The following is a 72,089-nucleotide window of genomic DNA, read 5'->3' on the forward strand; positions in this document are numbered from 1 at the left end:
TCCATTGATAGTGGAGCTTTTTTTTTTTTTTTGCTTGGCGCTTTAGTGGTTGTGCAAACTTTGAAAACATTCAGTGCTCTTGGCTTCCCCCAAATATTCTTTTCTACATAAATTCTGAAGCGCTGATTAAACTTTCAGTTGAATAAAGTTTGACATTTGAAGTTTTGGTTTTGAACTGTGAACAACGTCCTTACATGAGCAGTTAGACTTTTATAATCATGCTATTTTTAAGTGGGTTAAGACCGGTTTAGCAGCAATAATGCTTCTTTTCTTTACAGGATCACAATAAAACACAGACAGTAGAGAAAGAGTACAGTGGACACATGAACATAAATTAGACATTAAATATTTAATCCTTGATATTAAAAGAATGTCAAGAATATTCATGACATTCTTTAATTAAATTAATTTCTCTTAGGCATAATTACTAAAATTAGTTTTTGTCACCTGAGGATGTGGATCGGAACTGGGCTGATTTGTAACCTTCAAATAATTTTAAGAGAAGTTTTACATAACTTATAAGTTGATGTAAAAATAATGTTTATTTTAGCCACATAAATTATCAGCAGCAAACAAGTAGCCATTTAGGTCAACATAAAAACATTTAGCTGGACAATGTCAAACATTGAGAAGTTTTAATTATTATTGTCAATCATGCTGTTTTGAAGCCAAAAAACAATCAGACACATTCAGGGCCAACCATGAGAATCAACTCATTTACAGTTAAAACTCAGTTTCACACAAATACAGTCACCGTGGCAGTTCTAGATCCCTATCAAGCTAAGTTTCTATTAGCTGCTCCATAAACCTTCTTGATAAATATTACATTACCAAGATGCATTAAAACAAAATCTTCATCTTGGCTTTTTTTCTCTTCTTCCTCTTTCTTTTCTCTCTCCCTGAAAGATAAGCCATTTTTTGTGACATTGTTTTGCTCATTTATCTTCCATTGGAGTTATGGAGGTCTGGATGCTCTACCGCTCGTATTACAGGTGAAGCGTGACCTCTCATGGCCACCGGGGGGCCCTCAAGAGCAATTTATTTGTTATTTCAGTCCATAAAAATAATAATTTTTACATACATTATCAAATATATATTTTTGTTCAAACAAATCACAACTTTATAATGAAATTATGGGTTTTTGTTATTATAATGCCATAGATAATGACAAAAAAAAAAACAATAGAAAGTCAGCTCCTCTGAGGGGGCCCCCTATTGGCCCTGGGGACCTAAGCGGCTGCCAAGTTTGCTTATGCAAAAGTGTCAGCAAAAACAGAGCCAAGACAAAGAGTTGGCAATATATATATACTTTTTTTCTGGTTAAATGGACCAGTTAAAACAATTGTTTCTTTCACCAGGCTTTAACGAGATAAACCACTGGACTTCACCCAGTAGTTGTAGTTTTTTTCACTGCATCCCGTTTCACCACAAGTCTGAGCACGTTTACCTCTCCCCGCATTCCCATCCTACACGTCCTTGTCATCCACACCGAGAACTCAGGGACGGAAGAGAAGAAAGTCTAAGTGAGCGAGGGAGTGAGTCAGCCACTATGGAATGACGGGCCCCTTATTTTTGTTGTAGAAAGTCTGTAATCCCATTAAATGAGACAGACACACGACTTTGCTTGTTCCTACCATGTCTCAGCTTGTTTCCTTCCTTCTACACAAGATGGCTGGAAACAGACACAAACATGTCTGCAGGGTCTAAGACTCTCTTTTCTGTACAAAAAAAGACACTAGATGGGGAAAAAAGAAAGAATCAATATAAAGATCAATACACAGTGTATGTGAGCCATTGTTTCTTCTTCCCTGCTGGGTTTAACCAGGATCAGGTGCAGGTAGCTCAATGAATAGACATCTGAATGGGGGTTGGGTTAGGTTGGGTTGGGGGATTCCCTCTTTGTTTTGGCCTTCATTCGTATCTTGGCACAGTCTCCTGCTTCAGCATCACAGCCGGAGCCCACCAGCTGCTTTCATGCAGAACAAGCACTAATCACCATGGTGACAAAGCCCAGCAGAAGAGGACCCATGTGTGTGCTTTCATTGCCTGTCTGTGATGTCGTTTTAACAGGTTTTTAATAATGCATAGAGGTAGACCTGAGTGTGGGTGTGTCTGTCTGTCTGTGTGTGTGTGTGTGTGTGTGTGTGTGTGTGTGTGTGTGTGTGTGTGTGGGTGTGTGTTGTGTGTGTGTTGTGGTGTGTGTGTGTGTGTGTGTGTGTGTCATAGCCTATTTCTGTGTCTACATTCCAGACAAAGAACCGTTGGCTGATGAGCAGCGTTTGTAGTAGCGGAAATACGTGAAGGCATCAAAGTTTTTCTCAGTAGACATAATTATTTATATGAAATTTATACTTTGCATTGATAACAACCCAAGCAAGCCAAACAAATAAATCAGAATTTAGCTTATAAAGGTGGAAGAAGGTGGAAGGATAAACAAAAGCAGGTGCTAAATAGACTAGCTAAAAAAAACCTTTGAAATTGTTCAGGATTTAGAAAGCAGCCCTGCCCTCAACCTGTTTGTTTAGTTCCCAATTAGTAGGCCATAAAAAGGTTTATTATTGAGGTGTCACCAAAGAACTATGGTGAATACACAGTTAACGGTCGATACCAGCATCAAGCACTTGTACTCATAAGAGCAAGTCGATACTCCAAACCAATACCACTGTTCTGCTGGACTTTCCTAAACCACCTTTCATACCAAGAGGCTCTAAAACACTAATAAATTATTTGTTGCACCTCCAATAAAAAAAGAGAAGACCGCTGATGGGAAACTGACAGTATCTTTGGAAGCTGACTGGGGAAAAGTTCCTCTATTAGACAGCACCGCTGCAGTGGTCATGCCAAGGCATTAGATGGCACTGTGATGATTTTAGAATGTTGTCGAAACATGCATGTACATTTCACCCTTTGCTTCCATCACATTTAGAAAACTATAACCTGTCTCCGATGAACCAAGCACTCACATAACGCATACATTTATTGTATAATTTCTGCGAAACTGAACAGGTTGAGTTCAGCACAGTGCAGTCGGCCATTGTTTTTGTTATCTACCCATGCAAGCACAGAATAAAACCTACAGCTGTCTGTTCTGCACATGTGGACTTTCACATCAGCAGAGTACTTCACACTGCCACGGTGGCTGTTCCCAGAAAGTTTCACTCTGAGACCTGGTTTCAAAAAGTGCCTACATCAGAGCACCCGGTCACTGGTAAACAAACCATTTAATCGCAACAAAAACGTTACGGTTTAGCCGAAAATCGGCTCAGTGTAAACAGGGCCGAAGAAAGTTCTGGAGTTAGCAGAAACTACTTTTTTCCAAGAAAACAAGTACTTATCCACTGACTCTGTTCCTTCTTACTGCATAACACTCCACCACTGAAGAAAAATCTTGTTAAAAACTGTTGGGCAGTGAAATGATTCCAAAACCTTATGTCAATGCATACACAATTTTTGGTAGAGCATTGTCACTGCACATCAACACGGCACACCAAATAAAGTTTGGAGGTGGGAGAATCATGATATGGGACTGTGTTCATGATGTGGTCCTGATAGAAGTGAAGGAACGTTGAAAGGAAAAATGAACATGGACTCTCTTGACAAGAGATTATGAACGAGGATGGATATTGAAAGGAGTTAATGGCCAAAAACACAGCAAATAAACTTCCCATTTCAATCCAATTGAAATATAATAATTTATTGAATGCTACTAAAAACTGACTACATTTCTTCTTGTCTTTCAAAGCCTCTGTTGATGCTACAGTTAGTTTGGCCACATGGGAATTTAAACTGTCATGCCATGGGAATGACCAGAAATATTACAATGCAAAGTGCTGTGCTGTCAGGGGGAACAAATTCACACAATAAGGTCATGTTTGAGGCTTCACTTGACTGCTGAAGGGTGAAAAGACTTTGTGAGTCCCTGACAATGTGATTTCATAGTGAAACAAGACCTGGAAATTGCTGAAATTTCCCCTCTGTACTTTCAAGATCGCTCATTTTACTTTTTCCCACGTTAAATAAAGTCACACCTTTAATATGTGTAGTTTCACCTGCTTAAAAGAGGCAGAAAAATATCTGAAAACATTACAATGAAAGTTTTGCACATATATTATACATTCTTAAATATGTCATAATCAATTTGGAAATGTAATTTCATTACTTTTAGAAGATCAGCAGTTTCTTTATTCTTGCATTGCAGCTCTATGTGTTTAAATCTATGTTCTTTTTTTTAATTCCCATTTTTGTCTCTTGATGTTTGACCTTTTCTTCACACATCAGTTGTGTTCGTTCTCACGGCTGTTTCTCATCTGGTATTTCCTTTGGTGATGAACAACTAAAACCAGATATTTTTACATTACACACAAGCAGTAGTCTAACTACTGCTGATATCAAATCAGACCAAACATGCCGTACGCTAAGTTATTCAGGAAGGATAAAGTTATCTTTTTATTTTTTAAATGCCAAATCAACAAAAGGGAGAATTTGTAAGAGAATTTCTGAAAATTTCTTAAATTTCTGAATTTTTCATACTTTTATTGGTATTTGGAAAATACAGACGTTTTGAGTCCTCTGTTTTTAATAAAAAAATTGTTGGACTTTTGCCCGTTCATCCTAACCAATCTGTTCTAACACAGTCAGCTTTGTAGGCCACCTTCCTCACTCAAGTCTTTATAAGTCTGATAGAAATATTTTCTGTATGCTACACTAAAATATTTACTTTTCTGCCCTTTAGCAACTACTGTAGTGTCAAACAGAGAATCCATGTTCTGTCAAATTCAACTAAAATCAACTAAATTTCATCTCAATGATCAAAACTGTTAATTATTTAAAGGGCCGGTATGCTCAGACGTGAGCATGTGCTCTGTGATACTTGCTTATATTTCATCATGTTCTTTAATTAGAGAAACGTTTGACTACAATTCTTAAAATTCATATACCATACAGCTTAATAAGTTTTGTCTTTAAAAAAACTGAGAATTACATTTAGCCAATGAAAAGGATGTATGTTCTGAGTATTAATTAAAGTCTGAAAGACAGTCTTTAAATACCACTTGTTTTACTGCCTTTCCAACCTGTTTTTAGATCTGAAACTGATCTGAACTGGACAAACTGTAGCTCAACATGAATGTACCTGTACCTGGTGAGAGGGCGTGAGTACTGCACATCCTCTTAAGGGGTTTCCCCTACTTTGATACCACAACCCTTTCAAAAACAGATGCATACTGGCAGTTAAAACTAGAAAGTCGTCCCTTGGTGTATTTAGCTCCGAGTGAAACTTCTCATCGCTGTTTCCTTTTTTCCCCTTCATGAGAATGTCATTATTGCACGTGTCCCAGGCCAGCTGTGGTTACTGTCCAGTCGCGTGTGAATGGGTGAATGACTAAATGTAGCGTAAAGCGCTTTGGCTTCCTATGGACTTAATAAAGTGCAACACAAGTACAAGCCGTTTACCATTTTACAGTGCCTAGCCAGTGCATTAATACCCTTTTTTATTCTGCATGGTTTTCATAGATTTAAGGATATAGCAGTGTTATACTTGTTTGTTGTCATGGTGGGTCTTAAGGATCCAACTCACAGAAAACTAACCATTGAAATGTGGCAATAGATTGTTTTATTTTCTCATTTTAAAAAAATCACAAACTTAACTTAAAGAAAACACTGATACAAAAACATGGCAGAAATTATCCAAAAGGAAAATAATAATAATACAAAAACAAAAAACCAAAACCCACAACATGCAAGAATCATGACATTAACTAATGTTTTTTTTTCTTACTAAATACAGGTGGGAAATTATGCTGTCTATTTTATACTGAAACCCCCTGACAAGCAGCTGAACGCCTTTTTTCCATTGTATTTTCCGGGTGTGAGGCGTAAAGGGTTAACAATTGGCTGAGTTTCAGGACTGTGTTCAGAGTTCAGACTTCCCAGGATTTTCTCCACATATGGAGATTTCAACAGGACAGACATAGGGGTCAATTATCTAATGGGACAGGATATTACTTGCTGCTGACAAGCATGAGCAAACACTCTCTGCTGTGGGCCGTTCCCTGTTAATACCGAAACCCCTAATAGTTCATCCATTAAGAGTTCCAAAACTCTTTTATCAAGTTAAATGATTAGATAAGAAACACGTTTAGACATGAGTCTTGTTGCTAAGTCTTATTTAACTGGTGCTTATCGGATTTTGGCATTTAGTGCCATTTTATAGCACAATCATATAACTATGTTACCTTTAGTTGTTATAAAAATGCATTATCTATCAAATATGATTTAAGAGAAATTTAAAGCCTTGTAATTGGGCCTCTGCCTCTTTAAAAACTCCTGCTCTTTCTGAAACTCTGCCTGCCTGAAGTCATCACAACATGACTCCTTTATTAACTCCATCACATTTATTTATTCATTTGTTTATTTTAACCAGTGTTTCAATGAGAAGTAACTTGTATAATGAACTCAGCAGATGAAAAGTCCCACCAGGTGTTTGCTAATTGCTCGGGGCTTGTCTTAAGGAGCTGAATGGTTGCCATGGGAGATTAAAGGATTTGTCAAACATGCATGAAAGTATCAAGGCAACACTCCAGTTATGTTTGTGATGAGGAGATAACTTATTATAGCATGATATAAAGTTCACGATGATGCATTATCCCACTGGGCATAACCCTATATGGCCGATGGCCAATCCAGCTTTCAGCATCAGATTAGAGGAAAGTGTTACACTTTTTTAAACCTCTGTACAAATATTTGAAAACATAATTTTCTTCCACTTTACAATTATGAGTTTCTTTGTGCTAGTCTGCCACAAAGGTTCTTTAAATGCTCTGAAGTTTGTGGTTGTGATGTGCAAAAACTAGAGGCCATCAGCAAATCAGCAGACGCCATTTATTTCTCACGTTTGTGTCCATGTGTGCATCTGAATGTGTGAGAGTTACTCTCAGCATACTTGTTATCACGTGGCAGTTGGATCTTTATTACTTTTATGATTCAACTGCCATACCCTGCAGACAAACAAACCTCTCCCACACACAGACACACGCTCATTTTCTTGCAGACAATAAACCACTCATGTCGTCTGTTGGAACAGCACACAGAGGAGAGCCAGGTGCACTTCCTTCTTTCTCTCCTCTCACTCTGTTCCCTTTGTGCAATGTTTGTAATTTGAAATGACAGCATTTAGTAATCTAAGTAGATGTGACAACGGTGCCTTATTTGCTTTCTCTTTAACAAACTTGGAGTCTATCAGGTTTCCAAAAATCCACAATCCAATACAGATTGGATTGTGGATCCAATTTTTATCCACATAAAAATTATGTTAACTTAAAACTTAAAAGTGGTTTAAATTCCCTTTAACGACAGATTTTGCTTAAAAACAATATATAGACTGACACAGGTGCACAGGGGTTACAGAAACATCAGCTGCTATAGTTCCTGCAAACAGTGAGGAATTATCTCAGGTGGAGTTGGTTGCAAAGTCTCTTTTGCCACAGTTAAATGCATCCATCGCACAGTGAAATAGAAGACAAATTACCGTTAGTATAATTTGTTCTGCTTTATGATTTCCCCTTCTGCACCTTTCTGAGCTTATAGCTTACAGAAGCAAAAACAAGCAGATAACAAGGATTCGGTCTGCTGTAACCACTGACATCTGCTGGAGCACAACAGACAGCGAAATAAACCTTTTTATTTTCCCTACATACTAATATTTGTATTAATTGTCCCACAGAGAAGCTGACATGTCTCTTGGGACAGCCCCAAAGGAGTATTTGAACACCAGCCAGCAATTCCCAGTAGCAGGATCCACATTTGACCCCCAACCTGTCCTGGAGATCTACAGGAGAAGATGCCCTTTTACAAACAATCTATATAAATCCAGTTAAGATTAGGAGGTGTGATAGCGCAACATAACGCAATAAGGAGCCATAACAGTTCAATTACCGAGGGAAGTTGAGATTTTCTGCTGCATGATTTACTGGCCTCAGAAAGGTAAATGACTCATTGCCCTCTGGCCTATTTAACAGTCAGCCCCCTTTTTCTGCTCACACATCCAGTTACAGCTCTCCTTTACACCTGACAGAACAAAGAGACAAGAGTAGGAGTAACAGGAAACAAGGGTTGTGTTTAGCAAAATAAGAGCTCAAATTTGCCACAGGGAAATTATTATACTTGAGTGTGGGATGAGAAAAGTTAAAGGAAGGGAAGAAACAGCAGAGAAAACTAACTTTAAATTATTATGATTTGTTCATATAGAAGTATAGACCACAAGTAGGTCAACCTTTAGGAAATATATTGTGTTTAAGGAGAGAAAGGTCATCATTCTTCCGAACAATGATGCTTATTGTTGGTAAGCTCATTGGAGTTTAAAACCTGCACTCTGTTCTGTTTGTAGTAAGAGGCATGAATTTTGTAGTTTCCAGTTTAACGAATGAACTGCACCAGTCCAGTTGGAATTTTGATTGGAGAAGCAGGAGGTCCTTGAGTAATAAGTTTAAAATCTAATATGGTCGTGTGCACAAGACACACCGTGTGTTTAAATTCAGGGGCTGCATTCTTTGAAGGACCTGCCCACCAGGTCGATGCAGGCCAGATCATTTGTCCACTGAGAAAACTGGAAATGAGAATGAGGTTGGTCTTCTAAACTTATTAATGATAGTCACCTAGCAAACACAGACTAGTAAATATGGAGCTTGAAATCTTGCTGAATTATTTTATTCATGTAATCCTTTTAAACAGTGAGGCATTAATGAATATTTTTGCATTACTTGGACATTTTTCACAATGTGAGTGAAAATGACAAAAGCCTATTTAAAAACTTCTTTTAAATCAAATATGTGACATACACACAATGTCAGTTCCTTTAAAGTTCATGTTTGTCAATGACTAAACAGATAAGAACTTTGAAAAGCAATTAATAAGTGAAAAATGTTCATTTACCAAGGTGCAGCCGAGGAAGTTTCTTGTTTGCGCTGCTCTGCTGTGGCCTGACACTTTTATTTTGAAAATCAGAAAAGAAAGTGGTACATGTGTATTGAAGCTGCCTTGACTTCTCCCTCCCTCACCGGTGTGACCGAACCTTCTTCTCTGAACTCGAACCGAGTGGTCGTCGCCACGTCCTGCTCCGCACGCGCTCGCGCGCTTTTCCGTGAGACTTTTTTTTAATTCTTCAATTCTGTTCGAACATTTTCCCACGTCATTTAGAAACTATACAGCGCGTGCAACTGATGCAATGAGCAAGTGACAGGGAATTACCCCCCCGCCCCTTCCCTCTGCTCTGGTCAACCTGCCTCGCTCTTAGTCAGATGAGTTGATTTGCGTCCTCATCAGAAGTTGTTCCTTCACGCCGCGTCTGGTCTGCTCTCCCCGGGCAGCAAGTTTCACCAGGAGGCTCTGAGCTCCAGACGACCAGGTGACGCACAAAGAAAGAAGCTACAAGAAAGGAGACCTGTTTCAAGGTGAGCCCGCTCACTATTGAAGTAGCTGCTCGCTGTAAAAGTGTATTGTTAGTGTCGAGCCGTTGAATTTTGAGTGTACTGTGTCTTTTATTATGATACATAAAAAGAGCTGTAAACTACACACACACACACACACACAATGAGCAAGAATTAATTTTTTAACACTGAAAAATTGTTTAACCTGCTGTTAAACAAAGAACGTAATAGCTAATTAGCTAGAATTTATTAAGTTTTTTGGGGGCGTTGACACAAAAAATAAATAATCTTTAGGCACTTACTGTGCAGACTACTATTATTAAGTAACAGTAGTATGACAAGCTGGTATTAGCTGCTTAATTAGTTGGGGTATCTGTTGCTGTAGCTAGGCTGTCTGGGTCATTTCTGTCCCAAACTGTCAGCCAACCGGGACTGTACAGCAGCAGGTGTGGTAGGGGCTGTGATATAATATAATAATAAAAAGCAATTTATATTTCTTCTTTTATTATTCTAAATTAGGTAAAACATTAATTGGTAGCATAAAAAATATGCCTCCTAAATATAAGGGTGCATTTCCAGGTTTTCAACCAACGAATGTTTTTAAGATATAAGGTTTTAAAAAGAGTTGGTAACCTAGTTGCTCACATTTTCTTGTTTGCATTTCTTAGTGTCTAAAGTTATCTAATTGAGTTGACAGAGAAAGCGATGCAGCATGGAGAACAAGGAATCATTTAGCAGCAATAGCTATGTTAGTTTATTACCGGTCCATTCTGACCCCTGTCTGGCTGCCAAAAATAAAAAGCTCGGGGTGAAACTAAGTACACACCCAAGACATTTGTACACAGTAAATTCCTATGTGTTTAAAGGAAGCGAACAGCGTTCATACGGTTCTAACCTCCGCTCTTCGTTCAGCTGGAGGATGTGGTTTCCGCCTGTGCCAAGGTGTAGAATCAAAAGTCTTCACTGGCAATAAGCTCAAGAACAACAAAGGTGTGAAACGAGGCCAATTACCCATTTGAAAGACTCCTAAAGGAGCACATGCAGATCAGAGATGTCGCTTGAAACCGAAAGTGAACAAATGTTAAAAAAAAAAAAATTCTCATCTTTTGAAATGCAAATGTTAGCAGTGACTCATAGCAGATCACCTCTTTTCTTTTGTGCTGACTTCATTTTTTTTATAGTGAGGGAAAGAAAGCATTTGATGGCAAACTAAAAGCCTTTTAATCCACACCTATGTACACTCTGGGAGTGATTGAGGTCTAATTATTTGCTGGTTTTTGTCTGGAAGCGAGGTAGTTATTGATTTTTTTCTCAGCCACAAAGGGCTTATCTGCAGCATTCCACCTGCTCCTTCAATTTCCTCCCCAAAGACGCAGAGCGGAGAGCATTGTGCATCACTATGGTGCTTTCCCAAAGAATGCAGCACAAATGCATCTGAGGGTGCATCCCAAGACAGCAACATTGACCTCAGAGCTCCGTGTCTTGAGTTTGTGTGGAGGAAAATATGCTTATTTCTGTCTCGGCCCAGTTTGGCAGCAATGTCTTGTTTTGCTTGCTGCATGGGAAGAGATTGTGAGTAAATTTTCACTTTGATCACTGAAATCCCAACTTTCATGAAGACGTTTGGTGTCATTGTCACATGGCACCTTGTCAGCCACAGCAAGCAGCAACAGAAAAGAAAGATAGCCAAGATAACCAGGCATGCAGAAGGGATCGGCGCTCCTCCCTCAGCGGTGCTTCTGGCTGAAGCACTGTGAGCTCAGCACTATCCTTCAGGGAAGAGTTCTCTTCAACTCTACAAAATGCTAATTTGTTTGCTATAAGTATGGCTTTAATGAAATACATAGTGCAAGAAGGAAGATGAATTCTCCCACCTTCTCTCCATGGATACCTTGTGCAGTGTTTGAGGACTATGCATGTGTTTGCCTGTGCTGTTTGAGCTCGTCTATTAAAACAGGCTCTGAATCAGCCCATGATCTTTGACCTTTATTCACGCTCGCTGTCACTTCAGCTCTAATGCCTGAGAACAAAGAGCTGCTTTTGTCCCCCAGATTCCTCTTCCTTGTGCATTCTTCCCTGCACCGCCGTGTAGACTGGAAAACTGCTCCAGGACAGTCATCCAGACACTTTGTACTGTAAAGCAGGGCTGGGCAACGTGACAATCCTAAAACATTAGAAAATGTCGGCCAGGTATTGATATTGAGATCATCTATCAGGCCCATTCTATCATTCTATAAACTCACTCAGTTGAGATGAAACGCTTACTGGTTTCAATGGTTCCCATCAGAGTGTAGCAGAAGGAGATTGAATGTATCGTCTGTGAAGACAGCGGCAGATGACAATCAGAAGGCGGAGGCGTTTAAATTTCCAGAGAGCATCAAGTGCAGAGAGTTGGGCGATATGTCTGGAAAACGTATCATGATATAAGCAATTCATATCAGTCAATATTAGTGATGAGATTTTTTTTATTTTAAGTGTCCAAAATGCAGCCAAACTAATGAGGTGACCTTTCGTCTTTTATCCACAATTTCCTCTTAACTTGTTGGTGCATTAAGTGAGCTGCATAGACTCCCACGGTTTGCGGTTCAGATTTCATTGTCCAGCATACTGATTGGCTACATTTCTCTTGACAAATTCCTTCGTTTCCCACAATCTGAATTAGTTGAAATAATCACAATAAGCAGTAATTCAACAAAAATACAACATTTTGGTTCCATTTTCATGATTTATTGTTTTTCTCTTTTCTCTTTTCCTTTCTACCAAAACCTGGATGGCAACAGTCTGCATTCTGGTCTGTTAGTCTCAAGTGGATTTTCTTGTTTACAGAAACTTTATAATTCATTCTATTTTTTGTTTCTGTTGTTTTGTTTATATGTATTAGATATTTAAATGTTTGTTAGAAGGTAAAGCTTATTCATCTTTGAGTGGGCCTACTTTACTATTATGCCATTGTCATTAATATTATTGTTTAACTCAATAACTTCAGGAACAATTTATGTGCGGCAAAATTTGTTTTCTAGATGACAGGCCTCGCCCCACCATAACTTAGGGCATGGTAATTTACCATAAAGCTCACGCTAAATATGTTGTGAAATCATATTTTCATAATGTGCCAATCCTAAAATGCAGAGTGTAACGGAAAGTTTTCAAAATGTCCTGCAGACGAGGCATCAGAAAGGCTGTCAGATTGCAGAGACTGACAGGAAGTGGTATTTTCAACCCTAGTTCCTTTAGAGTCCCCATGACCATATATATAATTATATATGAATATATATATATGGTTTTTTTTATATATATATATATAAGCAACTCATGACTGTTGATGTCACTTCTTAGACACTTCTGCTTAATGGTTATTGTGGTTGTGTTTTTTTCTCAGGCTTTGAACATTTCGCAAGTGATGCTTGAATTTCAATAACTTGAGGTATTTGCAGTAAAACAGACCATGTAGCATCTCACACTAGGTCTGAATCAAGGGGAAGTTGATTACCACCCCAAGGGACCTTTATGTCAGAAACACAGAGGAGCCATTTGTTCAATTTGTTCAAATCTGGGCCATAATCCAAGACTCTAGTCAGTTTAATGTTGGCAACTCAAAACTATCTCTACAGTAGGGTTAGAAACAGAAATTGGCCTTGTATATATTCCATAGTGTTTGTATGTTTTGAATGGTTTTTCCTTCAGGTAATTTCATTTCCTCCCCATTGTACAGAAGCATAGATGCTGGAGATTGAAATGACATACAGCGGCTTGACTGTGAAACATTTATCATGGTTCTCTGGGGCTTAACTGAGTGAAAACTTGATGCAAAAAAGAAAACAGTGGGACTTTCAGTACATCAGGTGGTGACTGTCGAAACTCAGCACATTTTTAGCTAACTGAGGACTCAGGCTGTTTTCTCAGGTTAGAGGTGTGATAAGGACTGTTTGCTATACAAACATCAATATCATTAGGACAAGAATAAAGCAGTTTTGTTTCATATTGTAATTTTTGAAAGACTTATAAAATTGAAAATAAATGACCTTTAGGTTCTCCTATACCTGACTTTGCCTGTTGACTATTGTAGGCGGCACCAGGAGCGCCTGCAGACAGACGAATAGAATTTGCTTTTCTGTCTTTATTGTTTAGTCTAATTTGTAAAAAAAAAAAAAAAAAAAAAAGAAAAAGCAGGCTATGCAGGAAGATAAGTGTGTGTGCGTGTGTGCATGCGTGTTGTGTGTGTGTTGCATTGTGTGTATCAGATCTGGGTGATAAATCATTCCAAACGTTTTTGCGTTAAACGATAATATTGTTGTTTTGAGTTCATTTTCAAGGAATGTAATGGTAAAATAATACTGCAAGGGCACATTCTAAAAGATCAATAGACTTTAAATCATAATGAACATTTAACACGAGAACTGGAAGACATTCTAAATATCCCAAATAAATAAAACAAATAAAATAAATTTTGACATCTTTGTAAACAAAACTGCGCTCCAAAGTAAGAGCTAGTTGAGACCAAAAGCACCAAACTGAGGACTTTTACCAGTCAGTTTTTGGTAGAAACAGAGTTAAAAAGAGAAAAGTGATAAATCATACCAATGAAAATTATTGAGTTTGTTTGTATATCAATAAATTCATTGATTTATTGATTATTGTGACAGGCCTGGTGCCAAGCACGTCATGCTCATGTAACCTGTGTTTATGTGGGTAAGGTTTGTGTGCCACACACTTGATTCACCATGGGGATGTGGTTGTAGTCATGGGTCAGGTCACAGTTTTGTGTGTACCCTCTAATATCCTGCATGGCTCTTGTAGGATCTGCCAGAATAGTTCTGCATTTACAGAGTCCTCCAGTGAAAATGCCTCTATGTGATTGCTGTACATCATAATCACTTATTTAGAGAAAACAACAGGGAGATATGGCGGCTTTTAAGGCACCGTCCAATGTGCTGCTGGTTCGGTTTTATTGTTACCTAACTTGCACTTCATTCAAACTTCAAACCACATTAGTCTTCGAAACCTTCGAAGCTGTATTGACCCAGATCGCACGACAGGGACGCCTTGCTCTGTTTTGCAAATGTACGTCAGAAAGAGGCAACAGATGACTGGAGCGATAGAAGCATGCAGTGTACAAACTCACCCACACACACACGCGTATCTTTGCAGACTTTTAAGACAGTTTAAAAGACTCAAAATGATTTTCTCCAATGAAAGTATTGATGGCAACAGATTTTTATTGTTTATCCCATCAAATATGCTCACTAGTCACAGAATCCCAGCTAAAGAGAGAGTAAATTATTTTATCTCTCTCCATCTCAGTGACACAAGCCACAAAGTGTGCCACCTTCCTCAGTGTTGCCTAAGAAGGAGTCTGATATTTTCATCTTCTCGTGCATGTGCCCTGCTATATGCTTTACTAAAAGGGAGTATATTCTCTAAAAAGATAAAAACAAAAGTTTTAAAAAAATGTTAAATAATTTTAACAATGTAAAAAACAATGAAAAAGGAATATATTTTCCCAAACAATAAGATAAAGATCAATGTAAACATTAAAAGTGAAAAAAGGAACATACTCATTGCAGCAATGATAAAAATGCGCTCCATTGGGCAGCCCAAAATACAATAATTCTGACATTGTTCAGCTAAAGATGAACAACTTTTAAACCAACTCTACCATAGGTACGGCTGAAAACAAACATAATCTGTTTTCGTTTATTTTGAAATATCTCACACATTTAATTGACTCGTGCCACGGCTCTCTGCTGCCTGCATTTCACGCTGCTCCCACAGCCTGACGTTCAGAGAAACCTGTGAAGACAGCAGGCATGTGTGAGTCAGTCAGACCCCCATACGATGACAGAATTTACTGGAAAGCCCTCTGCTTAATATAGCAAGGTGGTGGGTGAGCCAGGGTGATTTTGTGATTTGCCTGAGTTTAGAAAGAGGATCGCTGTCCTGGCGCGTTGATACGTGAAAGAGAGCAAGCGAAGCATTTCAAGATAAGTGTGCATGCCAGACTTGAAACTGAAGATGTGTGTCTGTGCTTCAGGAGCGCTGCACGATATTGTAGTTTTACATGTGCACGTTTTGCTCCAGTGCTGCTCGTTCTCACAGGCAGGAGCTGGGAAGTGGTTGGAATGAATAAATGCCTTTGCCCTGTAAACCCTTGTCCCTAGTGGGTTCAGCAGGGGTGCTGGTGCCTTTCTCCAGCGAACGTTTCGGGTGAGAGACGGGGTACACCCTGTACAGGTTGCCAGTGTGTCGCGGGGCTTCTCAAAGAGCAATAAACTTTAAATTCTAAAGAATATTTGATACAGAAACTGGAAGATGCTTCAACTATCCAAACTAAATTAACATAATAACAGACAGAATTAATTGGGAAGAGTCTGTAAGCAAAATTGTCTTTCAAAAAAATCAACCAGTAGAGACCAAAGCACCAGACTGAAGACTTTTGTCATCCACTTTTTGGTAGAAAGAGACAAAAGAGAAAAACAAGAAATTAATGAGTTTGTTTTCATTTATGTGATTAATTGATTTGTTGTTTATTGCGACACGCAATAAACAACAAGAAATCCTTGTGAAGGAGGCAGATATGCAAGCACATCTTCAGTTTGTCTTTCATCTATAAGATCCAGAAGATTTTCTTTTAATTGCATTTCCAAAATGGAGTCCAACACGACCAATGGAACTGGCTGATTATTTCTGATTCAGCAAATGTAACTTATAACTTCTGTAGGGTTACTGCATAGCCTACTGAACAGTGCGTTGGTAACAAATGAATTTCGCAGGACGCAGTCTTCTGCATTCTGCAGAGCGACAGCTGGGGTTGGAATTGAGAACTTTGAGTTGTAGCGATAACCTTGTGATCCCGTCACAGCGTTTACACTTTCCAACCACTTCAAAGTCAGAGAATGTTTCTGACATTCACAGATAGATTCCAATGAAGACTACGAGATGATGTTTTGACAATTGTATTTTTTCAAGGAAAAGGTCAAATTGACACCGCCCTTGTTTAAATGAATGAATAAACAGTAAATTAGAGAAATTATTACTCTTATCTCATGCAAAAATGAAAAGCATAGAAATAATAAAATGAGTCAGTTTTAGTGAAATGTTATGAGTTCTGGTAAATTACTTCACTTGTAACATGGGATAAATGTCTTGTTATAAGTGAAATAATTTGCTAGTACTTTTAAAATCAATATTAATGAGTTATTTATTTTAAAAAAAGCTCCTACGTGTTGTTGAAAAGTCACTAACAAGTTAGTTTTGTCTTATTTATTTTTGGCCTAGAAACTAGGCCAAAAATACTTGACAAGATCTTGTGTTTCTGCAGTGCAGTTTGTAACGATGGCTCCTTATTGAAAGTTTAACAGACCTGACTTGAGCTTTCACTGTTCCCACATGGTTTTTTTAACGGGCTCCTGTCAGTTAGTGTGTCTGTATTTCTAACCATTCCTTATCACAACAGAGGCAGAACAACCACAGGAAGTGACAAAGGGAGTTTTCCTTTGAATATAAATTCCAGATAGCGCTTTAAAACCAGTATTGTCCCAAATCTAGATGGCCACCATCACAGCTCAGGCATTCATCAAAATGACATAATGTGTAAGAAATGCACATTTATGGTGTATGCACCTTTTGACAACGCAACAAATCTGTTCCCCCACATAAATTTGACTAATCTAAGTATTAAGACTGGAGTTAGATATTGGTATTGTGAGCTGTTGCTATGTAGCAAGTTAGAAATGGACAAGTCCCTGGTTTGGAGCAGAGCCTCTGTGCTGTATGAAACCGCTGCACGGCTTCCTCAGGAGGCTTTTGTCTCCGTCTGTGGGTTCGCAAAGCAGCCGTTTCTCAATCTGTAACCACCTAAAGTGGAGTCGCTATGTCACATATTTAACAACAAACCAGAAGAGAGTGTATTGTAGTTGGGTAAAGTTTTGCATATGTACAGTAATCTGTGTTTTATGGTTTTTCGCTGTGGATTGGCTTCATGAAGAGTAATAAACATGACACTTGCATAAAAATCCATTCATTAATGAGAATGGGAATGTTTTGCTTCAACGGCACCAAAAAGCACTACAACCAATATGTATTTGACCTGACCTCAAGTTCTCCTCATTTATCAGGTGTGTTTCCTAGTGTACTTGTCTATATATAGATGTCTGACTCCTCCATGTCTGAGTGACTAGGTATTGTTTCTTGCCTCTGTAGCATTTCATCTCTTTTCTTTTCTTTCTGTTGCTTGTCCTTCTGCACTGTCTGTGGTTGAACCAGTTCCTGTCTGTCCTGTGATGTTTTGGAGATCTGTAACTGCTCCGTTTCACCTCCACAATCGTCTGCATCTCTTTCCACAAATGCTGTCTGTCACACACGTAGTACAGAAACCCAGAGTGCTCCCTTTAGCAGCCTCTGCTTTGTTTTCAGACTTAAACCTGCAGCTGTTTGTGGAGTGCAGCTTGTTCACCGGCACGTTGGTGATGAGCATCTAGCGCGTTGCACTCGGAAGTTAGTCTGATGAGCTGGCATCTTGGGCTGAAACCGAGAACACTTCAAGCAGCAGACTGTACATGTGACGGGTCACTTTGCAAGTACGTCTGGTAGGAACTACATGATTCTCTGAAAGTATGATGCAACCTGGTGTATTTTTATTCAGAGGCCTTCTTTGTCGGTATTGAGGGAGACGTGGTTTCTGCTCAGTTTTCACATCCTCATCAAATTTTTTAACTCTTCTTCAAAATATCTACATGTTCTCCAATGAGTCCGTGTGAACAGCAGTGTCCTCATGACAGTTAAGGGGCTTTAATGACATCATTGTCACATGTTTGCGTCAAAACACAGCAGTAAAGACGCCTGGGATGTCAGCTTGTGTTTTCTCTATGCTTCGTTTGCTCCTTCTTTCCCTCTAAACCTTTTCCTTCACCTTTCACTCTTTCTTTTCTCCTTTATTTTTTGTCTCTGCGTCCATTACATTTGAAATAAATTAGAAGCTATTTATAATGCAGTTTTACATATAAGTCAAGTGGAACATCATGGTGAAAGCTGTAACGCTCCACTTGTGAAAGTAAATCTATCTGGCCTCACTTTGACAGTCAGACAACAATTCCGAGTGCAGTAGCGCCATTCATTAGAACAAGGGATCACCAAAAGAAGGCCCTATTCACCAAGCACGCCACTGGTAATGCACTCTACTGGTTCTCCTCCTACAGAGGGAACATGTGCATACCTGCCTATTTTATTAACACTTTTTCAGTTTTACAGTTTCAGTGGAAACTTCTACTTTTGCAGTAAAGTTCTATCAGGCTACACTACCACCCTCCTTGAGAAAGTAAAAGCTGCCTGCTAAAGGGAGGCGGCGAGAACGATCTGCTGATGCATGTAGGAGCCTGACTGTTAAAGGGAAGGCCTGTTTCCATTGATAAGAGCTCATAAGGGTCCTTGTGTGTATTTTCAGCCTGAGTTCATTTGTATTCAGTGATATAACAGGAGAGATAACAGGTCAGGCCGCTGGATAACAATAGTATCATTAAAAAAATGTTGCATTATGTCAAATATGAGGAACCTCAGGATACTTTTTGTTTTATTCAGGAAGTGTGTCTGCACAAAAAGGCAATTTAGAGTTTTTTTTTTCTTCTTTTCAGATTTGCCTTTGTAAAGTCAGGAACTGACTTTTTTTATTTTCATTGAACCCGGTGGTTGATGAGCAGCCACTTTTAATTTATTTGATGAATGCCACTCTACTTGCAAACCACAGGTTTGTTCCTTTTGTTTCTCACTGTATTTCACTTTTTTTGCATCTCTATCACAGCTGTCAGCCATGAAGACCCGAGTGGCGGATCATCTAACGACTGTGTTTTTTATCATCAGCCTCCTGACAGCAGGTAAGACCACAACTTTGTCTATTCTCAGCTCTTGCTTCAGCTCACTGTGGTGCAATGCAACGAATCCAAACATTGTTGACTTCTGGCATTAGTGATTTCAATGAACAGAGAAAAATTTGACAAAAAATAATGAGAAATAACAGAAATAAGTCTTAGTATCTATATTTTTCCATTATTTTGTGCTTATGCTGTTTCCATCAGAGCAAGTTCCTCTCATATCTGGGTTCAAATCCATTCAAACTGGGAAACTTGTACATATTGTATGCAGACTAGTGTGGTTGACTGGGTTTTGATGGCTTAGCATTAATAAACATAGCACATGCAACCAATAAAACAGCATTTTTATTTAGAAATTTTCTGTTATGGCTACACAATAACTCAGAAGACTGACAGTTGTCAGTAGACAGTCTCTGACACCCTGACAACAAGGCTCAACTATCAAAGCTCATCCACTTGTTCAAGCATATTAATAAAAGTGCAAGGGAAAAAACATCGCCACTTTAGAGCATTTTGAAGTAAAAAAACATTCAAAACGCTCTATTGTTTTGAATAGAGATATTATGACAAGTGTCTCACCAAGGTTAAGGAGAAAAGAACATGGCTCAGGAGTCCAAATTCTTCTTTTCAAATGAAACTAAACTAAACTCAAATGAAGTTGTATTTCATGAGGAAATCAACTTCTGGAGGAATAGTGGAGAGGAACAGAATCTACAAGGGTTGATGACTTGAGGAGCATTGCTAGTGTTGGTTTCCCCAAAGTCAGACAAGGAGTCATTTCATGCTGAACGGCCTTATAGAGGCAATAGCTGCCAAGGAACACACCTCCTACTTTAATGACCGTGGTGTCATCTTGCTTGGTTTGCTGGCAAACGGGCCTTATCTGAGCCCTGTCGAAGCAACCTGAGGACTCTGCTCATCCTCAGCAGAGTCCCAGGATGAGCTCCTTCATGCCAGTGAGGCAGGAATTCTTGCAAACGGAGTCCTGAGTTGTTCATTAAACACACATTTCTGCATTAAAACTCCCTTTTTTATTGACCGAGTCTTTTGTAAGATTCAAAGTTTCTGAAAAATTTGAATCCTTCATTATAAAAATGAAGAGAAATAATGTTGTGTGTCGTATCCTCAGTGTTTTTAAATATCAGACAGAAATTAAATAACCAAGCTATTTTTGTCAGCAATCGTTAGAGTTATAAAAAAACAGTCCTGTTTACTATGATCTGCTTTTCGACTTTGTCCTCAGTAATAGGTGTGGTCACTATCTCTGCTGACACATTTGAAATCTTCTTGACCTCTGTGCTTTTCACTTGTGCAATCACTATTTCAAGAATTATTTGCAAAATGATCTTTTTATTCTTTCTTGAGTAAAAGTGAAATAGGAATTCACATCACTCAGAACTATTATTTACTCACTAATCCAAAACTTTGGGAAACACCCTTTTCCTAAAGTCGCATCAAATCATTCAGAGATAGAAATGACTAAATATAATAAATCATTGCAGCTTGTACAGCATATGCTTCTGCGCTTTGTGGTCACTGAGAATGACCAGCGTGATTTCAATGTAAATTGCCATCGCTGTATCCATCTGCTCAGTAAATATTCTAATTTACTTTTATGTAGATAACATTTTAATATAAGAAATATATGCAATGTGACAACATTTAATTTCCCTTTGGGTTAAATAAAGCATTTTTAATCAGATTGAACTGATCTGGACATTTATAATCCATGCATTTATTTAATCATTACTTGATTAATGTGATTTATTTTTCAGCTGCAGGGTGCTCACAACATCTCTATCTTACTCAGTACAGGAAAGTGGCATATCACAGCTGCTAATATTTACTGACCTATTTTGGAAGGTACAGTCATGCTATTTAGTACATTAAAAGAATCTTCCAATATCACAGTTTAAGGGGATTTACAGTTTAACTCTGCTATATTAATATAGTATCTAAAACTGATATAGAAAGAATATCAACACTCGCCTTGCGATTGGCAGTCGGCATCATTGTTTTACTAAAAGCATTTATACACAAAACAGAGGAAAGTGTGAGACTGGTGTGGCAGTGGGATCTAAATATTACACAGTAGAGGTGTGCATATTTATCGTGATAAATTTCTTACCGTGATAAGAATTTAAATTTATCATTGTCAAGATTACTTCCTGTTGAAATGGCCCTTGCTGTTGGGATAGTAATAGTGATAGACTCTTCATAGTGTTAAGACAGCCATATTCTGAAGAAATGATTACTGCAGCTTTATGAGGTAACTGTAAATTAAATGTGTTAGAAAGTAAATAAAGTTTATCTAAACTCATAGTTCACATCTATAATAAACATATCTGTCTTTTCAGCAGGTTCAAGTGAACATGACCTTTTTCTGGAATTTTGTGGCAAATGGCGCCATGGCAACAATTCCCTGAGCCTGAACATCGACGTCTCTCCAGGTTGTGGTTTGCTGAACGTTTTAGCCAATGAGAGTTCTCTGTCTGTCAGAGGAAGAATCACCGCCAACTGTCATAAGACGGAGGTGATTCATCTCAACAAATATGTTGAGAGGAATCCAGATACAGACTTTTGTCTGCACTGGGAGCCTCTGCTGGACCAGATGATGCTAAAGGTGAGTCAGTAAAAGACCATGCTGGTTGTGTTTTGATAGGTTGAGCTCACATGTATGTCATTGTGTATTTCTTTATTTGTCTTTTAAAAGCCAGTTGTTTAGTTTTAAAAATATATATATTTTCTTTTTAAGGTCGGGGAAAGAAATCTTGTACTTTGCCCTCCTTCACGTCCTGAACAAAACTGTTGCACAGATTTAAGTAATGAGCCCAACATGCCTGAAGCAAAATATGGTATCGACAAAGGAAGAGTCCGAACTGATAACTACGCAGATAAAACATTGGAAGGCTACAGCTTCAAGGGAGCGATCACCAACTGCAGTAAGATTGATGGATGGATTTTATTAAGTGAAACATGTACAAATGGGTTGAAGTTAGCAACATAAATTGTTCATTAATCACATGTTTAGCTGTTGTACATTTCATTGTTTAAATGTGTTCATGTGAACTAAGTGACCCAATCCTATAACTTCTTCCTCTACAGAGAACTTGTGTGACCTTGTTAACCAGACCTCTGTCAAAGGGTACGTTTTTTTCCACCCATCTGTCACATTTCATGACAGTGTTTTAGACAACACCCTTCCTCATCTGTGTTGGTGTTGACTGCTAATTTCACTGATTAGAATACTATTATAATCAAGGACCCATCTACAAACAGGAAGTGTTGTTTGTGCCTCTCAGATAAAGTTGCTTCTTTTATTTGAAGATGTTTCTGTTGATATTTCTGGGACAGGTTTCACAACACCGAACATCCATGTGCTCAGAAATATGAGAAAGAGATGAAGAATGATTCCAAAAGAGAACGAGTCTCAACAAGTGGACCAAAGCAAAAGGTTTCATATCAACATTATATTTACATTTTCTGAAGAATAGCTAGTCATATGCTCTGTTTTAGAAAACAAAAATGTGAACATTATTACAATTATACTATTGCATCTTCATACTGATATTTTGAGAAGCACTGAAGTAGAAGCTGTCACAACATCTTCAGCCTTTAGTCACAAATCTGTAATAAAAAACACAGACATAAATTGTAAAATGTAAAACTTGCTCTGCGTTATAAAAAATAAACAAAACAACATCATTGTTTTTATCTCTTTTAGTGTTAGCAGTAGTCTGGTACTTTCTGCTGAGTTGGATCACCACCACCAAATTACTGTTATCTAAAACATCCTGATCTTCTTCGAGAGCAGAATCTTCATCCTTCATAACACAAACATATTTAGCAGATTAGCTATGAGGAACAATTAGAGATTAGAGTCGAAACTATAAGTCCAGCAGCTTTACTCTAGATTCAGCTCCTTTTGGGTCACAGAAAGAAAATAACAACAAACCAGAAACGTGGGAACCCACAGCCACAGTTTGCAGGTCGCTTCCCCCCAGTTTGGTTTCACTATGAGCCCACTGCAACACTTCTTCTCTTTGATAATCATAACTAATTAAGCGTTTACTGGCTTAATTACTGTAAATTCCTACATTAACGTGTAGCAGCTGCAGCTCTGTGATGGAATCCATTTATGCGTAAACCGCAACTTCTATTGCTTCTTAAGCAGCTCTGCTCTGACAGCCGTCAGTCGTTTAAAAGTATTTTTCGTTTTTAACTTGTCACTCTGAAGAACGTAACATAAAAATGTTGGTTTTACGTGTTCATTTGTTACAGGCTGCAGCGTTTCAACCACATCAGTAGCAGCATGATTGTATTGCAGATATCACATTTCACCCACATCTTTCTGGAACAAACATACTTTCACACCTTAGAACAACATTTCTTCTGATCTGGGGGAGTGAAAAGAAGTTGCGTGCAACTTGAACTAAAGGTTGTTGGCCGCTGAGAAAACGGTTCGTCATCGAGGAGCGCAGGGTTTAAACGAGCGGGGACTTAATGTTCACTCAAGTAGAGGGCAGTAGTGATGGAGAGGAGAGAAATAGGTGAGAGGTTTGCCACATGAAAGCCAAGTCAAGTAGGGAGCTGGCATTTTCCAGCAAAGTGTCTTAAAATAAAGTCATTTAAAGAAGCAGCTGGCAATTAACAGACACATCTACTCATTACAAGTGTACACAGCAACAAACAGCTGCAGGGTGGCACAGTGATGGGTCTGATAGGCTAAGAAATGTCTTCATTCTCTTGTAGAAAAGCAGTACTCTGCTTTTGTGGCAGGTCTTGACGTGTAAGGGTGTTTTCTTGATTGAGTAGGAAGTAAATGTCTCAACTCTGTATCATGTTTGTGTTGTGTGCATGTTTTCTGTCTGTAGACCTCTGTCACCGTCGACCTCCCTCCTGCCCTGACGAGCAAAGTGTCCGTGACATTCTTTAAGAACATCTCCATGTTCCCACCTTTCTCTCTGTCAGCACATGAAACTGTAAGGAGATCCAATAAGCTTTTAGTTTGCTGTTTTGTCTTCCTACTAAGTCCACTTTCCCTGGTTCTCTGTGTAATGTGGATTTTGAAAGGTAAACATGTCTGTGGGTGAATTGCAGGCAGGCCCTGAGGAAGCCAAACCTCTCATGGATGTGGTGGAAATCTCAGTGGAGAATGAGATCATCGCTGATCTGCCTGAGCCGGTCAAGATTTTCTTTGACCATGATTACATACCTGTAAGTTTGTTTGACTGCTTTGTCAAACCTTCTCTCTAATAGTATTTTTCCACACTTTTATAATAAATCATACAACAATGGTGGTATCAACCAACGTTTATACCAGCTGTTTACTGGTGAAAGAGTAAAACAGAGAAATACATTTTCATTTCACACTTTGTTTTTGCTATTAAAGTTCAGTTGGAAACCATTTAGTTTTCCTTCCGCTTGACAGTAAATGCACAATTTTGTTTTGGACGATCACCAAAAAAATACATAAACATTCAGAGGTTTGTGGTTGTAAGTCTTAGTTTGACATTAAATAAGTTATTGGGTTTTTGTTAGTTTTCAAGGCCCAGTGCACAGTGAGTTAGCGGAGAAAACTGCAGAAGTAGCTTATCTCTAAATTTGCTCACAAAAACAACTTGTTTGTCACTCAGAGAGATTTAGATAACACACCAAAACCACCGGCGGGTTTCTCTCCCGTTTGTACAACACCAGACAGAAACTTCACCTGCTTGTTCTGTGCACCGCACACAGCTGCTCATCAGGCTGCCATACTCGCGTTCATTTTTTTAAAAAAATGGTGACAGGAAACATGCAATTTGTGGCTAATTTTGCAGCAAACATGAGTCCAAAACTATCTGTGAGAATAAAACTTTGTCTTTTTTTTTTTTTTTTTTTCAGGGGAACCTCAGAAGAAAATGTGTTGCCTGGGACACTCACAGAGGTCAGAAACGTTTGAATTGAGATTACAAACTGATCATGTAACACTGTGTTTTATTCAGTAATGATTCCATTCTCTGTGTCATCTCGTTGGTGCAGATCCTTTGGAGGTGAACTGGTTGGACTTCGGATGCAAGACAAAGAGGAAAGGATCATGGCATACAGAGTGCCAGTGTGACCATCTGACTTACTTCACAGTGCTAGTGGTGAGACATGCTGCTCACGCTTTCTTTTTTTTTTAAATCAAAGAATCAGACAGAATTTTACTTCTCTTATACATAAAAGTGAATTTATACACAAAAGATTTTCTTTTTTACTGCACAACAACAATTGCACTGTTTTTTTGCAGCAACTGGAGCCTAAACCAGTGCGCCACCTGTTGGCACTTACTGCTATTACATATGTAGGCTGTGCAGCGTCCTTCATCAGCTGCATCGGGGTCATCGTGTTTTTCTGCAGGAACAGGTGAACCAACTCTGAGCACTTTTAGAGTTTCTAAAAGTTTCACTTAGGTGGATTTAGGACTTTTCAAACTTTGTGGTTAATTTATTTTAGGTCCTACATGAGTTGGGAAAAAATGATTCAGGAAATGAATTCTCTTTACTGCAAATCAATGGAGTCTTGTGTTTCAGCAGTGACTTTCATGGAAAACTGGTGTCTGCTACTTTGAGCTCTTTCTAAATATCTCTAGCAGAGCTCTGTACCTCTGTGACAAGCCTTCTGATTGGCCAGAAATACCGCTTCAAAAGTAGAACGCCTAGTTGTGACTGGTTTATAGTCAAATGTCTTTTTCACTTTTAAATCACTGATATATTCACACATCCATGCATTTCTGTAACCAAGGCCATCGGTACATTTTGCAGCTAGAAGGTTGATAAAATCTTGAGAGAACTCATCACCCCTCAATTTGGATAATGAGAAACATTTTCATACCTCATCAAGAAGCAATAATTAATACTTTGCTTATTTGTATATTTGCTGTACCATTCCACCATATTGACTTGTTTATTTGTATTTGCTGGTATGTGTGGATTAGTTGGGTTGTTATTCACATCTGGTATGAGATTCATGTCAATAGAGCCTCTAGAAATACTTAAACTGAACAAAATAAAACGTTGGTCTGTTCAGCTGTTTTTTCCCCTGTTGTTTTCTCCTGTGTTTGTTCTTTGCCAACCTGCTTGTGTCTCTTCCTGTGTCCCGTTAGGAGACGGACCAAAGAGCAGTCTGTAGCCATCCACCTGGGCTTAACTCTGGCCCTGGCCCTCCTCAGCCTGATCTTCTTCTTTACTGGGGTTCTGGCCAATGTGGGAGGTGACAATGTGTGCACCTGGGTGGGGGCCTTGCTCCACTACGCCCTGCTCAGCTCCCTCACCTGGATGGGGATAGAAGTGCTTAACACCTTCTGGTTGGTCTACATGGTGTTCAGACCCTCCCCGCGGCCCTACGTTTGGTACCTGATTGGTTTTGGTGAGAATGGAAAGCATTATTTCACTGTCTGACCTTTGACTTAAAAGTCATGTTCATGTTTAACCTGTTGAACATTCTGTCCCAGTCCTCCCAGTTGTTCCTGTTGGTATCCTGGCTGGTGTGGGAGATATTTATGGAATGGCAGAAATTGAACAGGCTGATGACGAAGATGATCCTTATCGGATGTAAGCTTTCTCACATCTGATTCAACATTTCTGGGTGGTAAATAACGTGCATGTCTGCCAGAGCAGTGTTTTTCATATTGTGGGGTGCGGCCAGAGAGCATTAGAGAGGCCTCAGAAAGGGAAACTGGAAAAAAAAAATCTAATAAATTTGAATTATAAATTTGTAATTATGTTTTTTTAGCATTAAATCGAATCTGTTTTTTGCATCACAGCTATAAAATATAAGTTAAAATTCTAAATTAGGTTTAAAATAGTCTTCCTAGTCAATTGTATTTCTATTTTTAATAATTGTATTTAGTTATAATCTTGCACGATGTATTATGATTAACATTATTGTTGATCTTGTTCTTTATACATCTTTAACACTTGTTTATCTTTAGTCTAAACCTGCTCACCTTGGTCCTGCTGTTATATCTGAATGATTCTCCTGTGGGTTTTTTTACTCATTGGAAAGTTATTTGCTATACTGCTAGCGTTGCTCCTCAGGCTAGTCAATAAAACTAAGAGAAATCATTTCAAAAGCTACTGGAGTCCGTAGCCTGGAGCTAACACTGTTTGAGAGGCTGCGGAATGGAAAAGTTTAGGAACCCATAAAAGTTGAATTCAGGATCATTCCCTTTGACTTATGTTTTTGTTTTTTGCAGGTGCTGGATGAAACTGAACGAACAAAACGTCTTACTAGCTCACTGCTTCACCACCATGGCCCTGCTAGCTGTCCTGGTGTCTTCTGGCGTCTTGATGCTCTTCCTGGTGTTCCGGGAGATCCGCACCAGGGACGAGTGGAAGCAGAACCGGGTGGCTTTCCTCAGCATCTGGGGTCTCAGCTGCCTCTTTGGAGTAACCTGGGGTCTGACCTTCCTGAACATTGAGCCACTGTCAGACTTTATCCTCTTCCTCTCCTGCTTCCTGAACTCCTTTCAAGGTTTGTGTCAGTGGTGAACATCCTGTCCTGTTTGCACTTTTTATGGTTAGTTTTTGCTAAAGCTCAGGGTTTATTATCTCGTGTGATTAAATTCAGTTTTTTTTTTTTTTTACTATTTTAATCTGTTGATGCACAGGGACACTCATTGTTGTCTCAGAGAGATAAGTTCCATTGTATCAGTGTAGGAATGATGGAGTGTTCTTGTCTAATCAAGGTCACTAAAAACTGCTTCCTCTCAGATGAACCACACAAGATTTTCATCCAGAGCTAAAAGTTGTTTTCAGTTCGCTTTCTGTCAGTAACATTCCTTTTCATGAGAATGATTAGCACTATCCTTCCTTAAAGGGAATTTGTGAATGTATTGAACACAAACAGAATATAACAAGCAATCCAAAAGTAAAAAAAAATAAATAAAGAACAGTAGTGAGTATTTAGCATGCAGTCAGCATTTATATTTCTTGTCCATATTATCCTTTGAATTGCTTCGGGTCAGTTCTTTCTTCATATTCTGCTTTCATTACCTTCTCATAAATCATTTTGAACCAAACCTGTGACCTAGAGACTGAATCCTGTTTCTGTTTCCAGGTTTCTTCCTGATGCTGAGGTTCTACATGATGAACTGGGTCCGGAAACAGGCTAACAGGTCGGTCCTAGGCAGCACCAGCTCCGGGTCCGTCAAGCAACACATGCTGCAGACGACCGAGAAGAGCTAGCCGCTCCGGGGTCAAGACATGGATCATTGTACCTGACAAGAACCAGTCCAGAATCAGAGTTGAGCTCAGTTTGTGATGTTCTTACAGAAAACAAGTAACAGAACAAGCTCTGGCTGAACCAATAAGATCCTTTCAATCACTATGAGGCAGAACTAAGTGGTAGGACCACTGACTCTAAGTCAGTGGTTCATTCCATTTCATCTGATGATGAAATGATATGATACTCCTAACATGCTACTGATATCTTGTTCCATTTCAAGGGCTTCTCAGAGACCAAAATCTATTATTTAAGCTTTTCTTTATCAACTTTTCTTCAACATATTTTTATTAAATGTACCTTGTAATAATATATCAGTTATATCACTTTTTTTCAGCAAAGAACAAGTGATTGTGTCGTGTGTGGGTTCGGTTCTGACAGCAGATTGTTTTCTAATGGACCTGCTTCATTTAGATCCTGGAGCTTTTCACAAAACCCCAACATCATCTAACTTCTGGCATATAACTGGTCTGTGAAAACAACCAGATGTTCCATGAATAAAGATACTGCCAGAATCTGACCATTTTCAGCCTGATGGACGCTGACAGCTGGGTCTGAACATATTTTTGCTGTCAGTGAGACAACAAAGTCTACTCTATAAAAAAGTAGCTAAAATGCTCATTTTATTTGAAATGCTAACGTTAGCATAATGGCTACTACAAGCATGTTGATCACACGCTTTGGTGTGGATAAATTGTCAGGGGAATTCACAAGTGATGCTACATTCTAATATCAGACTGTTTTTAATGTCCGCTCTCACACACACACACACACACACACACACGCACACACACACGCACACACACAGTGTGACATCGCGTCTGATCAGAAGATAAATAATCGAGGATTGTTTTTGACTGTAAGGTTGCATAAATATGTACAATTCCATAATTATACTGTGACTCAGCTAAATTCTGCCTCACCTGAGAAAAGCCGAGGAAAAATGAAAAGAATCGCTGCTTCCTGTAGCCACAAGGTTAAAAAGTAACATCTGGATCTGGGTTTCTGTAGAAGTGCATCCCAAGCTTACTGTAGATGTGGATGCCGATGTGACGTCCAGTCATTTGGCAGGAATGACTTTGGTCAGACATTTTAAAGAAGCACTGATGGGAAGTTATCTTATTCATTTTTCAGGAAAGAGAATATTTAACAGATGTGTTTTTTTTTTCCTGTTTGTAATAAGGAAACGATGGTGTTGACTTTTTAGTCATCACTGCAGTCATCACATGGCTGTGAAGCTACAAGATAATTCTTGGTTCCCTTCAATAGTTTTGGTTCTGTTTTGGATTAAAGAACTGAAAATACAATATAAGCAAATTTCTTTTGTCTCTGCTTCATTATATTCACATTGAATATATAATCTGACCCTCATTTGAGACGCAGGCGATATTTTTTACGCAGGGATATTTGTGAATAAAGAGAAAATCAAGCTTGTGCGACGAATCCTTCGTCTGATGAAAACATGATAGAATGCGGTTCTTTTAACGCATTACTTCAGTTGTAAACTAGACCGGTAGATGTATGAGTTGCGGGTAAGAAAGAACCCGCCTCCCAGTTCCTCAGGAAGTCCAAACTCAGGCCCGGAGCCTGAGCTGCAGAATCCCTAGGCTGGTTCTAGTTGAAGATTAAACTGCTTTACTTCAGGTTCAGAATCATTTCGAAACGTCGTTAAACTTTATTACAACACAAAAACATGAAGCTTAATGTCTGTATGCTACTGTGCTCTGATTAGATGTTATCATTGAAAATAAGCTTTTATATTTCAGATGTTTCTTCATTTTGTTCAGTGCTTTTGTCATTTATAGTTGAATAGTGAAATAGCACTTTAGACTGCTGTTGTGTTGCTTAGCCTCAGTTAGTTTGATGTACACCCAGTGGGCATTAGTGATGAAAAATGAAATGTTTTATACAGAAAATGTGATGTGTTTTGGTGTATTTCAAGAAGAAGAATAAAGTATGGAATGTGTTTTAAGTTAAAATAAAAAATGTACTGCTCCAGAAATAATTCAATCCCCACATTTAGAATTTTGGTGAATAAATTATGTTCCTTCCCAGAAGAACACACATGTTTTTGGATGCTATGGTGTTTGCACTTTTTTATTTTGAAATAATATTTTGAGTCAAATCCTTATGTAAATCTGGCCTTTTTGTATATGTCTGTAAGGAGTATTAATAAAACATTTTATATTAATGTAAAGAAGAACTTGTTTTAGTTTTTGTCTCATATTCTCCTCCTTGCCCATTTTTTTTCATTAATGAATAAACACTTCAGACCCAGAAGTTGCTGACTTTTATCATCACTGAGAATAGCTTCTCATGGATGTTCTGCCAAAGAAAAGAAAAGAAAAATGGAAGAAAATGTACAATGCTTGTAGAAAAATCGTCCAAAGGACCAATAGCTGAAGATGGTGCTTCAAAGTCTAAACTGAAGAATATGAATCATTTTCCCTTCATAAATATGCACCAAATTGTGTTAATCTCATAGAGATCTAAATGAAATATATTTACATTTGTGTTGTGAATATGATAAAATGTGTAAAATTAAACCTCTAACCTCTTTGCAAGACATAAAATGTCACCATAATTAGGCTGAAAGGCACATCTGGGGTCTGGTGACATCTAGTGGGAGTAACTGTTCACTACAACTCATCGTAAGGGTTAGTTGCAACTAACCCTCTCTGCTGTTGTTCAAATAAAACTCTTGTTTTATGGTTTCATTTGATATAATTCTGAACAATGGTCAATAAGAAAATATGGAATGAATCAATGATTCCAGAAATGGGTGTGTGCATAAAAATAATAGACAATTTATAAGAAGCACAAACGCTTCAATCAAACATTTACAGTTTGCTGAGTGATGGTGATGAAGGCTAACTTCTGCTGGGAGGAAGGATCTCCTTTAAAGCTATTTTGTGCAGGTGGGATGCAGCAGCCTGTGACTGATGGATCTCTCCAGTTCCACTGCAGAGAGAAGAGCCAGAAGACATTGTCCAACAGCAACGTTGTTTTAGCCAGAGTTCATATCTCCCATCACCTGGGCTGAGGGGACATCTGTTACTTTTTTCATCACCATCATATGAGTGATTGGAAAAAAAGGTTAATTTGTAAATAAATCTAACAGAATAATGAAAAAAGACAAATAGGAAAACTTAAAATGAAACAACCATTCCTTTATTTGAATAATTAGCCGCTCATCTTTTAAAAATGAAGATTATTCAAGTATCGAGTATTGTCTATTTGTCTTTATTTTTGTGTTTTACTTTTGTGTGACCCAGTGAAAACTATATGTTTTATTCCCCACCTGTGTAACAGTTGATGATCATCCAGAACCGTCCTGAGTTTCTGTTCTGAACTGTTGATTTGACACCATGAAACACAAACCCTTCCTCTGCCACATGCTTCTGGCAAAGTCCTAATTACATTTCTCTTCTTCACACACACTTTCTGGGTCAAACTGGGAAGCCCGGAAACATCTGTTAGCATCTGGTACCACAGAGCTACACAAGTCATTATGCTTTAAAAGCTGATAGAGGCAGAATCTCAGTTTGATTTAGGTCTAGATTTTGACGTATCAACACTGTCTGAGTAGTTGTCCTCAACCGTTTTAAAACATTTAAGACTTCAGTAAACGCAGTGATTGCATCATTGCCACTGCTCAACTGGTTAAAGATTCTTCCAACTGGTTAAAGATTCTTCCTGGTTAAAGACTAAGCTTTCTGTCAATATCTCCATGTATTGACAACACAAAACAGATTTAGAATTGATAAAAGTCTGAATGGAAGAGTTGTAGGTTTCTGGCTAGTTGTAGGTTTCTGGATTTTGATGTCAAAATCCAATATGGCTGCCTGGCATACACAACTTAGAAACAGTTACTACCAATTAGTATCTCATATCAGGACACAGCACCGTTCAGCGAATATGTTGCTGCTGCGTCTGAAAGAGCAAAATGCAGAGTAAAGTAGGAGTTTGTGTGGCCAATAGGTAAAGATAGAAGAGGACTCACTGAGTGGAGAATGTCTTCCTGGGAAATGTGGACTATTGAATTCCTGGGACTTGAGATTAAAGACCGGAGACAAGCTCTGACACTAACTCTATATAAAAATCCCAACATATGTGGAAAATGTTCATAGTGTAGACCGGCGGTTTTCAAAGTGTGAGGCGCGCCTCCCCTGGGGGGCGCCAGAGCACATTAGGGTAGGCGCGGTGCGAGGAAAAAAAATAAACCGAAGAAGAAGCTGTCCGCTTGCTGTCTAATGATGTGAGAGAAAAAAATTGACAAATTTTCAGTAAACGTGTTCATCTCCTTCACTTCAGCCTATCTCTGTGAATGTGGGTTTTCCGCTCTCGCAATGATAAAAAGCAAATCCCGGTCAAGGCTGCTGGTTGGAGATGATCTGCGGTTATACCGCTCCACAGTGCAACTCCGCATTAACCGGATTTGCGCATCAAAAGCACAAGCACATTGTTCCCACTAAAACGAAGGTGAGCTGAACAGTAATGTTGCCATGTTGACAATTTAGTTAAAATCATAAATAAAATGACTTACACATGATTCAGGACCGTGGTAGAAAAAAAGGGGGGCGCATAGCGTGCGTAAATGTTTTTTCTTTTGTATGCCTCCGCTCTTTCATACAGCACGCTCTTTTAGCTCGAGATAAATTGTTTGTTTAAATTGTTTAGATGAGCCACAAAAAGAGCTCCACAATTTTGCAACTGTTTAGGTTTTGATTTATTTTTTAAATTTCAAGGAAATGCAACATTTACAGATGTGTTCCAAAGATCTGATCAAAATGTTTTTGTTAAGATGTGAAAACACTGTTGGTATCTCAAACATTTCACTCAGAATCTCAGATGTAACGTTTGTTTGAGAAAACGGTTGAAAAATGAGTTTGGGGTTGTTCTTGTCATTAGAAAAGTGAAAAAAGGGGCGTATTTGCCATCCAAAGGCCCTGATAAAATACTTAAAATTGGAGGAAATGTTTTAAAATGTTCATGTGTTAAATTTCATTCAGATAAAGTGTCATTTTAAAAGATGAGATGGTTATAAAATAAAAGCAATTAGAAGGTGTTTTGTAGTGGCATTTGTTTGTGTGTGTGTGTGGGGGGGGGGGGCGCAGCAGGCATTGTGCTCCTTGGAGGGGGGGCTCACCCTTTGAAAACCCTTGGTGTAGACAGTTCATAGCAAAACACTGCATCCCTTTTTATTTGAGTTTATATTTGAGTCTAGCAGGAAAAGAGGGGGGGAGAGAGGGCAACTTGCGTGGGTGACATTATGCTGCAAGGAGTCTAGCTTAAAATAACATTGGAGCTCATTTAAGAATATCGTGTATCGCGATGTACCAAAAAATATATCAAGATATTAGATTTTCCTCATATCCCCCAGCGCTATGTATATTAACATAATTTATGTAAATATCATCACGTGTCCTAAGATGTATTGTACAGACAGTACATGTTGTGTTACAGGATGCTTATGCCTCGTCACATGATGCTGCCCCTCACAGCAGCAGCAGCAGGCTGTTGTTTACTGGCTGCAGATGGATCAGCTGTGAGGGCCGCCGGTCATTAACACCAGCAGGAAATAATAATTAGAAGGGGAAAAAACAGCTGAGGTAAGACCGGACAGTTACATCCGGGGTTTATGCTTTATCTGGTTGATGTTTTCATTTTGGTAGCTTGAGAAACCGGACAATAGAGAGAGAGAGAGACAGAGAGAGAGAGAGAGAGGTCTGCGACAAGACAGCGAAACGAAGCCGAGACAGGAAGTCAGACAGGAAGTGAGTTCAGAAGAAAGGCGACGCGAATATCGTCAGACACTGACTCCAATTGTTAGCTTTTGGAGACGAGGTTTAAACTAAATATGAAAAACGTTTGAAAGAAAAGAACAAGCTCCGTTTGAATAGTTAAATAGAGAGGAGACAGAAAACTGAACAGAAAATTACGCGACATTTGGTTGTATTTTGAAAGTCATGAGCGGAAGGTGAACGTGACGCCTGCTAGCTTAACGCAGACAGAAAACACCGGGCTCGCGCTGCGGCTAGTTTCCTTTCATGTCTGCTTCAAATCTCTCGCGGCAGATGTTCGGCCAAATCTGAGGAGGAAAAACAGAAACTAACGATGCTGCGGTTACAATGACATGACTTCCGCTCTATCTTTGACTTATTGAAATAATAACCTAATAATAATAATAATAATAATAATAATAATAATAATAATACTAATAATAATAATAATAATAATAATAATAATAAGTTACCTTCAGTGTTAGCACTGTGTTATGTCCTAACTTTGTTTGGCAGGTTTTGGAGCTACTTCCTTATCCCGGACTGAATGTTAGTGACATGTAAACTACAGAAGTGGTTGAAAATGGTGTTTTCCTCAGACTGGGTTTGGTCATGTTTACCTGAGTCATGGCTCCTCAAACACTCAAACAAATGTCTCAGCCAAGAGCTCTCCACATCCTGAAAAGTGGAATATACCTTAGATTTGGTTTGATTGTTTTTCTAAGTCTAAATAAGTATGAAAAATAGTGAATTCGGGATGAAAAAGGTTGGATTTAAACTCTTTACCCGACATCATTATTTATACTTTAAGGAGAAAAAGTTGCTGTGTGAAAATAATTTGCTCTTTTATGCTGAGGTGGATGTAGTCCCAGCTATATCCATCCAGTCTGATTATATACATATAGATAAATATCTAACATTTATCACACTGTAAAAAGTTATGGAAAACACAGATTTTCAAATGATTATTTGAACAGGATGCAATACTGAAGCAAAACATTGGGTCATTAAAGTCTTTTCCCTTGAGGTGACTTTTTTTCCCTTAAGAATGAGCAATAAACAATGCATCAGCTTCCTGTTGGTATCCAGGAGTTATTTTTGTCCCTCTGTCCCTCCCTTCACCAGATTTATTTGGAAATCTTCTGAGAGGAGGGTGGAGACATGATTTCAGTTTAAAACTTAGAACATCAGGGTCTTGCCTTGCTAGCATCTACAAAGGTCAAGCCTTCATATGCCTGGTGCATTTGTCATGTCTATATGACACAGATTTGATGAATGACAGGTGAGCCTCATAAAATCATCTAAAACTACAGTGTCTTCTCATGTTTTAGCAAAAATGAAAATTGAAGTTCGACGGTACACACAGCACACCTTCAAGACCTCCATTTCTTTTTAAACACTGCTGCTCATTTGTGGAGTGTAGATTATACAGGAGGCCTTTTGTTGCTTTCTAAGCTGCTACTGAACATTTAAGCTTCGTTTTAATAACAAAGACTGCATTTTGGATCTGTTGGACAGGGCGTGCCCAAGGTTGTCAATTAGGAACTAAGGGGCAGAATCATTCCGGTGCAGGTCCCACTGGTTCAGCTCCACCATCATGGCCGGCGGTGAAGGACCCGACAAGTCGGATGGCACTGCCAGTCAGTCTTCCTCTTGTCAGGATCATTCCAAAGAACACATGAAGCTCAAGAAGGAGATCTCGCTTCTCAATGGGGTCAGTTTGATCGTGGGAAACATGATCGGCTCTGGCATCTTCGTCTCCCCCAAGGGGGTGCTCATCTACAGCACCTCCTACGGGTTGTCTCTAGTCATCTGGGCCATTGGGGGACTGTTCTCGGTTGTTGGCGCCCTCTGCTATGCTGAGCTGGGCACCACAATCACCAAATCAGGGGCTTCGTATGCATACATCCTGGAGTCATTTGGTGGCTTCATTGCATTCATTCGATTGTGGACGTCACTGTTGATCATTGAACCCACCAGCCAGGCCGTCATAGCCATTACGTTTGCAAACTACCTGGTGCAACCACTGTTCCCAACTTGTGAGCCCCCATACACAGCATCCCGCCTCGTCGCTGCTGCATGCATATGTAAGTACCTTTAAAATGTGCAATGTCCCTCTATTGTTTGCTCATGTCCTTGTTGGGTTATGTGTGAAGTTTTCCTCTCTCCTCAGGTTTACTGACATTCATAAACTCTGCTTATGTAAAGTGGGGTACCCGTGTACAGGACATCTTTACCTATGCAAAGGTGGCGGCGCTCATCGTCATTATCATTACTGGTATTGTCAGGCTGTGCCAGGGTGAGTAGAGTTATGGCTCTGACTGTCATAACATACTAACACCTCGATGTCCGGACCGAATACCTATCATGGATGACACCTTTGCTAATCAGTGCAATTTGCTTTTTCTTCTCGTTTCTCTGTAAGGGTTAGAAAGCTGGACAGAGAGACCAGGCAAAACTAAAGCAATGCTTCAACCCAAAAAATTATGAACAAAAGTCTAGAAAAACAGCAACATAACAGTGAGTCCAACATGCTGCCTCTCTAAGCAGGACAGTTCTGTTATATACTTATTTAGAAATTCTATTTTTTTGGTCAAGCTTTTGGCTAACTGAAGTGAAAAGGTATAAATTGAGACATTATTCCTGCGAACTAGCAAAATTATGCAATTTTGAGCATAACTCAAATCAAAGGGTTTTTGTTCAGAGTCACGTAAACAAATAGAGGAGATTTTGTTCTCTTTAGGAAAAAGGTTTTATCTTGGCAATCTTCCCAAATGAGCCAAGCCACTTTGCTTTCTTTTTGTCCTGCACGCTCACACTCCCCAACTATGACATTTAACAAACCTCACTCAAGTCTAAAATGCAATTTGCATGTGTTTTGTAAATTTACAGTCAGACCTAGTCTGCCAGCTTTTGCGAGACAATGACTTGGCATTCATTCATATTGCAAACCTTAATCAGGTCACCAACAGGAGTCCTGACCTGCCTTATGTCCACAGTGTGATGACAATTACTTCTTTGGATAGAGTTGAAAACAGCTTCCTTTGTTTTTCAGGCTACACAGACAACTTCAAGTCATCCTTCCAGGGCTCGTCCACAGACCCCGGTGATATTGCTTTGGCCTTGTACTCGGCACTCTTCTCATATTCTGGTTGGGACACGCTCAACTTTGTGACAGAAGAGATCAAAAACCCAGAGAGGTGATATATATGTATTTTTTTTTCAATTCTTTGTCATCCATTGAGAAAGAATTAAGTCTGAAGACTTCTAAATGATCAGATGTGCTGCTGTTATAGGAACCTACCGCTGTCCATTGCCATCTCTATGCCCATTGTCACCATCATCTACATTCTCACCAACGTGGCCTACTACGCTGTTCTGGATGTCAGTGCCATACTGGCCAGCGATGCTGTAGCAGTGGTGAGCTAACAGTCTGCGTCTGATCAGGATATATTGATATATTTCCATAATGGTACCTTTATGTGTTCTCTACAGACATTTGCAGATCACACACTGGGTGTCATGAACTGGATCATCCCCATTGCTGTAGCGCTGTCCTGTTATGGGGGCCTAAATGCTTCCATTATAGCTGCTTCAAGGTACTGCGCATTTATCCACTCATCAAGTAAGAACAAACACCCTTATAGATATGTTGACATTAAAACTATTCATGTTTGTTGCGTCCAGGTTGTTCTTTGTAGGGTCTCGGGAGGGTCACCTTCCAGATGCTCTGTCCATGATCCATATTCAGAGATTCACTCCAATCCCTGCGCTGATTTTCAATGTAAGAGAAGAAATCAACTTTAAATTAATCTGAATGGTCAAAGCAGGAGGAACTTAGACTTTGGTGACAACTAGTGTCAAAAATATATCACTGCACATGTTTGAACCATGTTGCTGAAGTCAAAAATGCCATCTGAGAGCACTTTCCAAATCAAATAAAACAAAAACATTCTCCACGTACTTTGGAAATGGATGAAAATACTTTTTTTTGTCGTAGAAAAAAACAACAAAACAAGCAAATTGTGAATGTTTCTTATGCTGTTATTGCTTCCAAATGGCATTTAGTGTGGCAGCACATGGACATTTTTGCATGTACTGATGAGGTATTTGGTATGAAACGCCTCACAGCCATCGTTGTACACTGTTGGAAATAAAGAAGGATTTTTAAGAACCATTTCTGACTGTAGATTGTGATGAAATATCTCCAACTGAAACATTTCCTGTTTCTTTCTCCCCCTGCCTGCCCAGTGTATCATGTCACTGATCTACCTCACAGTGGAAGATGTCTTCCAGCTCATCAACTACTACAGCTTCAGCTACTGGTTCTTCATGGGCCTGTCTGTCGCCGGGCAGATCTACCTTCGCTGGAAGCAGCCTGACAGACCCAGACCTCTCAAAGTAACATTATTGGGTCATTTATCTAAATCAATTGATTAGAAGAGATAATCTATAAAAAAAACTATAAAAAAGACAACATAAACAGAATTTTTCAGTCTAGTTTAAAAGCAGTTATGTGATTAACGCTGAGTGTTTTATGACATGTTTTTTTACATGTAGAACATTCGGACTCTGGCCCCTCTCTCTCCTGTTTTGCCCTTCTGTAGCTCTCACTGTTTTACCCCGTGGTGTTCTGCCTGTGTGCCGTCTTCCTGGTGGCAGTTCCTCTGTACAGTGACACCCTGAACTCCCTGATCGGGATCTCAATCGCCCTGTCTGGTGTTCCCGTCTACTTCCTGGGCGTCTATCTGCCGGAGTCCAAAAGACCTCCGGTTATCATCAAGCTGCTGCGTGAGTACGCCATCGTTTTCCAGTTCATTAATGAGCAACAATATTTGACTTTTTTGACAAAAAACATAAGCGTTTTTATTTTTACTAAATAAAATCAATTTCCGTATCAAAAAGAGTTTCATAGTAAAAGAGAGTAATGTAACATACATGATTATGTAGAAACTCTGAACCTAATTCAACAGAGGTCCAGCTGAATGGTGCTAATGTTCTCACCATGAGTGGAGTAGAGGTCACCTGAGTGAAGCGCCAGTGACAGGAGCTGCGTTTTCCATTGACCTTAAAATTGTGCAAATTGGAATTATGAATAAATGCACTAAATGGAAACATGCTAATTTTGGGGGGGAAATAAAAGCTGCCAGGACAAGATGGTTTTTCAGCTGTATCAAAATTAGTGTATTTGGTAAAACTGCAGTGGAAACACATTTTTTTCATCATGTGATCAAGAACCAGTCTCTGGTTGCCACCAGAGACAAAAATGACAGGAAATGATTGGCTCTGTATATTTTTTAATGACATGAACTAACTTATTCACTTGATTTTAAATGTGATTCTTATTTAACGAAAACTTTTTTTTGATTAAAAAAAAAAAATCTAATTTTGTTCATGACTGATTTGGAAAAGCAATAGAAGGATAAAACATGCAATTATAGGCTCTGCAAGATATGACAATGTATCAAGAATATCCCGTCTTTCTGCAGGTTTTCTGACTTTCTTCACCCAGTACTCCTGCTTCTGTGTACTGACAGAGACGGACAAAACCCAGTAGCCTGTTTCTCCACACAGGAAACTGCTGGGAAACAAGCAGCTTTCATCTTTTGTACTGTTCACCATGCTGCTGCCATGCACTGAAAATGCAGCCATATGTAATTTATGTAGGGGGGAAAATCCAGCATAATGACCCATCATGACTTACTAGTCACACCAGTAACATATATATTATGCATTTTCTTGGAACATGCCATTTTATAGCACACCAAAATCCATAAACCAGTATGGTTGTGTTTTTAATGAACTGACAAATAATGAAGAATTTTATTAAATGTAAAGATCTGCTGAAAACTGTTCCAGAGCCTTGCAAAGGTTTTCACCTTTCACACACTATTTGATTATTTCTCCCCAAATTGAAATTAAATGTTTGCAGTTGTAAAGTGATATGTGAAAAAAAATGTAAAGGCAATTTCTACAATAGAACATCAGTGGGAATGAAATTAGGGAAAATTGTCCAAAAGGCCAAATCATACAGGTACTTTACTACTGTTTAGCGTGTTGTTGCTTCACATTGACTGAAGCCTCTTCCTTTCATCTTGAATGGCTGGTTTCACTATTCCTGCCTTTAATTATGTAGTATTTGCACTTTATTCTGAAATAAACCTTTCAAAAATCTTCTACCAAAGCCGTTTGTTCTTCAGGCAGAGAAACTGAACAGACTCATGTTTATTTTCAAACCTTTCTTTGTTTACACATCTACATATTTACAGAAACTTTTCATTTCAACAAGCATTCCAGAAACGTTCCAAACTGGATTTTTTTCCCTCCAAACCACAAACTCAAACATTCACAACAGAAAGTTACACACCAGCCTTTCACATTATGCAGAAAACAAACAAAAGAAACTGGTTTATGTACGCGCTACCATGCACAGAATGCAAACACCTAAAAACTGCAACCACACACACACACACACACACGTCTGGAGACGACTCGCTAACAGAAGTATTGAACGGCACAAAGCGTACGAGGCATACCACACTAATGTGCAACAATTTACGTGGAACAAACACCCACATACAGATTCACTCTAGCACAGCTTCAAAGAAAGAGACGCTCTGGTTCATCTGGAAACGCCTTCCCTCCCTGAGCCTGTGTGTAGCAGAGAGACGACCGCCTGCAGGAAGCTTTCTGGACATGGGGCTGACGCTGCAGTACTTTGGCACACCACACCACCGTTGGGAGATCTGAACAGTTAGGATTTTTATTTTATTTTATTCTATAGTCTCTGCTACACAGAAGCTCGTAGAGTGAGGCATCTTGTGGAAAAGGAAGCTGGAAAGTTGCGGTGCAGCAGTCAGTCAGTCAGTCAGTCAGTCAGAATCATATTTGTCTTCGTCGTCGTCGTCTTCGCCGCTGCCGCCCAGCTCCTGCAACACGTCTTTCTGGTAGCTCTGCCAGTTCCTCCTGCAGTAGGAGTGCTCCTCCTCCCAGTAGTCTGGAGACAGAAAAACAAAATACAAGATGGATGAACACAATCAAAACTATTCCATATTGATCCAAAGACATTCATTGTTCCCTGAATTGCTCAGTTTTAAGTCAGTTATGAGATTCAAAGTTGCACTTTAGTCAGTTTTGAGGATAACCAATTTTTTTTCTTTTTTTGCTAATTTGAGATAAGCCCTTTATATATTATATTTAAATCTCTTATTGAGTTTTTTTTATTCTATAAGTAATCATCTCTGGATGTGACTGGTGAATGTGAGCTCAGGTGTTCAACAATGTGATCAATCAGAGGAAATTATTCATTTAGCAAATGTGCCAATTACTGTTCAGCTGTCAGCCAAGTCTGTTGGTCAGATATTTTTCCCTTAAACAGTTTTTAAGAATGTTTTATATTTACGTTAGCAGCAACATTTCTTCAATGATCTGAAGTATTTAAATGCAACACATCCTGGAGCAGCTGAGGGTTCAACTCCAGGATCCTGTCATCTCATTCTGCCTTGCTCCTTGGCAATTAAAGTTTGACATACTTGGCACCAAATATAAAAGTAATCTAAAGAACAGGGCAGTTCTTTCATACACAACTCCACATTATGACTTTATAGAAACTGTAATGTACAGAAGTAAAAGAGCAAATAACTGTTCGAAGTGCAATATCTACAAGCTGTAAAACCCATTACTGACTATGATTTTAATGTCTAAGAGTTGGAATGACAGATGAAAAACTTTGAATTACAAAAGAGTGGATATGTAAGATTATCACCTTTTTGGACAGCTACATTTACAGATCCTCCATCTCTGGTTCAATGTCACCATAAACACCATCAGGTTTATGTTCATGTAAACATTTTCATTAGAAACAAAAAGTGAAAGCCGTCGGCAAACAGCAGCAGAGCTGAGGTTCCCATCATCTCTGGACTCAGAGGCCTACCTCCATAGCGCTGCTCTCTGTCGCTGTCTGAACCACTGTCCTCATCGGGGTAGTCATTCCTCCAGTTACTTTCTTCATTCTCGTCATCTTCATCATCATAGACCTCCTCTTCATGGACCACCAGATCTGGAACCTGAGGAGGAGCAGCATGCTGAAGCTCAGAGCTGCACGCTCAAATCTGAAAGGTTCACATTTGGACTGAAGTTTGTGAATAAATAACTCTTTAAGGAGTTCTATTGTTAACATAAAAAATGTATATCCTACAAAGCTAAAGCAATACTGGGTAATGTAATACTAGTTACTCAGTAACAAAGGCAGCACAGGGTGAGCCCCTCTGCAGTAATTGAGCCCATTTCTTCAGTCACTCACTCAGATTTCAGCACTCATTCATCTGTCCGTCCATCCATCCACACACACCAGTTCTCCGTCGTCAGCATAGGCCCTGACAGACAGGATGTCCTGGATCCAGCCTGGTGTGACCGTTTCCTGGTAGTAAAGGTCGTAAACGTAGTCGTCGTCGAGCTCCCGGTGCTCCGCCCCTGGCTTCTCCCCGGAGACGGCCAGCCGCTCCCGCAGCAGCTTGGTGTTGTTGCACAGGATCACCTCCGGGTCTGAAGGCAGCGTCTGGACAGACAGACAGAGAGACAGACAGAGAGACAGACAGACAGACAGACGAACAGACGAAGAGTCAGCAGCAGCAGAGACGATGATGCAGTTCAAGACAAATGAATCCTTTGTGTTCACCTCTAAGCTTACTTACTTTAGTCCTGATCACATAAAGGATTCAATAAATCATTCTAATGCAGCAAGTTGATTACTGTTGTCATGGTTTTGTTTAATTGTTAAAACTTGATAAAATATCTTTAAAAAAAAAGTATTACTAGTGAAAGTGAATTGATAAACTGAAGCAGTAGTAATATGATAAATATATACCAGGAATCTGACTTAGATTTCTGGTATTTATCTTATTATTTGTGACAAATTTCTTACAATAACTTTTATTGTCATGATAAATTCCAATTTACATTGAAAAACAATCCATGTTAATTTGACTGTTTTTTCATAGTTTGTTTAACGAAAGTATCAATAAATAATAATCCATTTGAAAATATGATTAAATGTGTTTAGTGTGTTTAGTTTTGTGACTCCAGTCAAACTTCTTCATGTAGCTGGTGTTTTCTATTTCAAGTAGAAACTTTTCGTTTGTGGAGTCGACTGCTGGCATAAAGTTACATAAAAATGGAATAAATAGTTCTGATCACATCAATACCACAACATATTGTGATAAAACTTCATGTCCATGTTATCCACGCCTAGTATGAATGATACTTCTCTAATCATAAAATAGAGTACAAGATATATTCTACTGACAAGTAGAAATTAATTTAAAGCATTAAATATTAGCAAATACAAACATAACCATAAGCTGAGTAAGAAATGATACTCCAAAGCACAATACTCCAGAGCAGCAAATGTGACAATGTAGAAAAGTAAAAAACAAACAAAAAAAAAAACTATATGTCAGAGTGCACAGATGGACAAAACAAGGTTAATGAAGGTACATATATATATATATATATATATATAAATAAAAACAATGGGACAAAAAAATAATTTTAAGTGTGATGATTTTTGGTTTACTCATAAAATAATACTATTTGTCCCAGGAGGGCACAGAGTGATATCGGCAATACTCCAGATCACAATACACAATACCACAATACTCCAGATCCTCTGGAGTATTGTGGTTTAAGTCAACATAAGTCAACTTAAGTCAACATATCTTCATGATGTGTTGACTTAAACACATCATGAAGGAGCAATACTCCAGATCCTCTGGAGTATTGTGGTTTAATTCAACATATCTTCATGATGTCTGATCAGGCCTCATCTCTTGTTATGTAGTTTAAGCATTTAAACTCCTCACCTTCCTCAGTGGTTTGTCTGAATCCTCCTCGTCCTCCTGGACCAGATCCACCACCTGGATTTCTCCCAGACCACCACGTTTGTCCGTCCTGCTGTCCTCTGCGGCCTCTGAGGCTTCAACCTGGGGGGTCTCCTGCTCGGTGGGCCGCAGCAGCCCCGTGCGGTGGCTGGACAGGATTCTGTAGCGTTCCTCCCTGCGGGTGCTCCACTTGGTGCTGCGCAGGTCGCCCATTATCCGCTGGGAGCTGGAGGCGGACGGGCGCAGGGCGTGGGCCGCACGGGGCCGGGCCAGGGCCTGCCGGACCTGGGTCTGGACCGGAGCATCCTGACAAGAAGAGGATGTGTGATTGACTTCTTCAATAGATCAAAAGTAAAACATAAATAAGTACTTTTAGTGTTTTTGGGAGGAAACAATACTGACATGTGAACAGCTGCAATGACAGACTGATCAGTTCGCAAGATTAAAACTATTTCTGATACTGATATGATTCAAAAAAACAGCTGAACTCATTTAAAATGTTTCTTTCTTTGTACTTAATTACAAATTTATTTTATAATTGCAAATACACCAATAGCTTCACAAGCTTGGTCAAACATATAAAAAACTCTTTTCATTTAGCCAGTGGTATTTCCACAACACGGCTTTGGCGGCTTTTGGCTGAATTCAGGTTGGATGTTTCACCAAACCTCTGCTGAGTTTGCAGTATTTGTTTCAGTTGCTTGTTTTTTTTTTTTATTATAGTTGACACTATTTTTTAAAAAAAAAAACAAGTCGATGGTGAGGGCTCTGAGGAGAAAACTTAGCTGCACATTAATCAGCTGTATCCCCAACATAATCCATCTGGACGTGTGTTCGGGATAACTTTATTCATGTTTACAGCATCCTTACGATTATTCCTTTGTCATCTTTGAAGAATGCTGCAGTCCCACTGACAGTGAAACAACCCTACAGCATGATGCTGCCACCACCATGTCACAGCCATTAAATAACTCAGCCTTTGCCTTGTCTGAACAGAAAACATGTGGTTGTCATCCGGCTGTTTTGGAACAGGGTCTTCTTACAGTAAAATATTGTTGTTTGTAATTTAGATGCCTTTGGCTTATAGAGAACAAACAAAAAATATGTTTAGAAAACCAGATTACATGAAATTATTAAAATACTGAAATGTGAGGCTTCTGAAAAGTAGTAGGCTAATCACTGATGTGTATTGTAATGTATAAATACGTGTCATAATTCTATATTTCTCTATTATCCTCCGTGGATAGTTTTAACATTCTATCATTATATATATAAAAAAGAAAAACTCGTGCACGCGCTCATTTTTCTTTTTAATTAGTAGAATACATAAAGACAAAACATCATGTGATATTTATAAACAGTGAGTGGAAGCAAACTTATGTTGCCCAAAAATGTGTTGTCAAAAAGTTTTAATTAAAAAAATCTTTGATAATATATTTAGCATTCATAAGGTTGTAGATACAAGTTAGCTTCCCGCAGCATTAAATATTCAACGTCAACAGAACGAGCACTTCACTGGGTTAGCATAGCACATAGGCTAGCGACTGAGCTATGCTAACAGCAGCAGAGCGGGCTTTGTCTCCAAACACCTTACCTCTTGTCCGCTATAATGGCACCCCTACTAATGGCCACTCAGCTATGACATCAGCTATGTGTTTGTACTGTTGACTTTCGGCGACTCCATATTCACGGAGCGGCCCGTGTCATGCCCACCACCAGATGCGTGTCTAGCCTGGGCTAACTGTCTGGTCACCGCGGCGGGCCTCTCACCTGGGTCGCTACAGTCGCCACGAGTTTGAACACAGAGTTCTCCACCTCAGCTTCATCTGGCTCCGGTACCGCCTCCCCCGAGCTCTGGGACGACTCGGGTCGGATACGCTTACACGCCAGCAACAAAGCATCTGCGGGGTCTGTCCCCCTTTTTCTTTTCACTCGCAGAATTGTCGTATTCGGGTCCATGATAGCCTTCCGTCCTCTGGCGTCTGTTTGTCTGTTCTCGTTTGTGTCTGGCACTCAAAGGATCAGAAGAATCGCGAGACCTGTCACGCCGGTTCTTCTTCTCCGTTGTGTTCTTCTTCTTCTTCTTTAGGTTTTAACGGCAGCTTGCATCCATTTTTGTTGCACTACTGCCATCTATTGGATCCTAATCATCTCTCAAATTCTCAAAATAATCCCACTGTTTTTTTAAAAAACGAAAAATGTTCTTCCTCCCCTCATTACTATTTAACTGATCAACCACTTTTTCAAACTTCAATTCCCCGGTACAGCCTAATTCCAATATTAATAATTTTCTTTCATTTTCATATTTTCTACAACTAATAAAAACATGTTCCATTGTTTCTACAGAATCACACCAACTACATAAACCAGTAGGATGTTTCCCATCTTATAGAGTTCCATTTAATAAACTATGCCCGGTTCTTATTCGAGTTATAATTACCTCTAACTTTCTATTTAATCCTCTAACCCTTTCTACATCAACTGTATTTTGAAACCTGTATAAATGCCTTCCATTAATTTCATTATCCCACCTAATTTTCCATATCTTTTTACTTTCTCTCCAAGCTATACTTTTCCCCTCTGATTTTGATAGCTTTACTAACATATCAATTTCTTCTTTTTTACTAGCCTCCTTAGCCAATCTATCTGCTCTTTCATTGCCCAAAATACCTACATGAGCAGGAGTCCAAAATAATATTACAGTTTTATTTTGTTCACATATATTCTATGATGAACAGCCATAACCTCATATAATATATTTTGATGATTACTTGAACATCCCTTTTCAATACTCATCAATGCTGATAATGAATCACTACAAATTATAAATTTATTTCCTTTACTATCCTCCACCCATTCTAAGCTAATAATATAGCACACATTTCTACTGCATAGATACTCAAGTAATCAAATGTTCTTTTTGAAATCTTTGTCTTTAAATCTAGAATCACTACTGCTATACTAGTTACTTAGTTTTAGGATCTTTTGAACCATCAGTATAAATCTGTACATAATCATTTATTTATTTTGTATTTGATGATAAAACTCTTGGCACATATCTATTATCTTTTTCCCCTGAATATCTAATAGTGACTTGTCTAGATTAATACATTTCCATGACCATGCTGGTCTCACAGGCCATACTACTGTTTGACTGAATTCTTTGTCAAATACATTAAATGTTTTTGCTCTATCATCTCCCACCCACCAAAACTATTACTTTTCCCTTTTCCTCTCTCCCAACAATGTTGCAACACTTTCTTAACTGGGTAATCTTCATTTTGTCCTTTTAAACTTATCCAATAATTTACCATGATCTGCTGTCTTCTAATACATAATGGCATCTCTCCTGACTCTACTTGTAATGCACATACTGGAGTAGATTTAACTGCCCCTAAGCAAATTCTCAAAGCTCTTGCTTGAATAATATCCAATTTGTTTAACCTAGTTTTGCTTGCTGATCCATACACCACACTCCCATAATCTATTCTAGATCGTATTAATGACACATAAATATTTTTAAGTGATTCAAAGTTTGCACCCCATGTCAACCCTGTCAAGCACCTCATAATGTTAAGAACCTTTTTACTTTTTTCCATAATGTGATCTATATGACTTTCCCAAGTTAGTTTCTTATCAAAGACTACTCCCAAAAAACAAAAACTATCAACCGTTTCTAATTCTTTCCCATATAAATATAATTTTTTATCAATTCTAACTTTCTTATTTGTAAAGAACATTACTTTTGTCTTCTCAATTGAAAATTTAAAACCCCACTCAATTCCCCACTTACCTACTATATCTATACCTTTCTGAAGTTTTAAAATAAGATGTTCTACATTTCTTCCCCTTTTCCATAATGCTCCATCATCAGCAAATAGTGATTTCCCAAAACTAACTGGTATTTCATTAAAAATATCATTTATCATCACCGAGAATAATGTTGGACTTATCACACTTCCTTGAGGAGTTCCATTTTCTGTTTGACACGATTTTGAAACATGAGAACCTATTTTAACTTGGATATTTCTATCACATAAAAAATCCCATATCCAGTTAAACATACTCCCTCCTATTCCTATTTGATGTAGTTTAATCATTAATCCTTCTCTCCATAACATGTCATATGCTTTTTCCACATCAAAAAACACAGCCACAACAGTGACGTTCCAGATGCCAAAATCTTATGTGAAGCACATCCTCAGGAGAAAACTCCAATGCAAAAACCTCTGACTGATGAATTGGCAGCACGATATCAATATAAACAGAAAAAGAGGAGGGGACTGGACAGAGCTTATTGGAGCCAAATATGTGTATTTTTGCTTTTTGGTCACTAGATGAGGCTGTCGGCTGCAGTATATGAACCAAGAGGCGACAGATAGATGACAGGTGTTGAACCCGGAGGGGCGTACAAGTTTCTGACCACTTTGACCACGCCTAATGGGATTAAAGATAAACAAGTGTCTAACGTATTTTGGCTTTACTGATGAACAGTGAGGTTAAACCCTGAGTTTCACCGTAACAGCTGAATGCACAAACACACACAGAAAGGACAGTATACGCTGCAGAAACACACTCTTACAACCAGAATGTCTGAACTGATGTTCGCCACTAAAAATGTAAACTCCAATTCAAAACTATACAGTAGTGTTAATATACAATAAAACAAACTCACAATTTCAGTGGATAAAAATTAGAACCGTCCTTATTTACAAAATAAGGATGGTTGTGCCTCCATCAAGGCACAACAATAACAATAATAACAACAAGATAACAATAATAACAAGACATATTTTAACACCTTGTTGCAATTTGTTTTCTGCTCCTTTCTGTCTTTAAGCTGCCATTCAACATGTATAGAGCGGAGGTTGTCTCATCAAAATAAAAACATCGAATCAAAAACTGGAAGTCAACCACGTTATACAAAATAAAGCAAGATAAACAGAAAAAAAAACAATGAAGATGTAATACAACAAATAATACAGAGCTTAATTTGGGTTTATTTACAAAGTGGTTGGCAGACTTTCAACTATACTCATATTCTATAATTAATACAATATGATTAATAATTAATAATACAATATATCCTTCTAATTATATTTTAAAAAGAGCAAAAAGAGCAGAAACTGACTCGCACTTTGGAGATAATACTACAGCATAGAGTGAAATGATGAAATGTGGCTGCAGTCTGGATAAATGAATGTGTAAATGGGAAACAGCCACAGTTTAACCTGAGTTCATCAAACACTTTTCCTCATCAAAAACATCTTTTGATGAGGAAAACACTGTTGAGCAGATTGATCTGGAAAGCGGGTGATAAGCCTTTATCAATTACAGCCACATTGGCTGCAGCTAGTCTAAATTGTTGGGAAAAGTTACATCAGTCTTAATATGAATGAGTTTATTTGGAAACGTTTTGATGATTTGAAACATCTTCACTAGAAAGTGTGAATCACTTCAGAGCTTTTCTCTGAAACCTCTTGAATATTTTGTTACTAGTATTCTAGAGTCAGATGTGCAGAACCCAACAGACGTACAGTGAATTATACTTTCTTCACCGTGACACAGAAACGGAAGATGTATTCCCGTCAATTACTCAGGAGGCTTAACCCTTTGCCAAGGACAATGAAGACAAAACCAAATAAAGATCTGACCCGTCCTTGCCAAATTAAAGAGCAGGATGGTTCTTTAGACACTTTTATGTCAACCCTGGCTAAACTCGCTGATACATGGGACGATCACGTTGACTGTAAATAGCAGAAGATGGAAATGGACAAGGTTAAAAAGAAATGGTCTTATTTATTGATGGAATCAGAACGGCTGCATTGAATGGAAGAAATTGAGAAGAAGAAACAGAAGAAGGAGAAGCAGCAGAAACTCCCCACACAGGACAAGACTGAGCAAATCATGATGGAGTCCGACAGACTGGATCAAATTGAGGAAATTTTGAGGAGGAGACAGAAGAAAGAGAAAGACTGGAAATTGTTGAGACAGAATGAGACTGAAACAAACAATTGATGTAGAAGATCCAAAACATCGCCCAGACAATATTGGTTTTATTTATATCTTACATGCTTGAATTAGAATTCACAGTTAATTTAATGGTATATTATGTGGTGCTTGCAGTTTTCATCAGAATTATTTTTTTCTTTCAGATGGTGTATTGTACAACTGATTCTGACATTAGCACACACTCAGGGAGTTGGTCAAGTTTCCGTTCACGTTAGGAAGTTGGTTTTGCACAAGAGACAAGACGGAGAAGAAGACCTTATTGATTTTCAGAAATTTATTGCGCAGGACACTGAATTTTGAAGAGCACAGAGCACTAGAAAGCAAAACGCTTAGATATGGGATTTGGAAAATTGGAGAGAAATCCTCTGCAGCAAGTCTGCACAAGTTTATTTTATGGTATATCATGTGGTACTTGCAATTTTTTCTTTCAGATGATGTATTGTCTTTTTTAAAATTATTTTACAAATCAATTCTGATAAAATATTTAGTTGTGACAAACAAAAACAACTGTGAAGAAATACTTCTAAATATTGAATTAAAAAAATAATGCCAATTACAAATATTTTGGAGATATAAAATGAAGATTGTGTAAATCAGAAACTGGTTTCTTTGCAGTATACTTGGGTTGTTTTCACCTCTGATAGTCAGATAGACTTGGCTTGATTGGGGACTATTGCATACAGGGCAGTAACATGTAGCTTCAGGCTAGGTATTCTAATATTTTCTACTGATGTGAATAAATATAAGCCTGGAATAGTTTCTAAAATTTATTCACGTTACAACCAGGGGTGTAAGTGAGGGTCCTGAGCGAAAATCTATTCCCCGTGTGGGGAGCGCACTGCAGCCAGAGATTTCAAATTTCTAGTTGCTAACTTTGGTGGCTCAAATACCACATCACACATAAACAATCTTTGAGAATTTGGAAACAGTTGTTCTTTATTTGGCAAAGTTATGAGGGGGAGCCATATATTTGAACTGCCTGAGATAAACACAGATCATTTCAGCTGGAGACATTATGTCAAAGATGTCTGCAGTTCACTGAGAGCATCTAATCAGGATTGTCATGATAATAACAATAATGGAGGAAGATGGGTTGTGATCTGAGAGAGAAACTCAAATGATTTTTTTTTTCACTGAACTATTTAGTTCAGTGAAAATGAACTGATCCACCTCTCTGGGTGCAGTGAGCACTCCCAACAGAGGGGAAATAGATTTTCATCAGGGAACAATTTAGCACAAGATTGATACTGTATACCACAAAAGATTTGTAGATTCAAATGAGCCAAAAGTGATATATTAAACCTTATATCATATTCTTTCAAAACATACCCGGTTTGCAAAAGTTTTTTTGTTTTGTTTTTTTGCAAATCATAAAAGTATCAAAACCTCCGAACAGATCGTCAAATAGCGAATGAATTATACCAAATAAACCTGACGAATTAGGTGTAGAAATAAGGATTCATTTGTGAGCTAAACCTGTAGAATGAACGTGCGTGACGCACCACGCATATCAACACACGAACGGACCTCCCCGAGTCTCCCCTTTAGCTTCTGTAAGCTAAATGTGGCTCCGTAGTGAAGCTAGCTAAAATGAAGAAGCAAAGTTTTAAGCCTCCCGCAGTTCTAAGAGCGTGGAGTGAACTCCTCCTCAGCTTTTTACCCCGTGCACGGTTCTAGCGGGACGCCGGTTTAACAAATTGTGATTTTGCAAACTGAAAAGCGGCCGGATCGCCCCGCTGGCTGATCATGACATTAACGAGATCCTCCTGAACCCCGCGCTAAGACTGCAGGAAGTTACATCTAGTCGAAACTTTTACAAAAGAGGAGAAACTAAGAAAACATGGTCGCTCCACCTCCTCACCTGAACATGGGGTTATCCATCCTCCTCCTTTACGTTCCTGTCATTATTTAGTATCATAATTTTCTAAAAGCGGATTAGAAATGTTCTTTTGAATGGGCCACTTGTTTATGTGGGGTTTAGGGAGTTAGAAGATGTGCTCATTGGATATGACGCACGTATCCACTGGATATGGGAGGCATGGGCAACCGCCCAGGGCATCATCATGTGGGCGGTGGCATGATGAAGTGACTGCATCTATGCTATGACAATATATTCTGGACACTTTGTGAAAAACTGTACTTTCTTTGTAAGTTTTTCAGATGATTGGTAGTAGGGAATTTTCTATAAAAAAGATATCTAAAAATATATATTTTTTGTCAGCAAAATAAAAAAAACAACTAATACATTTATTAAACAGTCCCAGATCCCTACAAAAAATGAGCTTGTTAGGATCACAGTCGGCTGGGAAAAAGCTTTTGGGGCTTGTTTTCAACATACATTTCTTTAGTATGGTATGTCTGCTGTTAAGGTCAATATTGAAATTCATTTTATTTTTCAAAATGACATTTTCTAAAGAATTTTCATTTAAAAAGTAAGCTATTTATACCGTGCATTTTTATGTTTTGCAATATGATTTATATATATTTAAAAACTGTCATTACAAATAAGTGTCAAATTGCTTTGTTTTTTTTCAGTCATTGCCTTTCAAAAAGGCAATAACCATTTTTTCGACTCAAAGGTGGCTTTGTGGCAAGGTACATCTACTACCCCCATAATCTCAAAAACCTTTAGGCAAAATGGGCTGAAATTTTTCCTGCTCTTTTCTGGTTATACATGTCAAAGAAAAAAAATGCATTTAGAGCACTAAAAATCTAAAGAAAGTAATTTTTGGTACCCAGTACAATAAAAATCTGAACAGAAAATGTTCAGCTAATACATCTGCGCCTCCGTTATAAACGCCCTTCAACAATTTCCCGAATCAGAAGCCAAATTTAGGTTTGATCCAGATGGTCAGTTAGGAACACCACCACAACAAGAGAACAGGATTGACGTTTCCTTATGTGCAATCCTGTTCCGTTTAAGATCCTGCTCAGAGTGTGCATGATATTAATGGTTTTAACCACAGTGCAAAGCAGCTTCTGTATCTCTCCCGTGTTTTCGACTAAACAGTTAACCAGTTGACTAGCCCAGCATAGTACTGCCCCTTCCTGGACATAAAATGATCATGTTTAAAACAAGGTATGTCACGTTTTAACAAGATAGCGATCACGATTTAACAAAATACTGTCTCGTTTAAACAAGATCGCGATCACAATTCAACAAGACTGATCACGATTTAACAAATTACGTGTCACGTACAAACAAGATCGCGATCACAATTTAACAAGATAGCGATCATGATTTAACAAAATACCTTTCACGTTTAAACAAGACAGCGATCACGATTTAACAAGACAGCGATCACAATTTAACAAAATATGTATCACGTTTAAACAAGACAGCGATCACAATTTAACAATACAGTGATCACGATTGAACAAATTAGGTGTCACGTATAAACAAGATGGCGATCACGATTTAACAAAATACCTGTCACGTTTAAACAAGACAGCGATTACGATTTAACAAGACAGCAATCACGATTTAACAAGACAGTGATCTCGTGTCACGTATAAACAAGATCGCGATCACGATTTAACAAGATAGCGATCTCGTGATCACTGTCTTGTAATTTAACAAATTACGTGTCACGTATAAACAAGATCTCGATCACGATTTAACAAGATAGCGATCACGATTTAACAAAATACGTGTCTCGTTTAAACAAGGTCGCGATCACGATTTAACAAGACAGCGATCACAATTTAACAAAATACGTGTCACGTATAAACAAGATAGCGGTCACAATTTAACAATACAGTGATCACGATTTAACAAATTAGGTGTCACGTATCAACAAGATGGCGATCACGATTTAACAAAATACCTGTCACGTTTAAACAAGACAGCGATTACGATTTAACAAGACAGCGATCACGATTTAACAAGACAGTGATCACGATTTAACAAATTACGCGTCACGTATAAACAAGATAGCGATCACAATTTAACAATACAGTGATCACGATTTAACAAATTAGGTGTCACGTCTCAACAAGATCGCGATCACGATTTAACAAAATACCTGTCACATTTAAACAAGACAGCGATCACGATTCAACAAATTACGTGTCACGTATAAACAAGATCGCGATCACGATTTAACAAAATACCTGTCACGTTTAAACAAGACAGCGATCACGATTTAACAAATTACGTGTCACGTATAAACAAGATCGCGATCACAATTTAACAAAATACAGGCCTCGTTTAAACAAGATTGCGATCACGATTTAACAAAATATGTGTCTCGTTTAAACAAGATCGCGATCACAATTTAACAAGACAACGATCACAATTTAACAAAATACGTGTCACGTATAAACAAGATAGCAATCACAATTTAACAATACAGTGATCACGATTTAACAATTAGGTGTTATATGAACAAGATCTCGATCACGATTTAACAAGATAGCGATCACGATTTAACAAAATACGTGCCTCGTTCACGATTTAACAAAATACGTGCCTCGTTTAAACAAGATCGCGATCACGATTTAACAAGACAGCGATCACAATTTAACAAAATACGTGTCACGTATAAACAAGATAGCGATCACAATTTAACAATACAGTGATCACGATTTAACAAAATACCTGTCACGTTTAAACAAGACAGCGATTACGATTTAACAAGACAGTGATCACGATTTAACAAGACAGTGATCACGATTTAACAAATTACGCGTCACGTATAAACAAGATAGCGATCACAATTTAACAATACAGTGATCACGATTTAACAAATTAGGTGTCACGTCTCAACAAGATCGCGATCACGATTTAACAACACAGTGATCACGATTTATCAAATTAGGTGTCACGTATCAACAAGATGGCGATCACGATTTAACAAAATACCTGTCACGTTTAAACAAGACAGCGATTACGATTTAACAAGACAGCGATCACGATTTAACAAGACAGTGATCACGATTTAACAAATTACGCGTCACGTATAAACAAGATAGCGATCACAATTTAACAATACAGTGATCACGATTTAACAAATTAGGTGTCACGTCTCAACAAGATCGCGATCACGATTTAACAAAATACCTGTCACATTTAAACAAGACAGCGATCACGATTCAACAAATTACGTGTCACGTATAAACAAGATCGCGATCACGATTTAACAAAACCTGTCATGTTTAAACAAGACAGCGATCACGATTTAACAAATTACGTGTCACGTATAAACAAGATCGCGATCACAATTTAACAAAATACAGGCCTCGTTTAAACAAGATTGCGATCACGATTTAACAAAATATGTGTCTCGTTTAAACAAGATCGCGATCACAATTTAACAAGACAACGATCACAATTTAACAAAATACGTGTCACGTATAAACAAGATAGCAATCACAATTTAACAATACAGTGATCACGATTTAACAAATTAGGTGTTATATGAACAAGATCTCGATCACGATTTAACAAGATAGCGATCACGATTTAACAAAATACGTGCCTCGTTCACGATTTAACAAAATACGTGCCTCGTTTAAACAAGATCGCGATCACGATTTAACAAGACAGCGATCACAATTTAACAAAATACGTGTCACGTATAAACAAGATAGCGATCACAATTTAACAACACAGTGATCACGATTTATCAAATTAGGTGTCACGTATCAACAAGATGGCGATCACGATTTAACAAAATACCTGTCACGTTTAAACAAGACAGCGATTACGATTTAACAAGACAGCGATCACGATTTAACAAGACAGTGATCACGATTTAACAAATTACGCGTCACGTATAAACAAGATAGCGATCACAATTTAACAATACAGTGATCACGATTTAACAAATTAGGTGTCACGTCTCAACAAGATCGCGATCACGATTTAACAAAATACCTGTCACGTTTAAACAAGACAGCGATCACGATTTAACAAATTACGTGTCACGTATAAACAAGATCGCGATCACAATTTAACAAAATACAGGCCTCGTTTAAACAAGATTGCGATCACGATTTAACAAAATATGTGTCTCGTTTAAACAAGATCGCGATCACAATTTAACAAGACAACGATCACAATTTAACAAAATACGTGTCACGTATAAACAAGATAGCAATCACAATTTAACAATACAGTGATCACGATTTAACAAATTAGGTGTTATATGAACAAGATCTCGATCACGATTTAACAAGATAGCGATCACGATTTAACAAAATACGTGCCTCGTTCACGATTTAACAAAATACGTGCCTCGTTTAAACAAGATCGCGATCACGATTTAACAAGACAGCGATCACAATTTAACAAAATACGTGTCACGTATAAACAAGATAGCGATCACAATTTAACAACACAGTGATCACGATTTATCAAATTAGGTGTCACGTATCAACAAGATGGCGATCACGATTTAACAAAATACCTGTCACGTTTAAACAAGACAGCGATTACGATTTAACAAGACAGCGATCACGATTTAACAAGACAGTGATCACGATTTAACAAATTACGCGTCACGTATAAACAAGATAGCGATCACAATTTAACAATACAGTGATCACGATTTAACAAATTAGGTGTCACGTATCAACAAGATCGCGATCACGATTTAACAACACAGTGATCACGATTTATCAAATTAGGTGTCACGTATCAACAAGATGGCGATCACGATTTAACAAAATACCTGTCACGTTTAAACAAGACAGCGATCACGATTTAACAAGACAGCGATCACGATTTAACAAGACAGTGATCACGATTTAACAAATTACGCGTCACGTATAAACAAGATAGCGATCACAATTTAACAATACAGTGATCACGATTTAACAAATTAGGTGTCACGTATCAACAAGATCGCGATCACGATTTAACAAAATACCTGTCACATTTAAACAAGACAGCGATCACGATTCAACAAATTACGTGTCACGTATAAACAAGATCGCGATCACGATTTAACAAAATACCTGTCACGTTTAAACAAGACAGCGATCACGATTTAACAAATTACGTGTCACGTATAAACAAGATCGCGATCACAATTTAACAAAATACAGGCCTCGTTTAAACAAGATTGCGATCACGATTTAACAAAATATGTGTCTCGTTTAAACAAGATCGCGATCACAATTTAACAAGACAACGATCACAATTTAACAAAATACGTGTCACGTATAAACAAGATAGCAATCACAATTTAACAATACAGTGATCACGATTTAACAAATTAGGTGTTATATGAACAAGATCTCGATCACGATTTAACAAGATAGCGATCACGATTTAACAAAATACGTGCCTCGTTCACGATTTAACAAAATACGTGCCTCGTTTAAACAAGATCGCGATCACGATTTAACAAGACAGCGATCACAATTTAACAAAATACGTGTCACGTATAAACAAGATAGCGATCACAATTTAACAACACAGTGATCACGATTTATCAAATTAGGTGTCACGTATCAACAAGATGGCGATCACGATTTAACAAAATACCTGTCACGTTTAAACAAGACAGCGATTACGATTTAACAAGACAGCGATCACGATTTAACAAGACAGTGATCACGATTTAACAAATTACGCGTCACGTATAAACAAGATAGCGATCACAATTTAACAATACAGTGATCACGATTTAACAAATTAGGTGTCACGTATCAACAAGATCGCAATCACGATTTAACAAAATACCTGTCACGTTTAAACAAGACAGCGATCACGATTTAACAAATTACGTGTCACGTATAAACAAGATCGCGATCACAATTTAACAAAATACAGGCCTCGTTTAAACAAGATTGCGATCACGATTTAACAAAATATGTGTCTCGTTTAAACAAGATCGCGATCACAATTTAACAAGACAACGATCACAATTTAACAAAATACGTGTCACGTATAAACAAGATAGCAATCACAATTTAACAATACAGTGATCACGATTTAACAAATTAGGTGTTATATGAACAAGATCTCGATCACGATTTAACAAGATAGCGATCACGATTTAACAAAATACGTGCCTCGTTCACGATTTAACAAAATACGTGCCTCGTTTAAACAAGATCGCGATCACGATTTAACAAGACAGCGATCACAATTTAACAAAATACGTGTCACGTATAAACAAGATAGCGATCACAATTTAACAACACAGTGATCACGATTTATCAAATTAGGTGTCACGTATCAACAAGATGGCGATCACGATTTAACAAAATACCTGTCACGTTTAAACAAGACAGCGATTACGATTTAACAAGACAGCGATCACGATTTAACAAGACAGTGATCACGATTTAACAAATTACGTGTCACGTATAAACAAGATCACGATTTAACAAAATACGTGCCTCGTTTACACAAGATCGCGATCACGATTTAACAAGACAGCGATCACAATTTAACAAAATACGTGTCACGTATAGACAAGATAGCAATCACAATTTAACAATACAGTGATCACGACTTAACAAAATACGTGTCACATATAAACAAGTTTGCAATCACGATTTAACAAAATACCTGTCACGTAAGACAGCGATCACAATTTAACAAAATACGGATCACGATTTAACAAGATAGCGATCATGATTTAACGAGATACAGATCATGTCTTAACAAGATACATGTCACGTTTAAAGAAGATAGCAATCACAATTTAACGAGATACGTGTTATGTTTTAACAAGACACGATCAGAATTCAACGACATAGCTATCACAATTTAACAAGATACGTTTCACGTTTTAAGAAGATACGTATAAGTATCAGGTTATAAAGTGATAGCGCTCGAAAAAAGAAATTTGTGTGATAGCAATGCGCTTCTGGACAAATCGAACGAATCAGAAGATGGAAATGGACAAGGTTAAAAAGCAAGGGTCTTATTCCTCGATGGAATCAGAACGGTTGCATTGAATGGAAGAAATTGAGAAGAATAAACAGAAGGAGAAGCAGCAGAAACTCAGTACATCGGACAAGACTGAGCAAATCATGTGGGAGCAAATCATAAAACAGTGTGAAATATATCTGTTGGTACATCAGTGTTTGTACAACATGAGAGTGAGACGAGGCTTCCTGAAAAGTTTTATTTGCTAAAGGAATCTAAGAAGATTGTTTATGACAATTTGGATAATATAAAGAGGAAAGATGCTGGCAACTTTGTTCTATTGGAGGAAAAGTGATTTAAAGAGAGGGCTAAGCACCAGAATTTACAAGAAGTACAGCAGAGAGGTAAAAGAAAGCCAATTTGAAAGTCTGATCGACACATTGGATGTCCAAATTCTATATAAACAACAGAAGAAAAAAAAAATAGCTGAAATTGAAAGACAACACATGGCTGCCATAATGGAGTCCGATAGACTGGATCAAATTGAGGAAATTCAGAAGAGGAGACAGAAGAAAGAGAAAGACTGTAAATTTCTGGGATAGAATGAGACTGAAACAAACACGGAAGCCTAAAAGAAGACTGGATGAGAGTTTGGACGATATATTGAGGAAAGAAGCTGCCTACGACTCTCGTACACAAAAACTATCTGACAATATGTCTAAGGAGCTAGCCGAAAAGTGGCATGAACCAGAGACCAGAGAGAAGTAGAAAACTCCAATCAAAAAGCCTTTGACTGATAAATTGGCTGCCCGATACCAAGATAACCGAAAACAAAGAGGGTAGTGGACAAGACTGAAAGTATAGGGGTACTACCTGGATTTCGAGCTGGGAAAATTAGATCCAGGAGACAGGAGCCCCAGCAGAATGAGAGCAACTGCTACATTCCTGATAAGGACAAAAGTTGAGAAATATGTAAAAAATAGTGTACGACCCACTGTTACTTAAAAAGAAGGAAGAAGCTGACTAAAGGGCTTTTATGGAGAATACATTTTTGGAAGAAATGAAACATTGGGAAGCTGCGAAGCAAAAATGTGAAAAACTGGAGAAAGAAAAAAGGTGCAGCTATCAAGTCTGACCGATACGTGGGATTCCCAGTTAAAATGTAAACAGCAAGAGAAAAAGAAACTTGGTGAGATTTAAAGGAAAGACATGATTTCTTTAATTGAAGTGGAAAGAGTGTGTGGAGGTGAAAATGGTAAAATAATCCAGCTTGATAAACACAACCAGCCTGTTTATCACATAGTCTGGGTTGAAGAGGACTTGGAGAAGTTGGTCCAAGTCCTGTGTGGGAAGAAGAACGGTGTATTCTGCTGACAAACATGACAACGCAGAAACCAGCAATGTTTGCAGACCTTTACTGAGTCGTCAGAAAGTTAGCAATATCAAGCCTGTCAAACTTCCCCCTCTGAACTCCAACTCTGTGCACTTAGGAATTGCCAACAGAATTGTACAAGTGTAAAACTCCCATCCCATCCATTCCCAGGCCATTTAGGAAAGAAGCTGCCTACGACTCTCGTACACAAAAACTATCTGACAGTATGTCTAAGGAGCTAGCCGAAAAGTCTAAGGAGCTAGCCGAAAAGGGCTTTTATGTAGAATACATTTTTGAAAGAAATGAAACATCGGGAAGCTGCGAAGCCAGAGAAGAAACTGTTCTGGAAGCCATTTCTTCTTCTTGAGGAAGCTGATTGTCGTTCTGTCCTCGTTATCCTCTTCCTCGTGTAGCGTAGTTGGTTCTGCGTTGTGTCTTTTGGAGCAATAAAAGCCAAACAACAGCTGGTGTGAAGGCAACTTTAATGCACCTGCCTGCATTCAAATGGCAGAAAATAGTATCAATAAGAACAGGTTTTCTTTTTAGTGCTGCACAGTGCCTTCTCCCACGGAATCCGAACAGAAAGAGCCCATGTGCGACTTATGTAAAGCAACACATTTACCTTATGAAATACAAATAATTGCATTAATAAAGTAACTGAGCCCAAACATGGACATATTAACCTTAAACAGTACATTGATAAAAAAACAAATAAAATAATTCCACACCATAAATAGTAATGAAACATCACATACCTGCATTCAAATGAAAGAAAATAGTATCAATCAGAACAGATTTTCTTTTCAGTGCTGCACAGCGCCTGTTCAACCATGAACAATACTATCTTCAGCACATGCACATAGGATTTGTTAGCAATGTTTCATGTATAAAGCAGCTAGGAAACCTTAACAAAGGTTAAGTTATACTACAATGCACATTATTTTACAAAAAACAGTGATAAAACCATCGCTTATTATACTAACATACACTTATTAAACACAAAAACGAAATTTCATACCTTCTCCCACGGAATCCTAACAGAAAGAGCGAATCCTAACAGAAAGAGTGCAACGGAGAGTGTGGGAAAAACCTTTCACAGCCTACAATGGCATGATCCACTAATTTATATTTTTAAACTCCAAACTGATACTAAAAACAACGATCCATGAACTAAATCTGTTCAACAGTAACAATAATAATTCCCATTTCTATTTACAACACATGGAATTTTAAGAAAAATAATAATTTGGAGACAGGAAGTTACCCACTATTTTACAATGGATCTGTCGTCCTTTCAAAATAAAGCTGCCGGTGCTCAGAATTTCCTATTGGAATACCTTTTAACTTAATAATCTAGTGTAATAACATCACACTGCTACACTCGCCTTCCTCCTCCTCTGTCAAGGAAGGTTTCCTTAGCAAACTGAACTCAGCGGTGCTTTGGCCCGCTGAAAGGTATTCCTTGCATTTAAGTTCCTTTACTGGGCATCCCTTTTCCATGAACTGTCCAATTTTCCCTCGTAGCTCAAAGAAGTGCATAAGTACTGCACGTCAGTATGGTATGGTAGCCCAGCATGAATGACATTATCACTGAGAAATGTGTCAAACTGACGGTGATTTACCCCGCGCTCTGATGAAATTGACAGTTTTTACAAACACTGCACATGGTCCATGTGCAGTGTTTTACAACATAACACCTCCTGATGTAAAATACAATGAAATATCCAAAACTCTTGTCCTCCATTTGCAGTCTGTACTTTGTCACGGAATTTTGTGGCAACGCCTGCCTTTCTCCCGAGCATTGATGGAGCACCGTCGGTAGCCAGGCTCACGGCACGGGACCAGTCCGCTCCCACCTTGTCCAGCTCTCCAACGAGAGCGCTGAAAAAGTCATCTGCTGTTGTGGTGTCATTCATGGGCACCAATTCAAGCAGCTCCTCGGTGATGGTCAAAGTTTCATCAACACCTCTAATGAATATGGCCAGTTGAGCAATATCTGTGACATCGTCATCTATTGCAATTGAAAATGCGATAAATGACTTGATTTTCTCTTTCAGTTGGCTGCTCAAGTCACTTGAGAGTTCTGTCACCCGATCTGCGACAGTGTTCCTTGTTAGACTAATATTGACAAAAGCAGGTCGCTTTTCAGGGCACACGACTTCTGCAGCCTTCAGCATGCATGTTTTTACAAACTCCCCATCAGAAAATGGCTTGGATGCCTGCACCAGCAAGTTGGCAATAATGTAGCTGGCTCTTACAGCCTCATCAGAAATATCGCGGCTGCGTGTAAAAGTAGACTGCTGTTTCTTCAGACCAGAGACCAATTTGTTTATCATGTCTGTCCTTATTTGTCCTTTCAAGTGGTCATACTTTTCTTTATGATGAGTCTCATAGTGGCGCCGAATATTAAACTCTTTGAACACTGCAACTTGCTGACTACATACCAAGCACACTGGTTTTGCGATCACTTCCGTGAATAAATACTTCTCAGTCCATTTTTCCTGGAAAACTCTGCATTCTATGTCCACTTTTCTTTTTTTTTGACAGTGCCGTTTTGGGAAGGGTGTGTTGACCGATAATTTGTTTAGTAGTGGTGAATGATGAAGTAAGATTGCCGGTTTATTTTTACTTGGACGCATCACGTTGCGAATGTTTACATCCTGTGACTAACTCGTATCAGTGCCGCATGCTGGACGTGAGCACTTTTACACATTTACTGCCCTCTAGCGGCCTGAGGGAGCATTTGGTTTGCATTTATTTTTTAAAAAATCACAATTTTTGATAGAAATGAGCTAGAGACTCGCTTCTTTTTTTGACATACTCAGAAATTTATGCCGGGCCGGATTAAATCATCCAATGGGCCGGGTCCGGCCCGCGGGCTGTATGTTTGATATGCCTGATGTAACAGAGAGCAAAGTGTATATTTGTCAGTATGAATTTTTCCCAAAGTAATGAAGGTTGTGTCTGTTTCTGTTGGGATTTTTGAGGGATGCCACGGTTTAGAGCCACCTAGTGGTGAGATGACGAACTGCATGCGACGGGTCCTTCAGACGCTCTCGCGGCTTCCCCCACCAGAATTCTGCGGAGTGCTGGTGGAGGTAGGTGCGAGAGAGGCAGCTATTCCTTACTTTTTTTTTACTTGGGGTCATATTTTTCTAGTTCAATACCTGACAAAATATTATAAATACATTTAACATCTACAAATGTAATTTATAAAGTTTTGTCATGGTTGGGCTGGAAAAATATGGCCCTATGGGTGGGAGCTGCGTCAGTTGGTGTTCCTGGCTAACTATTCAGTCATGACGCTAACTGTGTCTTTTTGTTTTTCAGCTGAGGGGCCACTTGCAGGCAGTGACATTTTGAAGATTTGTCTTTTTTTCATCATTCTAGGTGGGTTCTGGTCATAAAAACATATGTATATATATACGTATATATAATAATGTTGTCTAAATGTTATAACTGTTAACTGTAATGGCAGTTATCTGTTATTTTACTGTTTGTTTTGTTGAAGTTAGCTTGGAATGAGAATGTTTTGTTTTGATTTTGAGAAATTGTAAACTGTTCAATTTAAACTATACGATCACACACACAAAATAAATAAATAAATAAAAGAATTCTGCGGAGTGCTGGTGGAGCTGAGGGGCCACTCGCAGGCAGTGACATTTTGAAGATTTGTCTTTTTTTTTTCATTATTCTAGAGAATGTTACACTGGTGCCGTGACTCCATGATCCCTGATCAGCTTGATGCTGTTCGCCCGGGTTGCTGTCATCTACAAGCTACCTCCTTACTACAAGACATATCAACTCACCTGGACCACAAGTAAAGGATCAAAGGAAGAACATAAGCTACTGATTTTTAACTGAATGTGTTTTATTTTTGTAATTTCATGTTGAAATGGCAGGAAGCTTTCAACCCAATGTTGAAGATATGTATAATCAATCCTCCTTTGGGAGAGGTAGAGGAGTAATGGGTCTCACTCTCCAGTCAGATTTGTGTGCCTCACCCATGTTACCTGCAAGTAATAGGCCTCAGGGATTAACTTTCTATCCAGCTGAGACACCTATGGGGCAGATACCATGGGGGGGACCCGAGCCACTCTACATTTAATGCCGGCCACGACGTACACCAATTTAGTGACATGGTTTATCAGTTAGGTTCACAGATTGGAGGGTCCATAGCAAATTAATTGCTGTCTTCTGGTGTTGCTGGGGAAAAAGAAACCAAAAATGCCAACTGTTTGAAACAAGATGGCTCACATATTGAAGACAGTCCTGTCTTTGATAGTCAAGAATTCAATATTATTGTAAAATCAGAAACAGCACCTCCAGTTTTTAGAGGGGAGAACACTGACAAATATACTGTAACTGAGTGGGTTGAAATGATGAGAAGTTACCTAAAAAGGCAGAACTACAACAGTTCCATGCAAACAGAGGAGAGTATGGGGAGGCTAATGGGCAGAGCTAGAGATGTGGTTAAGATTGGTCTTAAAAGTGACCCTATTTTAAATGCTACATGCTCCCCAGATGTAATTTATAACATCCTGATTCAATACTTCAGTCACACACCCTCCTGCCTGCCACTGCAAGACTTCTACCCCACACTGCCATTTCAAAAAGAAGATGCCTTTGATTACTGGATTAGCCTCAACAAAGCTGCAGATATGGCTGAAGAAGGTTTAAAGCGTCAGGGGAAACAAACTGACGACATGAGCAGTGAAATTACTAAGATGTTTGTAAAACACTGTCCTGATGCAGAACTGGCTTCAGTATTTAAGTACAAGCAAATACATGAATGGACCTCAAAAGACATCCAGGAGAGGCTAGATGAGCACCAGAGAGAGCGTATGTCTAGGATAAAAACACCTAGTCACAAACCATCTGCAGCCCCACTGTTTTGCTATGACACACACATTGAATCCCAAGTCCCTAGTGGTGCACAAAAATCAAACAATGTTTTGTCCTCTTACAATGCACAGCCTCCCTCTGAGGTTCCACCAAATCCATTAGAGCCCCCTTCTCCAGTTTTATCTTCCTGCCCTGCAATCTGCAGAGCAGCACAGCCAGTTCTCACAAGTGCAATGCCAGCCTTTTGTTCCAGTCCCACAAAATCAGCAGCTCAGTCTCCCACAAGAAGGGGCCATGCTGGGAGAGATGATGTCTATGCTCAGGCAGGTCCTTGATAAAGTTCAGGTTGGTGGCCAGGTATCATCTGCTCGTCACAGGCACACATGGGGTCGAGCCAGACCTGTTATAAACTGTTGTATATGCAATGATGACAAGCACACTACAGAAGCCCACTGCTGTTCAAACCGCCTTTGCTTCACATGTTTCAGCCCTGACCACACGAGATAGGTGTAATAGTCGCCTGATTACATTGGAGCCCAGAAGCAGATCAGCCTGTTGGTTTTTCACAACAAAGGAGGGGACTGACAGTTGACATCCATAGATCTCCATATTGAGATCCACTATTGAGGTCGGTTTTACTCTGGAACCACCACATCCCACAAATACAATGTCAGTAGCCTCCTGGTGAGAGATCACAACACCAGCATTAATCAGTGACTGTAGGGCTACGTCGCTCAATGAGCATGCCATTGAACCACTATCCAGCATGGCACCAAGAATTAATTTGCCATTAACTTTGACATTTGTAGAATAAACTGTCACTTTTTTTTACTTTTCGTGTGTCTCGCATAATAATATTTTCAGACCCATTTAGTCTTTGAATATTTTGATACAGTTCAGCAGCATCAAATATGTGGGAGGAATCACTCTGACCCATGCGGCCTCCCTCCAGGCACAGGTCGCTTAGTTTCCCTGCACATTGTCAGCTCTGTTTGGACAAGAGCGCCTCGTGTGCTCAAAAGAATTATCCAGCCCACCGTCTCGAGTTTTTAGCTCTGAAATGGTCAGTGTGTGACAAATTTAGCCACTGGCTGAAAGGACATGTATTTATAGTGTGGACAGACAACAACCCACTCACCCACATTCTCACAAAGCCACGTCTGGATGCCTGTGAACAACGATGGGTGGCAAAACTGGCTTCTTACATCTTTGATATTAAATATATCCCTGGTCTTAAAAATGTGGTGGCAGATGCCTTAAGTCGATATCCCTTCATCAAATCTGCCATGGGAAGGAGGCTGTTACAGAGCCCATACAGCCAGTTACTTCATGAGGCCCTCCCTGTTTCACCTGGTTCAGTACAAGAGGCTTTTAGACAGTCAAATGCCAAAGACCAGGACTCCAAAGTATCACACTTACCTGGCAGCGCAAAGTTTCAGTCCTTCACAAAAGATGATGTTAGTGCTCTCCTCGAGACACACAGTGCATGGGAGGCTGCTGCTAGAGTACGAGCTGTCAACACCCTTGAACATTTGCCCCAGCTAATTGTCCCATCTCAAGACGATCAACCTGTGTTTTCAGACACCATATTGAGAGAAAAACAGCATAATGATCCTATATTATCAAGAGTGTTATACTATGTTGAACGTGGCCGTCGCCCGTCAAGAAGAGAGAGATCGAATGAACAAACAATGGTCATTAAGTACCTCAAACACTGGGAGAAGTTTACTCTGTCCAATGATATCCTTTATAGACTGTCTAAACACCAAGTTACCCATAAGAGACGCCATCAATTTGTGGTCCCCGATTCTCTTAAGTCTGATGTTCTCAAAGGAGTTCACGACAATGCTGGTCATCAAGGGCAGTTCAGAAGTTTGGCTATTGCTCGTCAGAGGTTCTTCTGGCCCCATATTGACCGTGATGTCAAAGATTATGTTTGTCAGTGTCCCAGATGTGTCATCGCAAAGTCTCCAGATCCAGATGGCCGAGCACCTCTTGAGAGTATAAAAACATCTGCACCACTGGAGATTGTGTGTATAGACTTTTGGACCGCAGAGGATTCTAACAACAGGTCCATTGATGTGCTGGTTGTAACTGACCATTTTACACGGCTCGCTCAGGCCTTTCCTTGCCCTGACCAATCTGCAAGACAAGTGGCGAGGCAGCTTTGGGACAAGTATTTTTGCATCTATGGTTTTCCTGAGAGAATCCATTCTGACCAAGGTCCATCTTTTGAAAGTCAACTCATAAGTGAACTGTTGAAAGTTACTGGTGTGAGAAAATCCCATACAACCCCTTACCATCCAATGGGTAACGGCAGCGTGGAACGCTTCAACAGAACACTGGGAAACATGATAAGAGCACTTGCACCAGATGCAAAACAGAATTGGCCAAAACAACTTCAGACATTGACTTTCATGTACAACTGCACAGTCAATGAAACCACAGGATATGCCCCTTTTTATCTGATGTATGTCACGAATGCCAATGACTTTTCAAGAACATTCTTCAAGATCCTGAAATTGGTGCATATGACAAGTATGTACTCTCCCTGACTAAAGATCTACAAGATGCTATGGCCATAGCTCAAACTCATGCAAACAAGGAACAAGATCGACAGGCTGGTTTCTACAATCGCCAGACTAAAGGAAAATCTATTGGAGTCGGCGACCGTGTTTTAGTATCAAACAAGCGTGAAAGAGGCAAACGCAAAACTGCTGACCGCTGGGAGTCTACAGTGTACACAGTTGTGGGCATGAACCCTACAACTCACATATCAAATAAAACACCCGAACAACGGTCAAGTTCGAGTCGTGCATCGTAACCTCTTGATGCTAGTGAACTTTTTGCCTGTTGATACGTTCAGCCAGCCTGTCGACTCAACTGCCACCACACCTGACAGCTCTGATATTAACACTGTTCCAGATGCTCTCAGGTCAGTCATTCAAGAAAACGATTCAAGAATCAGAACACAAGACTGGGTTAGTTCCCTATCTGATGAGCCCCCTGATGTTGGAGATGGAGATGTTGTCTCTGCAGCACAGGCAGATGGGGAATCTCTGTTACCCCCTAGAGAGATGGACTGTGACAGTCATCCCTCAAATATCTCAGTTGACACACAAAACACACTTCACTAGATGCTCAATCTGTTATTGACACTGAGCCTGACACTGTTTACACAGTTAGAACCCGTGTTGGTAGGATAGTCAAGCCTGTCAATAGACTGTTTCAGGTGATGACTAATATAGCTGATGATGGTGTTAGTCAACTTTTTGACAGGGTTTCTAATTCAGTGTAGACATTTATAGTAATAGGTTCTTTTGTAACCTGACTTTTTCTTGTTATGAGTTTCTGTTTCTTCTTTCATTCTGTTCTTTTTTTTAGTAGTGTATATCACCATTGTTGGTACAGGTCCAGGATCAGGGACCCCTTTTAGTTTTGGGCATGGATTATGTGGAATGTAGGCTGCATCCTGCTTCCAGGAGCTGGCAATGAAAAAAAAAGCACAATTCTCTTGCTACTCCATCCTTTTTAAAGGATACTATTTAAGTTGGACTTTATATATTCATGACAGCTAATTCATGTGACTTAGTTATTTATTTTATGTTATGGTGATAATTCTGCACTTCAATCATTTTGGTCAAAATTCAGCAGGAGTGGGTGTAACAGAGAGCAAAGTGTATATTTGTCAGTATGAATTTTTCCCAAAGTAATGAAGGTTGTGTCTGTTTCTGTTGGGATTTTTGAGGGATGCCACGGTTTAGAGCCACCTAGTGGTGAGATGACGAACTGCATGCGACGGGTCCTTCAGACGCTCTCGCGGCTTCCCCCACCAGAATTCTGCGGAGTGCTGGTGGAGGTAGGTGCGAGAGAGGCAGCTCTTCCTTACTTTTTTTTACTTGGGGTCATATTTTTCTAGTTCAATACCTGACAAAATATTATAAATGCATTTAACATCTACAAATGTAATTTATAAAGTTTTGTCATGGTTGGGCTGGAAATATGGCCCTATGGGTGGGAGCTGCGTCAGTTGGTGTTCCTGGCTAACTATTCAGTCATGACGCTAACTGTGTCTTTTTGTTTTTCAGCTGAGGGGCCACTCGCAGGCAGTGACATTTTGAAGATTTGTCTTTTTTTTCATCATTCTAGGTGGGTTATGGTCATAAAAACATATGTATATTATATTACATGTACATTATATATGTATATATAATGTTGTCTAAATGTTATAACTGTTAACTGTAATGGCAGTTATCTGTTCTTTTACTGTTTGTTTTGTTGAAGTTAGCTTGGAATGAGAATGTTTTGTTTGATTTTGAGAAATTGTAAACTGTTCAATTTAACTATATGATCACACACACACACACACACAAAATGAAATAAAAGAATTCTGCGGAGTGCTGGTGGAGCTGAGGGGCCACTCGCAGGCAGTGACATTTTGAAGATTTGTCTTTTTTTTTTTCATCATTCTAGAGAACGTTACACTGACATAGACTGATGTTGGAGTCAGTAGTTAAAGGTGATGTATTATGTTTCCTTGAAGAGGTCAGGTTAGGTTAGATCTATCCAAAACATGGCCACTGCTTTTCATCGAGTACAGAGTCATCTGGCAGGAAGTTTTAAAGCATTTATTTCTTCTCTGTGCTGATAATGTTTATGGAGATGCTGATCTCATTTTTCAGCAGGATTTATCACCTGCCTACATTACCAAATGTATCAAAGAATCATTATGGTGACCAGAATACTGGCCTTACCAGAGCCCCATAGTGAGTCTATGGGGTTCTGTCAAGAGGACCCTGGACCCAATAACAAAGACATGTTGAAAGCAACATGGGCTTCCTTAACACCTCAGCAGAACCAAAGGTTGATCATTGTCATTCAATGCATGGAACCCATAATACTTATTACCCATAATGCATAGCAGAGGTCCTCAACTGTCCTGCATGAGTTAGGTGTTTCTCTACTCCTGCATACCTCTATTACACAGATATGTGATTAACCAGCTTCTGCAACAATTTCAGGGATGCAAAAGAGGTCATGCAATGATATGACTCAGCTTACTCATCAAAAACATTCCGTGCAGCAGTTTGTCTGTTTGTTTCTGTCCATCACCATGAGTGTCTCAAACCCAGCTGTACTTGTTCTTATCTAGCAGAAGAGTCCATAAACTGGCATCCATTAATGGTCATGGATACTGAGATACAGCAGCAAAAAATAAATGTCGAGTTGTTTGTTGACCTGAAGAAAGATGAAGATCAAGTATGCAGATACCTGAACCCACAGTATGGTGGAGAAAAAGGGACAAAGATTGGAACAAACTGTGTGAGAGGCCAAGATCAACAAGAAATCAATTACCTAAGAGTAAGTACTTCTTTTAAAACATGTATTTACATTATTTTTTGACTTTAGCATTTTAAGTTATTTACAGATTGTGAAAGTGTGGAATCTTAGTTTTCAATGATGCCAAACAAACATAAAAAAGAAGATGCTCCTTACTACCAAGTGTTGTATGCATGAATAAAATATAGGGCTACTTTTTAAATTTAGAATCACAATTTTAAAAAGATAGACTTGAGTTGCTTAAGCAGAAAACAAAAATAATTTTATGCACCATTAAATATAAAAATAATCAATTGAATTTATTAATTGTATTTAATTAATTTATTTTCATAAGTAAAAACAACAATAGCTGTACATGCTTAATAGCCGCAGACGTCACATATTCGAGTAACACGTTTTTAAGGCAGTTTTCTATTATTTTTAACACAATCCTTTGGTAAGCTAGCTGTAGCGTCGCACTTTGAGCTCTTTTCACAGCAAATAAATGGTCATTCACATTCAGTACCTCACAGATCAAAAAGGGCGGGCCCTCATCCGGGGCCACAGTTTGAGAAAGACTGATGTAAAGTTAAGACTGAGGCATCTGAGGACTGTACAGTGGCTCCTTTTCAGCTCTGGCTGATGCAGCAGATGATTTGTCGGTGTGTGTAAACGCTCTTCATGTCCACCTCACCTCGGGTGAACAGTAACCTCCTGACTCCCTCTGGTGGATGGTTGTAGGAACTGAACAAACACCCACTCAGAAGCCAAACCCCAGCTGTCCAAAGGTTTGCTTGAGTAAAACAATCTATCAGTTAAACTGAAAAACTTTGGATGGACACAGACGTCCATCCAATCAGGTGGACATCAGGTTTTATTTCCTGATATATTTAATAAAAACTGAACAAATATTCACATAAAGAACATAATATTTCTAGAGCGCTGTCTTTTTAAAGCAATCTTATGGAAAAGTCTAACATTAGCAAAAAGAGACATTGTTAGCAATATTATAATGCATTTAAAAGAATTGTAATACCTAATATAGGCACTGTTTGTTTATACAGCAAAAATCAGTGATTCAGTTATTGAAGCTGGTTGTCATCATTTTCTGGGTGGAAGGATCTCGGACTGAAGAGTTGTTTTCTGATTGAGACTTGCATGATAAAGCCACTGACCACAGGAACATAAATAGACCTGAACAGACAAAAGAACCAGTGAATCATTCAGGTGAATCAACCTATCAGTGCTATTTGGTGTCACATATAGTGACTGACCTTGCAGAGAGTTAAAGATGGTGAACAAGTAGATTCCAGTTAAGTTCACATAAGTGAGGCTGGCTAGTCCCCATGGCAACCCCAGTACACAGCTGAGGCCGAGAACTGTGGCGCCGTCCTTCCATAACCTGGACATTGTCTCCTTGCTCATCTTCTTCCAGTCGCTGGACTCACGATCTCCTCTGCCATGTCGTAACTCCCGGATTTTAACACCACCAGAAACAGCATGCAGAAATTATACAGCACTA

At 38.8% G+C, this 72,089-nt stretch overlaps 4 protein-coding genes and 1 long non-coding RNA gene across 7 annotated transcripts in view; 3 read left to right on the forward strand and 2 right to left on the reverse strand.

The window, feature by feature from the left end:
* Positions 1-9,063: 9,063 nt before the first annotated feature.
* Positions 9,064-28,509, forward strand: adgrg1 (adhesion G protein-coupled receptor G1). Of its 3 annotated transcripts, none has more exons than XM_055060082.1 (16): positions 9,064-9,446; positions 17,835-18,007; positions 19,216-19,288; positions 21,643-21,908; positions 22,041-22,227; positions 22,391-22,430; positions 22,640-22,739; positions 24,160-24,267; positions 24,386-24,502; positions 25,169-25,211; positions 25,307-25,413; positions 25,557-25,672; positions 26,412-26,674; positions 26,760-26,859; positions 27,504-27,781; positions 28,367-28,509. In XM_055060082.1, exons 3-16 carry the CDS (start codon positions 19,225-19,227, stop codon positions 28,492-28,494), a joined length of 1,917 nt encoding a protein of 638 aa, XP_054916057.1. In that variant the 5' UTR covers positions 9,064-9,446; positions 17,835-18,007; positions 19,216-19,224; the 3' UTR covers positions 28,495-28,509. The 3 variants fall into 3 exon arrangements, with proteins under 3 accessions (XP_054916057.1, XP_054916056.1, XP_054916055.1); XM_055060081.1 differs by having other exon boundaries at positions 17,835-17,998; XM_055060080.1 differs by lacking the exon at positions 17,835-18,007.
* Positions 28,510-34,039: 5,530 nt separating this feature from the next.
* On the forward strand, positions 34,040-39,957 carry slc7a6 (solute carrier family 7 member 6). Its single transcript, XM_055060077.1, has 10 exons — positions 34,040-34,143; positions 35,833-36,401; positions 36,488-36,613; positions 37,370-37,514; positions 37,611-37,734; positions 37,810-37,913; positions 38,002-38,098; positions 38,566-38,715; positions 38,922-39,105; positions 39,804-39,957. Exons 2-10 carry the CDS (start codon positions 35,912-35,914, stop codon positions 39,869-39,871), a joined length of 1,488 nt encoding a protein of 495 aa, XP_054916052.1. The 5' UTR covers positions 34,040-34,143; positions 35,833-35,911; the 3' UTR covers positions 39,872-39,957.
* Positions 39,958-40,498: 541 nt separating this feature from the next.
* On the reverse strand, positions 40,499-46,240 carry slc7a6os (solute carrier family 7 member 6 opposite strand). Its single transcript, XM_055060078.1, has 5 exons — positions 45,963-46,240; positions 44,175-44,498; positions 42,665-42,871; positions 42,248-42,380; positions 40,499-41,311 (listed from the first exon to the last, which is right to left on the reverse strand). The coding sequence occupies exons 1-5, from the start codon at positions 46,149-46,151 to the stop codon at positions 41,187-41,189; spliced, it is 978 nt and encodes a 325-aa protein (XP_054916053.1). The 5' UTR covers positions 46,152-46,240; the 3' UTR covers positions 40,499-41,186.
* A 22,971-nt stretch (positions 46,241-69,211) lies between these two features.
* The window catches only part of LOC129379357 (uncharacterized), an 8,346-nt gene continuing 5,468 nt past the window's right edge, over positions 69,212-72,089 (forward strand). Inside the window, exons 1-2 of the long non-coding RNA XR_008608166.1 lie at positions 69,212-69,397; positions 70,404-70,609. This is a non-coding gene — a long non-coding RNA (uncharacterized LOC129379357). The remainder of the gene's footprint in view (positions 69,398-70,403; positions 70,610-72,089) is intronic.
* Positions 70,953-72,089, reverse strand: part of LOC129379356 (adhesion G protein-coupled receptor G3-like) — a 6,261-nt gene continuing 5,124 nt past the window's right edge. Inside the window, 3 exon segments of the mRNA XM_055060089.1 lie at positions 70,953-71,761; positions 71,842-72,051; positions 72,054-72,089. The exon segment at positions 72,054-72,089 is cut by the window's right edge and continues 71 nt beyond it. Of these exon segments, the coding sequence (XP_054916064.1) occupies positions 71,646-71,761; positions 71,842-72,051; positions 72,054-72,089 (362 nt within the window). The 3' untranslated portion in view covers positions 70,953-71,645.

This window comes from Poeciliopsis prolifica, unplaced genomic scaffold (genome assembly GCF_027474105.1).
Source record: "Poeciliopsis prolifica strain line A6 unplaced genomic scaffold, Auburn_PproV2 SCAFFOLD057, whole genome shotgun sequence".
Classification (NCBI taxonomy): Eukaryota; Metazoa; Chordata; class Actinopteri; order Cyprinodontiformes; family Poeciliidae; genus Poeciliopsis; species Poeciliopsis prolifica.

Bases quoted from the DNA above. Each gene is read 5' to 3' on its own strand.
- slc7a6os (XM_055060078.1), bottom strand. From the start codon at position 46,151: ATGGACCCGAATACGACAATTCTGCGAGTGAAAAGAAAAAGGGGGACA. The intron at 44,499-45,962 runs GTGAGAGGCCCG...TCTTCTTGTCAG, and splicing joins TGGCGACTGTAGCGACCCAG to GATGCTCCGGTCCAGACCCA. The intron at 42,381-42,664 runs GTGTGTGTGGAT...GCTCCTCCTCAG, and splicing joins ATGCTGACGACGGAGAACTG to GTTCCAGATCTGGTGGTCCA.
- slc7a6 (XM_055060077.1), top strand. From the start codon at position 35,912: ATGGCCGGCGGTGAAGGACCCGACAAGTCGGATGGCACTGCCAGTCAG. The intron at 36,614-37,369 runs GTGAGTAGAGTT...TTTGTTTTTCAG, and splicing joins TATTGTCAGGCTGTGCCAGG to GCTACACAGACAACTTCAAG. The intron at 39,106-39,803 runs GTGAGTACGCCA...GTCTTTCTGCAG, and splicing joins GGTTATCATCAAGCTGCTGC to GTTTTCTGACTTTCTTCACC.
- adgrg1 (XM_055060082.1), top strand. From the start codon at position 19,225: ATGAAGACCCGAGTGGCGGATCATCTAACGACTGTGTTTTTTATCATC. The intron at 22,740-24,159 runs GTTTCATATCAA...TTCTGTCTGTAG, and splicing joins CAAGTGGACCAAAGCAAAAG to ACCTCTGTCACCGTCGACCT. The intron at 25,212-25,306 runs GTCAGAAACGTT...TCGTTGGTGCAG, and splicing joins TGCCTGGGACACTCACAGAG to ATCCTTTGGAGGTGAACTGG.